Source organism: Pseudophryne corroboree, chromosome 7, assembly GCF_028390025.1.
Source record: "Pseudophryne corroboree isolate aPseCor3 chromosome 7, aPseCor3.hap2, whole genome shotgun sequence".
NCBI lineage: Eukaryota > Metazoa > Chordata > Amphibia > Anura > Myobatrachidae > Pseudophryne > Pseudophryne corroboree.
Window position 1 is genome coordinate 5,271,166 of NC_086450.1, and position 72,089 is coordinate 5,343,254.

General features: G+C 50.0%; 1 protein-coding gene across 1 annotated transcript; it reads left to right on the plus strand.

Annotated features, from left to right (window-relative positions):
* The first annotated feature begins 12,982 nt into the window (after positions 1–12,982).
* CTLA4 (cytotoxic T-lymphocyte associated protein 4) lies at positions 12,983–59,426 on the plus strand. The gene is made up of 5 exons (XM_063932161.1): positions 12,983–13,241; positions 16,188–16,538; positions 18,971–19,321; positions 51,063–51,190; positions 58,675–59,426. The coding sequence occupies exons 1-5, from the start codon at positions 13,187–13,189 to the stop codon at positions 58,762–58,764; spliced, it is 975 nt and encodes a 324-aa protein (XP_063788231.1). The 5' UTR covers positions 12,983–13,186; the 3' UTR covers positions 58,765–59,426.
* Positions 59,427–72,089: the final 12,663 nt, after the last annotated feature.

A 72,089-nucleotide genomic window follows, 5' to 3' on the forward strand; every position in this document is an offset into this window, starting at 1 on the left:
ACGGCTGCTTAAAACTGCTAGCGAGCGATCAACTCGGAATGACACCCATATGCCCTCATTCCGTGTTGATCGTTCACTAGCTACTTATAGCAGCCATGCAAACGCATAGTCGCCGCCCACGGGGGAGTATATTTTCGCTTTGCAGGAGTGCGAACGCCAGTGCAGCCGAGCGGCAGCAAACACATTTTGTGTAGAACAAGACCAGCCCTGTAGCTACTTATCCTGTGCGATGATTGCTGCGACGAATGTCCCGGTATTAACGTCAGATACCCGACCTGCAAACGCCCGGTCACGCCTGCGTTTTTCCAATCACTCCCAGGAAACGGTCAGTTGACACCCATGAATGCCCTCTTCCTGTCAATCTCCTTGCGTCCGCCAGTGCGACTGAAAACCACGATGCTCTTTGTACTTGTACGACTCGCCTGTGCATTGCGGTGAATGCGCAGATTAGCCCTGTGCTGACATGAGCGCTGTGCTGCGAAAATCCGTAGCGAGCGATCAACTCGGAATGACCCCCATAGAGTGCTCCCTATCAGGGTTTTCTTTTCTCTTCTTTAGTACGTGTTTAAATACATATGTATAAAGACCAGATCACTAGAATTACTTATCACCGCTATCAAGACAACAACCGTCTGTATGTAGTAAAAAAAAACAACCATCCAGGCCCTGCGATAGACACAATGACAGCAGCACAGCCCCTTAGATGGACACAATGACAGCAGCACAGCCCCTTAGATGGACACAATGACAGCAGCACAGCCCCTTAGATGGACATAGTGACAGCAGCACAGCCCCTCAGATGGACACAGTGACAGCAGCACAGCCCCTCAGATGGACACAATGACAGCAGCACAGCCCCTCAGATGGACACAGTGACAGCAGCACAGCAACTCAGATGGACACAATGACAGCAGCACAGCCCCTTAGATGGACACAGTGACAGCAGCACAGCCTCTTAGATGGACACAATGACAGCAGCACAGCCCCTTAGATGGACACAGTGACAGCAGCACAGCCCCTTAGATGGACACAATGACAGCAGCACAGCCCCTTAGATGGACACAATGACAGCAGCACAGCCCCTCAGATGGACACAATGACAGCAGCACAGCCACTTAGATGGACACAGTGACAACAGCACAGCCCCTTAGATGGACACAATGACAGCAGCACAGCCCCTTAGATGGACACAATGACAGCAGCACAGCCCCTTAGATGTACACAGTGACAGCAGCACAGCCTCTTAGATGGACACAGTGACAGCAGCACAGCCCCTTAGATGGACACAGTGACAGCAGCACAGCCCCTTATATGGACACAATGACAGCAGCACAGCCCCTTAGATGGACACAATGACAGCAGCACAGCCCCTTATATGGACACAATGACAGCAGCACAGCCCCTTAGATGGACACAATGACAGCAGCACAGCCCCTTAGATGGACACAATGACAGCAGCACAGCCCCTTAGATGGACACAGTGACAGCAGCACAGCCCCTTATATGGACACAATGACAGCAGCACAGCCCCTTAGATGGACACAATGACAGCAGCACAGCCCCTTACATGGACACAGTGACAGCAGCACAGCCCCTTAGATGGACAGTGACAGCAGCACAGCCCCTTAGATGGACACAGTGACGGCAGCACAGCCCCTTAGATGGACACAGTGACAGCAGCACAGCCCCTTAGATGGACACAGTGACAGCAGCACAGCCCCTCAGATGGACACAGTGACAGCAGCGCAGCCCCTTACATGGACACATTGACGGCAGCACAGCCCCTTAGATGGACACAGTGACGGCAGCACGGCCCCTTAGATGGGACACAGTGACAGCAGCACGGCACCTTAGATGGGACACAGTGACAGCAGCACGGCCCCTCAGATGGACACATTGACAGCAGCACAGCCCCTCAGATGGACACAGTGACAGCAGCACAGCCTCTTAGATGGATTCAGTGACAGTAGCACAGCCCCTCAGATGGACACAGTGACAGCAGCACAGCCCCTCAGATGGACACAGTGACATCAGCACAGCCCCTCAAATGGACACAGTGAAAGCAGCACAGCCCCTGAGATGGACACAGTGACAGCAGCACAGCCCCTTAGATGGACACAGTGACAGCAGTACAGCCCCTTAGATGGACACAGTGACAGCAGCACGGCCCCTGAGATGGGACACAGTGACAGCAGCAAGGTCCCTTAGATGTACACAGTGACAGCAGCACAGCCCCTTAGATGGACACAGTGACAGCAGCACAGCCCCTTAGATGGACACAGTGACAGCAGCACAGCCCTTAAGATGGACACAGTGACAGCAGCACAGCCCCTAAGATGGACACAGTGACAGAAGTACAGCCCCTTAGATGGACACAGTGACCGCAGCACAGCCCCTTAGATGGACACAGTGACAGCAGCACAGCCCTTAAGATGGACACAGTGACAGCAGTAACGTCCCTTAGATGGACACAGTGACAGCAGCACAGCCCCTTAGATGGACACAGTGACAGCAGTACAGCCCCTTAGATGGACACAGTGACAGCAGTAACGTCCCTTAGATGGACACAGTGACAGCAGCACAGCCCCTCAGATGGACACAGTGACAGCAGCACAGCCTCTTAGATGGACACAGTGACAGTAGCACAGCCCCTCAGATGGACACAGTGACATCAGCACAGCCCCTCAAATGGACACAGTGAAAGCAGCACAGCCCCTGAGATGGACACAGTGACAGCAGCACAGCCCCTTAGATGGACACAGTGACAGCAGCACGGCCCCTGAGATGGGACACAGTGACAGCAGCAAGGTCCCTTAGATGTACACAGTGACAGCAGCACAGCCCCTTAGATGGACACAGTGACAGCAGCACAGCCCCTTAGATGGACACAGTGACAGCAGCACAGCCCCTTAGATGAGCGAGGTTCGGTTTTACTCGGTTTTACTCGGTTTTACTCGGTTCTCAAAACGGCATCTTATTGGCTATCCAAAACACGTGACATCCGTGAGCCAATAAGATGCCGTTTTGAGAACCGAGTAAAACCGAGTAAAACCGAGTAAAACCGAATCCGCTCATCACTATTTAAACGGCAGCACAGCCCCTTAGATGGACACAGTGACAGCAGCACAGCCCCTTAGATGGACACAGTGACAGCAGCACAGCCCCTCAGATGGACACAGTGACATCAGCATAGCCCCTTACATGGACACATTGACGGCAGCATAGCCCCTTAGATGGACACAGTGACGGCAGCACAGCCCCTTAGATGGACACAGTGACAGCAGCACGGCACCTTAGATGGGACACAGTGACAGCAGCACGGCCCCTCAGATGGACACATTGACAGCAGCACAGCCCCTCAGATGGACACAGTGACAGCAGCACAGCCTCTTAGATGGATTCAGTGACAGTAGCACAGCCCCTCAGATGGACACAGTGACATCAGCACAGCCCCTCAAATGGACACAGTGAAAGCAGCACAGCCCCTGAGATGGACACAGTGACAGCAGCACAGCCCCTTAGATGGACACAGTGACAGCAGCACAGCCCCTTAGATGGACACAGTGACAGCAGCACAGCCCTTAAGATGGACACAGTGACAGCAGCACAGCCCCTAAGATGGACACAGTGACAGCAGTACAGCCCCTTAGATGGACACAGTGACCGCAGCACAGCCCCTTAGATGGACACAGTGACAGCAGCACAGCCCTTAAGATGGACACAGTGACAGCAGCACAGCCCCTAAGATGGACACAGTGACAGCAGTACAGCCCCTTAGATGGACACAGTGACAGCAGCACAGCCCTTAAGATGGACACAGTGACAGCAGCACAGCCCCTAAGATGGACACAGTGACAGCAGTACAGCCCCTTAGATGGACACAGTGACAGCAGTAACGTCCCTTAGATGGACACAGTGACAGCAGCACAGCCCCTTAGATGGACACAGTGACAGCAGTAACGTCCCTTAGATGGACACAGTGACAGCAGCACAGCCCCTTAGATGGACACAGTGACAGCAGCACAGTCCCTTAGATGGACACAGTGACAGCAGTACAGTCCCTTAGATGGACACAGTGACAGCAGTACAGTCCCTTAGATGGGACACAGTGACAGCAGCACAGTCCCTTAGATGGACACAGTGACAGCAGTACAGTCCCTTAGATGGACACAGTGATAGCAGCACAGTCCCTTAGATGGACACAGTGACAGCAGTACAGTCCCTTAGATGGACACAGTGATAGCAGCACAGTCCCTCAGATGGACACAGTGACAGCAGCACAGTCCCTTAGATGGACACAGTGATAGCAGTACAGTCCCTTAGATGGACACAGTGACAGCAGCACAGTCCCTTAGATGGACACAGTGATAGCAGTACAGTCCCTTAGATGGGACACAGTGACAGCAGCACAGCCCCTTAGATGGACACAGTGACAGCAGTACAGCCCCTTAGATGGACACAGTGACAGCAGCACAGTCCCTTAGATGGACACAGTGATAGCAGTACAGTCCCTTAGATGGGACACAGTGACAGCAGCACAGCCCCTCAGATGGACACAGTGACAGCAGCACAGCCCCTTAGATGGACACAGTGACAGCAGCACAGCCCCTTAGATGGACACAATGACAGCAGCACAGCCCCTTAGATGGACACAGTGACAGCAGTACAGCCCCTTAGATGGACACAGTGACAGCAGCACAGTCCTTTAGATGGACACAGTGACAGCAGCACAGCCCCTTAGATGGACACAGTGACAGCAGCACAGCCCCTTAGATGGACACAGTGACAGCAGTACAGTCCCTTAGATGGACACAGTGACAGCAGCACAGCCCCTTAGATGGACACAGTGACAGCAGTACAGTCCCTTAGATGGACACAGTGACAGCAGCACAGTCCCTTAGATGGACACAGTGACAGCAGTACAGTCCCTTAGATGGACACAGTGACAGCAGCACAGCCCCTTAGATGGACACAGTGACAGCAGCACAGCCCCTTACATGGACACAGTGACAGCAGCACAGTCCCTTAGATGGACACAGTGACAGCAGCACAGTCCCTTAGATGGACACAGTGACAGCAGCACAGCCCCTTAGATGGACACAGTGACAGCAGCACAGCCCTTACATGGACACAGTGACAGCAGCACAGCCCCTTAGATGGACACAGTGACAGCAGCACAGCCCCTTAGATGGACACAGTGACAGCAGCACAGTCCTTTAGATGGACACAGTGACAGCAGCACAGTCCCTTATATGGACACAGTGACAGCAGTACAGCCCCTTAGATGGACACAGTGACAGCAGCACAGCCCCTTAGATGGACACAGTGACAGCAGCACAGCCCCTTAGATGGACACAGTGACAGCAGTACAGTCCCTTAGATGGACACAGTGACAGCAGCACAGCCCCTTATATGGACACAGTGACAGCAGCACAGTCCCTTAGATGGACACAGTGACAGCAGCACAGCCCCTTAGATGGACATAGTGACAGCAGTAACGTCCCATAGATGGACACAGTGATAGCAGTACAGTCCCTTAGATGGATACAGTAACAGCAGCACAACCCCTTAGATGGACACAGTGACAGCAGCACAGCCCCTTAGATGGACACAGTGACCGCAGCACAGCCCCTTAGATGGACACAGTGAGAGCAGCACAGTCCCTTAGATGGACACAGTGACAGCAGTACAGCCCCTTAGATGGACACAGTGACAGCAGTACAGCCCCTTAGATGGACACAGTGAGAGCAGCACAGCCCCTTAGATGGACACAGTGACAGCAGCACAGTCCCTTAGATGGACACAGTGACAGCAGCACAGTCCCTTAGATGGACACAGTGACAGCAGTACAGCCCCTTAGATGGACACAGTGACAGCAGCACAGTCCCTTAGATGGACACAGTGACAGCAGTACAGCCCCTTAGATGGACACAGTGAGAGCAGCACAGCCCCTTAGATGGACACAGTGACAGCAGCACAGCCCCTTAGATGGACACAGTGACCGCAGCACAGCCCCTTAGATGGACACAGTGACAGCAGTACAGCCCCTTAGATGGACACAGTGACAGCAGCACAGTCCCTTAGATGGACACAGTGACAGCAGTACAGCCCCTTAGATGGACACAGTGAGAGCAGCACAGCCCCTTAGATGGACACAGTGACAGCAGCACAGCCCCTTAGATGGACACAGTAACAGCAGCACAACCCCTTAGATGGACACAGTGACCGCAGCACAGCCCCTTAGATGGACACAGTAACAGCAGCACAACCCCTTAGATGGACACAGTAACAGCAGCACAACCCCTTAGATGGACACAGTGACAGCAGTACAGTCCCTTAGATGGACACAGTGAGAGCAGCACAGCCCCTTAGATGGACACAGTGACAGCAGCACAGCCCCTTATATGGACACAGTGACAGCAGTACAGCCCCTTAGATGGACACAGTGACAGCAGCACAGCCCCTTAGATGGACACAGTGACAGCAGCACAGCCCCTTAGATGCACACAGTGACAGCAGCACAGTCCCTTACATGGACACAGTGACAGCAGCACAGCCCCTTAGATGGACACAGTGACAGCAGCACAGCCCCTTAGATGGATACAGTAACAGCAGCACAACCCCTTAGATGGACACAGTGACAGCAGCACAGCCCCTTAGATGGACACAGTGACAGCAGCACAGCCCCTTAGATGGACACAGTGACAGCAGCACAGCCCCTTAGATGGACACAGTGACAGCAGCACAACCCCTTAGATGGACACAGTGACAGCAGCACAGCCCCTTAGATGGACACAGTGACAGCAGCACAGCCCCTTAGATGGACACAGTGACAGCAGCACAGCCCCTTAGATGGACACAGTGACAGCAGCACAGCCCCTTAGATGGACACAGTGACAGCAGCACAGCCCCTTATATGGACACAGTGACAGCAGTACAGCCCCTTAGATGGACACAGTGACAGCAGCACAGCCCCTTAGATGGACACAGTGACAGCAGCACTGCCCCTTAGATGGACACAGTGACAGCAGTACAGTCCCTTAGATGGACACAGTGACAGCAGCACAGCCCCTTATATGGACACAGTGACAGCAGTACAGCCCCTTAGATGGACACAGTGACAGCAGTACTGCCCCTTAGATGGACACAGTGACAGCAGCACAGCCCCTTACATGGACACAGTGACAGCAGCACGGCCCCTTAGATGGACACAATGACAGCAGCACAGCCCCTTAGATGGACACAGTGACAGCAGTACAGCACAGTGGCGTGCGGTGAGGTCAGTGGTTGGTGAGGCACTACAGCCATAATGTCTGCCGAATCCTGCCGATGACCCATCCGCCGCCGAGCCAATGGCCGCTACTGCCCCTGAGCCGATGCCCGCTGCCACTGCCAATGGCTTACAAACTCGCCCACCATCAACTGACCCAGTCCTCCGCCACTAATTTGCATCTCAGTCCGATGCCGCCAATGCCCGCTGCCTGCCTGCTCATCATACTTGTAATATATTGTACATTTTTATAGAAAATAATAATAAATGGTGTTTGGGACTGGGAAGGGAGTGGGAGGAGGACATGAATGCAATTTTGCTGTCCAGGGCTTAAATTAACTTAATGGAAAAGGGTCTGAATGGGTTAAAAAAAAAATGCGTGAGGTCCCCCCTCCTAAGTATAACCAGCCTCGGGCTCTTTGAGCCGGTCCTGGTTGTTTAAATACTGTGAAAAAATTGGACAGTGGTTCCCCGTATTTAGACAACCAGCACCGGGCTTTTAGTCCGGTCCTGGTTCCAAAAATATGGGGGACAAAAATGTAGGGGTCCCCTGTAATCAGCACCGGGCTTACCTAGCCAGGGAGATAATGCCACAGCCGGGGAACACATTTATGTAGGTCCCTGCGGCCGTGTCATTACCACCCCAAACTAGTCACCCCTGGCTGGGGTTCCCTAGAGGAGTGGGGACCCCTTAAATCAAGGGATCCCCCTCTCCATGCACCCAAGGGCCTGGGTTGAAGCCCGAGGCTGTCCCCAGCACCCCTGGGCGGTGGGTGCCGGGCTGATAGCCATAAGTGTGTCAAACAAATGAATATTGGTTTTTGTTGTGGAACTACAAGGCCCAGCAAGCCTCCCCCCGCTTGCTGGTACTTGGAGTACCTCAAGTACCAGCATGTGGGGAAATAACGGGCTCGCTGGTACCTGTAGTTCTACAACAACAAAAATACCCAAATAAAAACACAACACACACAGCATGAAAGTAAAAATTTATTAAAACACACTTACACACTCACACATACTTACCTACATCCCACGCCGGTCACGTCCACTTGTCCATGTAGAATCCAATAGGGGTACCTGTAAAAATGAAAATTATAGTTACAAACTTCGTTCTAATCCACAGGAGGGGAAAAGGAGAGAGAGAGATCTGGTTATGCAGCTGCCTGGGAGGAAGGAGCCGGTGGAACACGAAGGAGAGGGGAGAGCTGCAGAGAGATAGATAGAGTGTCCCTGACCTGGTTATGCTGCTGCCTGGGAGGACAGAGCCGGCGGAAGACGAAGGAGAGGGGAGAGCCGCACTCAGACGCTGCCACTGCTATGCATGTCCTTTGCCCCGTACAGCACTGCCAGCCAGATGCAGTCACTGTCAGTGCTGCAGCTGCTGCCCAGTGACCAATTACAGTGACAGGGGCGTGTTTTCAGATAGGCTGAAAGCATATCCCTGCTGTTCTGCGGCACTTGGGCAGGTGCCGCTTCCATTACTTGTTTGAATGGGCTTTTACAGCCCTTTGCTTGGCCCCACCCCCTGCCCGCCCCCTGCTTCCGGACGATTACAATGCACAGTGGGAGGCACCGTTCTCGGTGCCTCACAATTGTATTTAAACAGCCATTTACAATCTAAAAAAATTAACATAATATAAAAAATATGTGTCATAAGTATCTTCTTTGTATTATTTTAGTCAGGAATGACAGGGGAGGCACTGCCTCCTACCTCCTCTGCCTCCCCTGACTGCACGTCCCTGGTACAGCCCCTTAGATGGGACACAGTGACAGCAGCACAGCCCCTTACATGGACACAGTGACAGCAGCACAGCCCCTCAGATGGACACAGTGAAAGCAGCACTGCCCCTTAGATGGACAGTGACAGCAGCACAGACCCTTACATGGACACAGTGACAGCAGCACAGCCCCTTAGATGAACACAGTGACATCAGCACAACCCCTTAGATGGACACAGTGACAGCAGCACAGTCCCTTAGATGAACACAGTGACATCAGCACAACCCCTTAGATGGACACAGTGACAGTTGCACAGACCCGTAGATGGACACAGTGACAGCAGCACAGCCCCTTATGGACACACTGACGGCAGCACAGCCCCTTAGAAGGACACAGTGACAACAGCACAGCCCCTTAGATGGACACAGTGACAGCAGCACAGCCCCTTAGATGGACACAGTGACAGCAGCACAGCCCCTTAGATGGACACAGTGACAGCAGTACAGCCCCTTAGATGGACACAGTGACAGCAGCACAGCCCCTTAGATGTACACAGTGACAGCAGCACTGCCCCTTAGATGGACACAGTGACAGCAGCACAGCCCCTTATATGGACAGTGACAGCAGCACAGCCCCTTAGATGGACACAGTGACAGCAGCACAGCCCCTTATGGACACACTGACGGCAGCACAGCCCCTTAGAAGGACACAGTGACAACAGCACAGACCCTTAGATGGACACAGTGACAGCAGCACAGCCCCTTATGGACACACTGACGGCAGCACAGCCCCTTAGAAGGACACAGTGACAACAGCACAGCCCCTTAGATGGACACAGTGACAGCAGCACAGCCCCTTAGATGGACACAGTGACAGCAGCACAGTCCCTTAGATGGACACAGTGACAGCAGCACAGCCCCTTAGATGGACACAGTGACAGCAGTACAGCCCCTTAGATGGACACAGTGACAGCAGCACAGCCCCTTATATGGACACAGTGACAGCAGCACTGCCCCTTAGATGGACACAGTGACAGCAGCACAGCCCCTTATATGGACAGTGACAGCAGCACAGCCCCTTAGATGGACACAGTGACAGCAGCACAGCCCCTCAGATGGACACAGTGACAGCAGCACAGCCCCTTAGATGGACACAGTGACAGCAGCACAGCCCCTTAGATGGACACAGTGACAGCAGTACAGCCCCTTAGATGGACACAGTGAGAGCAGCACAGCCCCTTAGATGGACACAGTGACAGCAGCACAGCCCCTTAGATGGACACAGTGACAGCAGTACAGCCCCTTAGATGGACACAGTGACAGCAGCACAGCCCCTAAGATAATGACATACCACGGTATAATGAGATAGACATACCACGGTACAATGACATACCACGGTATAATGACATATTACGGTATAATGACATACCACGGTATAATGACATATCACGGTATAATGACATACCACGGTATAATGACATATTACGGTATAATGACATACCACGGTATAATGACATATCACGGTATAATGACATACCACGGTATAATGACATATTACGGTATAATGACATACCACGGTATAATGACATATCACGGTATAATGACATATTACAGTATAATGACATACCACGGTATAATGACATATTACGGTATAATGACATACCACGGTATAATGACATATTACGGTATAATAACATATCACGGTACAATTACATACCATGGTACAATGACATACCACGGTATAATGACATACCACGGTATAATGACATATCACGGCATAATTACTTACCACGGTACAATTACATACCACGGTACAATGACATATCACGGTATAATGACATACCACGGTATAATGACATATCACGGTATAATGACATACCACGGTATAATGACATACCACGGTATAATGACATATTACGGTATAATGACATACCACGGTATAATGACATATTACGGTATAATGACATATCACGGTATAATGACATACCACGGTATAATGACATATCACGGTATAATGACATATTACAGTATAATGACATACCACGGTATAATGACATATTACGGTATAATGACATACCACGGTATAATGACATATTACGGTATAATAACATATCACGGTACAATTACATACCACGGTATAATGACATACCACGGTATAATGACATACCACGGTATAATGACATATCACGGCATAATTACTTACCACGGTACAATTACATACCACGGTACAATGACATATCACGGTATAATGACATACCACGGTATAATGACATATCACGGTATAATGACATACCACGGTATAATGACATACCACGGTATAATGACATATTACGGTATAATGACATACCACGGTATAATGACATACCACGGTATAATGACATATTACGGTATAATGACATATCACGGTATAATGACATACCACGGTATAATGACATATCACGGTATAATGACATACCACGGTATAATGACATATCACGGTATAATGACATACCACGGTATAATGACATATCACGGTATAATGACATATCACGGTATAATGACTTACCACGGTATAATGACATATCACGGTATAATGACATACCACGGTATAATGACATATCAATCACGGTATAATGACATACCACGGTATAATGACATATCACGGTATAATGACATATCACGGTATAATGACATACCACGGTACAATGACATACCACGGTGCAATGACATACCACGGTATAATGACATATCACGGTATAATGACTTACCACAGTATAATGACATATCACGGTATAATGACATACCACGGTATAATGACATACCACGGTATAATGACATATCACGGTATAATGACATACCACGGTATAATGACATATCACGGTATAATGACATATCACGGTATAATGACTTACCACGGTATAATGACATATCACGGTATAATGACATACCACTGTATAATGACATATCAATCACGGTATAATGACATACCATGGTATAATGACATATCACGGTATATAATGACATACCACGGTATAATGACATATCAATCACGGTATAATGACATACCACGGTATAATGACATATCACGGTATAATGACATATCACGGTATAATGACATACCACGGTACAATGACATACCACGGTGCAATGACATACCACGGTATAATGACATATCACGGTATAATGACTTACCACGGTATAATGACATATCACGGTATAATGACATACCACGGTATAATGACATACCACGGTATAATGACATATCACGGTATAATGACATACCACGGTATAATGACATATCACGGTATAATGACATATCACGGTATAATGACTTACCACGGTATAATGACATATCACGGTATAATGACATACCACTGTATAATGACATATCAATCACGGTATAATGACATACCATGGTATAATGACATATCACGGTATATAATGACATACCACGGTATAATGACATATCAATCACGGTATAATGACATACCACGGTATAATGACATATCAATCACGGTATAATGACATACCATGGTATAATGACATATCACGGTATATAATGACATACCACGGTACAATGACATACCACGGTATAATGACATACCACGGTATAATGACATATCACGGTATATAATGACATACCACGGTACAATGACATATCACGGTATATAATGACATACCACGGTACAATGACATACCACGGTATAATGACATACCACGGTATAATGACATATCACGGTATATAATGACATACCTCTTATGTCTCTCTCTATATTGTGCATGACATTGGGTTCCTAGAACAAGTAATGTGAGAAGTCTCATTGTTTCCCGCTGCCGGATGGGCCTGTTTGGGTCACGCAGAGTTTCTCAGCCATCGATGTGGTTATGGCAGTACGTATTATCTTCATCCCACCACTTCCTTTCTCGTAAAGCCAAAACACTGAGCACTCAGCGCCTTATGGTTAGTGTCTATGAATCTGAGGTTATATATGCCTGCGTCTGTGTGACCTGAAGCATCTAATCAAAGTCTCAGCGGTCTCACGCGTTTCCTGGGGGCTCAAGTTCAGCGTATGTAATGCAGACAGGCTGAGCCGACGCAGAGGCTCGCCACTTCCTAGAGTCCTGACGTGACGACCTCAGAGGTCGCTATATAGGGATACAGACACAAAGCCGGCTGCAGCTGACGGGGCAGAACTCTGGATATTGTCTCTGGGACACAATGCTGACGCGCGTGTCGGTGGCTGTCACCTGGTTCTGTGTCAGTGTGTTGGAAGGTAAGTGGAATTAGAGGATGAGGGTCACAACCCACAACGCAGAGATTTATTGTATTGTTGTGGCTTTTTTTTACCTGTCTGCTGTTTAGTGATTTTCTGATTTGACAATAACATTGTAATGTAAGAAACAGAGAAACTGCAATCTATCTATCTATCTATCTATCTATCTATCTATCTATCTATCTATCTATCTATCTATCTATCTATCTATCTATCTATCTATCTATATCTATCTATCTCTATCTATCTCATATCTATCTATCTCTATCTGGGTCTGGGACTGAGGGTCGACAGCACAAAGGTCGACACACCTTAGGTCGACGCCAATTGGTCGACACACCTTAGGTCGACATGGACAAAAGGTCGACATGGACAAAAGGTCGACAGGAACAAGGTCGACATGGAAAAAGGTCGACATGAGTTTTTTATGTTTTTTTGGTGTCGTTTTCTTCGTAGAGTGACCGGGAACCCCAATTAGTGTACCCCGTCCCCTCGCATGGCTCGCTTCGCTCGCCATGCTTCGGGCATGGTGCCTTCGGTCCGCTACTGCTTCGCTCGGCACACTTTACCATTCCAATCGTAGTCCAGGTGGATCGTTAAGTATGAAAAGGTTCAAAAAAAGAAAAAAATCGTGAAAAACTCATGTCGACCTTGTTCCTGTCGACCTTTTGTCCATGTCGACCTAAGGTGTGTCGACCAATTGGCGGCGACCTAAGGTGTGTCGACCTTTGTGCTGTCGACCTGGAGTCCGGATACCATCTATCTATCTATCTATCTATCTATCTATCTATCTATCTATCTATCTATCTATCTATCTATCTATCTATCTATCTATCTATCGTTCTATCTATATATCTCTCTCTCATATATATCAATCAATCAATCAATCAATCAATCAATCAATCAATCAATCAATCTATCTATCTATCTATCTATCTATCTATCTATCTATCTATCTATCTATCTTTCTATCTATCTATCTATCTATCTATCTCTATCTCTCTCTCTCTCTCTCTCTCTCTCTCTCTCTCTCTCTCATATCTATCTATCTATCTATCTATCTCATATCTATCTATCTATCTATCTATCTATCTATCTATCTATCTATCTATCTATCTATCTATCTATCTCTCTCTCTCTCTCTATCTCATATCTATCTATCTATCTATCTATCTATCTATCTATCTATCTATCTATCTATCTATCTATCTATCTATCTGTCTCATATCTATCTAACTATTTATCTCATATCTATCTATCTATCTATCTATCTATCTATCTATCTATCTATCTATCTATCTATCTATCTATCTATCTATCTATCTCACGCACATTTATAGAACACTGCAAGAAAATGGATAAAGGACAGTGTGATTGAATAACAAAGAAATCTCAAGTTAAGTCCATGAATGCTGTATAGGTATTAGTGACAGAAGGGGAGGGGGCAGGAGAGAGGGGCAGTCAGGAGATGCTGGGCTTCAAAAAGGGGGGAAGCTGCAAGTGAAAGTAATTAAAACAGATACTTGAGAAGTGCCGCCAACAGCGCCCCCTACCCTGCAGCGCTATGTGCGGCGCCCCCTACCCTGCAGCGCTATGTGCGGCGCCCCCTCTGCACACACCTAGTTACGGCTCTGACAATTCGTTTGACTGATTAATGTTTGAAATATTGTCACTTCTATAACATTTCCCGTCATTAAGTGCTATCATGACTAATAATTATGATCAAGAAGGGTATTTATCAAAGCATGGAGAGAGATAAAGCACCAAAGGGTCTATGTACTAAGTCTTGGAGAGAGATAAAGTGGAGGGAGATAAAGTACCAACCAATCAGCTCCCAACTGTCATTTTTCAAATCCAGCCTGTAGCATGGCAGTTAGGAGCTGATTGGCCGGTACTTTATCTCTCTCTAGACTTTGATAAATATCCCCTAACCTCCCCACAAAATCTGCTTGGACATGAGTTTTGTTCTTCCATAGAAGTCACTTAGTCCCCCGGGATCACAAATACATTAGAATAGTGATAGCAAATGCCCTACCCCCCTCCTGCCCTACCCTCCCTCCTGCCCTACTCCCCTCCTGCCCTACCACCTTCCTGTCCTACCCCCTCTTGCCCTACCCCCTCCTGCCCTCCCCCCTCCTGACCTTCCCCCCTCCTGCCCTTTCCCCCTCCTTCCCTACCCTCCCTCCTGTCCTACTCCCCTCCTGCCCTACCCCCATTCTGCCCTACCCCTTCCTGCCCTACGCCCCTCTTGCCCTACCGTCCTCCTGCCCTTCCCCCCTCCTGCCCTACTTTCCCTCCTGCCCTACTCCCCTCCTGCCCTACCACATTCCTGCCCTACCCCCCTTCTGCCCTACCCCCTTCTGCCCTACCCCCCTTCTGCCCTACCCCCTTCTGCCCTACCCCCTCTTGCCCTACCCCACTCCTGCCCTACCCCCCCTCTTGCCCTACCCCCCTCCTGCCCTATCCCACTCCTGCCCTTCCCCCCTCTTGCCCTATCCCTCTCCTGCCCTTCCCCCCTCCTGCCCTACCCCCTCCTGCCCTTCCTCTCTTCCTGCCCTACCCCCTCCTGCCCCACCCCCTCCTTCTCTACCCCCCTCCTGCCCTACCCTCCTACTGCCTTCCCCCCTCCTGCCCTACACCCTCCTTCCCTTTTTCCCCTCCTGCCCTTCCTCTCCTCCTGCCCTACCCCCTTCCTGCCCTACCCCCCCTCCTGCCCTACGCCTCTCCTGCCCTACGCCCCTCCTGCCATACCCTCCTCCTGCCCTACCCCCATCATGCCCTACCCCCCTCCTGCCCTACCCCCCTCTTACCCGGCCCATTTCTGATCACAGGAGCACACCACCTGAAACCTCTCTGTGCGCAAGATTTAACCAAAGTCCGCGCCATGTGTGACAGTGTTCTGTAGGTTAGCGATGGGTGACGCATGCTGATGTTTCTCCTTCGCAGGTGCCCAGGTGACGCAGCCAGAGGTGGTGGTAGCCAGCAGGCACGGAGAGGCCACGCTGGTCTGCGGCTACAAGGTGAGGAGGAAGGCAGAAGAGATGCATTCCAGCCTTCTGAGGAAAACCAAGAACCACATGGCAAAGATCTGCTCTTTCTCCTACACAGATGACTATGAGCCCGCTACAAGTGGCCAGGTCATTCGGTGCCTGGGTGTGCCAGGGCCAGACAACGTGACCTACCACATCTCCGGGCTACAAGCAGAGGACACGGGGCTGTATGTCTGCAAGCTGGAAGTCATGTACCCTCCTCCCTATCGCGTCATCGAAGGCAGTGCAACCTTTATCTATGTCGGCGGTAAGTGCTTGTCCTGTCTCCTACCTTCCACCTGGTGTGACGGGTTCAGTATGATTTCCCGATTGACAGGATGTCGGCGGTCAGAATCCCGACAGAGGCATCCCATCCATCAGAATACCAACAGCCCCCCATTAAGTCCCCTAATCCTCACCTGTTCCCTACCCTATCCCTAACCCTCCCTGCTTGGTGCCTAACCCTAACCCTCCTTCCCTGGTACCTAACCCTAACCTTCCCATCCCTGAACCCTAACCTTCCCATCCCCGAACCCTAACCTTCCCATCCCTGAACCCTAACCTTCCCATCCCCGAACCCTAACCCTAACCTTCCCATCCCTGAACCCTAACCTTCCCATCCCCGAACACTATCCCTAACCTTCCCATCCCTGAACCCTAACCTTCCCATCCCTGAACCCTAACCTTCCCAACCCTGAACCCTAACCTTCCCATCCCTGAACCCTAACCCTAACCTTCCCATCCCTAAACCCTAACCTTCCCATCCCTGAACCCTAGCCCTTCCATCCCCATACCCTAACCTTCCCATCCCTGAACCCTAACCTTCCCATCCCTGAACACTAACCTTCCCATCCCTGAACCCAAACCCTCCTTCCCTGGTGCCTAACCCTAACCTTCCCATCCCTGAACCCTAACCTTCCCATCCCCGAACCCAAACCCTAACCTTCCCATCCCTGGACCCTAACCTTCCCATCCCTGAACCCTAACCTTCCCAACCCTGAACCTAACCTTCCCATCCCTGAACCCTAACCTTCCCATCCCTGAACCCTAACCATCCCATCCCTGAACCCTAACCTTCCCATCCATGGACCCTAACCCTCCCATCCCTGAACCCTAACCTTCCCATCCCGGAACCCTAACCTTCCCATCCCTGAACCCTAGCCCTTCCATCCCCATACCCTAACCCTCCAATCCCTGAATCCTAACCTTCCCATCCCTGAACCCTAACCCTCCCATCCCTGAACCCAAACCCTCCTTCCCTGGTACCTAACCCTAACCTTCCCATCCCTGAACCCTAACCTTCCCATCCCCGAACCCTAACCTTCCCATCCCTGAACCCTAACCCTCCCATCCCTGAACCCTAACCTTCCAATCCCCGAACCCTAACCCTAAACTTCCCATCCCTGAACCCTAACCTTCCCATCCCTGGACCCTAACCCTCCCATCCCTGAACCGTAACCTTCCCATCCCGGAACCCTAACCTTCCCATCCCTGAACCCTAGCCCTTCCATCCCCATACCCTAACCTTCCCATCCCTGAACCCTAACCTTCCCATCCCTGAACCCTAACCTTCCCATCCCTGAACCCAAACCCTCCTTCCCTTGTACCTAACCCTAACCTTCCCATCCCTGAACCCTAACCTTCCCATCCCCGAACCCTAACCTTCCCATCCCTGAACCCTAACCCTCCCATCCCTGAACCCTAACCTTCCAATCCCTGAACCCTAACCTTCCAATCCCCGAACCCTAACCCTAACCTTCCCATCCCTGAACCCTAACCCTCCTTCCCTGGTACCTAACCCTAACCTTCCCATCCCTGAACCCTAACCTTCCCATCCCTGAACTCCAACCCTCCCATCCCTGAACCCAAACCCTCCTTCCCTGGTGCCTAACCCTAACCTTCCCATCCCTGAACCCTAACCTTCCCATCCCCGAACCCTAACCCTAACCTTCCCATCCCTGAACCCTAACCCTCCCATCCCTGAACCCTAACCTTCCAATACCTGTACCCTAACCTTCCAATCCCCGAACCCTAACCCTAACCTTCCCATCCCTGAACCCTAACCTTCCCATCCCTGGACCCTAACCCTCCCATCCCTGAACCGTAACCTTCCCATCCCGGAACCCTAACCTTCCCATCCCTGAACCCTAGCCCTTCCATCCCCATACCCTAACCTTCCCATCCCTGAACCCTAACCTTCCCATCCCTGAACGCTAACCTTCCCATCCCTGAACCCAAACCCTCCTTCCCTTGTACCTAACCCTAACCTTCCCATCCCTGAACCCTAACCTTCCCATCCCCGAACCCTAACCTTCCCATCCCTGAACCCTAACCCTCCCATCCCTGAACCCTAACCTTCCAATCCCTGAACCCTAACCTTCCAATCCCCGAACCCTAACCCTAACCTTCCCATCCCTGAACCCTAACCTTCCCATCCCTGAACCCTAACCCTCCTTCCCTGGTACCTAACCCTAACCTTCCCATCCCTGAACCCTAACCTTCCCATCCCTGAACCCTAACTCTAACCTTCCCATCCCTAAACCCCAACCCTCCTTCCCTGGTACCCGGCCCATTTCTGATCACAGGAGCACACCACCTGAAACCTCTCTGTGCACAAGATTTAACCAAAGTCCGCGCCATGTGTGACAGTGTTCTGTAGGTTAGTGATGGGTGACGCATGCTGATGTTTCTCCTTCGCAGGTGCCCAGGTGACGCAGCCAGAGGTGGTGGTAGCCAGCAGGCACGGAGAGGCCACGCTGGTCTGCGGCTACAAGGTGAGGAGGAAGGCAGAAGAGATGCATTCCAGCCTTCTGAGGAAAACCAAGAACCACATGGCAAAGATCTGCTCTTTCTCCTACACAGATGACTATGAGCCCGCTACAAGTGGCCAGGTCATTCGGTGCCTGGGTGTGCCAGGGCCAGACAACGTGACCTACCACATCTCCGGGCTACAAGCAGTGGACACGGGGCTGTATGTCTGCAAGCTGGAAGTCATGTACCCTCCTCCCTACCGCGTCATCGAAGGCAATGCAACCTTTATCTATGTCGGCGGTAAGTGCTTGTCCTGTCTCCTACCTTCCACCTGGTGTGACGGGTTCAGTATGATTTCCCGATTGACAGGATGTCGGCGGTCAGAATCCCGACAGAGGCATCCCATCCATCAGAATACCAACAGCCCCCCATTAAGTCCCCTAATCCTCACCTGTTCCCTACCTATCCCTAACCCTCCCTGCTTGGTGCCTAACCCTAACCCTCCTTTCCTGGTACCTAACCCTAACCTTCCCATCCCTGAACCCTAACCTTCCCATCCCCGAACCCTAACACTAACCTTCCCATCCCTGAACCCTAACCTTCCCATCCCCGAACCCTAACCCTAACCTTCCCATCCCTGAACCCTAACCTTCCCATCCCTGAACCCTAACCTTCCCAACCCTGAACCCTAACCTTCCAATCCCTGAACCCTAACCCTAACCTACCCAATCCTGAACCCTAACCTTCCAATCCCTGAACCCTAGCCCTTCCATCCCCATACCCTAACCCTAGCCTTCCCATCCCTGAACCCTAACCTTTCCATCCCTGAACCCTAACCTTCCGATCCCGGAACCCAAACCCTCCTTCCCTGGTACCTAACCCTAACCTTCCCATCCCTGAATCCTAACCTTCCCATCCCCGAACCCTAACCCTAACCTTCCCATCCCTGAACCCTAACCTTCCCATCCCTGAACCCTAACCTTCCCAACCCTGTACCTAACCTTCCCATCCCTGAACCCTAACCTTCCCATCCCTGAACCCTAACCATCCCATCCCTGAACCCTAACCTTCGCATCCCTGGACCCTAACCCTCCCATCCCTGAACCCTAACCTTCCCATCCCGGAACCCTAACCTTCCCATCCCTGAACCCTAGCCCTTCCACCCCCATACCCTAACCCTAACCTTCCCATCCCTGAACCCTAACCTTCCCATCCCTGAATCCTAACCTTCCCATCCCTGAACCCAAACCCTCCTTCCCTGGTACCTAACCCTAACCTTCCCATCCCTGAACCCTAACCTTCCCATCCCCGAACCCTAACCCTAACCTTCCCATCCCTGAACCCTAACCCTCCCATCCCTGAACCCTAACCTTCCAATCCCTGAACCCTAACCTTCCAATCCCCGAACCCTAACCCTAACCTTCCCATCCCTGAACCCTAACCTTCCCATCCCTGAACCCAAACCCTCCTTCCCTGGTACCTAACCCTAACCTTCCCGTCCCTGAACCCTAACCTTCCCATCCCCGAACCCTAACCTTCCCATCCCTGAACCCTAACCCTCCCATCCCTGAACCCTAACCTTCCAATCCCTGAACCCTAATCTTCCAATCCCCGAACCCTAACCCTAACCTTCCCATCCCTGAACCCTAACCTTCCCATCCCTGAACCCTAACCCTCCTTCCCTGGTACCTAACCCTAACCTTCCCATCCCTGAACCCTAACCTTCCCATCCCTGAACCCTAACTCTAACCTTCCCATCCCTGAACCCCAACCCTCCTTCCCTGGTACCTAACCCTAACCTTCCAAGCCCTGAACCCCAGGGGCGGATCCAGAAGAAAATGATAGGGGGGGGCACCATGGAAGGGGCAAGTACATTTGCGTGCGGCTTCGGTGCATGTGAGGTGGCTTCTTATACAATGCCTACAGTTGTAGCGCTCATTATGCAGTGTCCACTGTACTGGTAGTGCCCCTTATATAGACCCCATAGTAGTGGTGCCCCTTATGCAATGCCCGTATTGCCCCTAGTAGTAATGTTGCCTGTAGTAATGCCCCCAGTCATTTAGCGCCCTAGTAGTTATGCCCCCAGTGGTAATGCCCCTGCAGTTATGACCCCAGTAGTTTACCCCCCCTTTAGTTTAGCCTCCCAGTGGTAATGCCCCCCTGTAGTTTGCCCCATTGTAGTTTGGCCCCTGTAGTTATCCTCCAGTAGTTTGGTCCCTGTAGTTATGCCCCCAGTAGTTTGCCCCCCCTGTAGTTTAGCCCCCAAGTAGTAATGCCCCTGTAGTTTGCCCCCAGTAGTAATGCCCCTGTAGTTACGCTGCCAGTAGTAATGCCCCTGTAGTTACGCGGCCAGTAGTAATGCCCTCCTGTAGTATGCCCCCAGTAGTAATGCCCCTGTAGTTACGCCGCCAGTAGTAATGCCCTCCTGTAGTATGCCCCCAGTAGTAATGCCCTCCTGTAGTATGCCCCCAGTAGTAATGCCCCTGTAGTTACGCCGCCAGTAGTAATGTCCCTGTAGTTACGCGGCCAGTAGTAATGCCCCTGTAGTTACGCCGCCAGTAGTAATGCCCTCCTGTAGTATGCCCCCAGTAGTTAGCCCCTTTGTAGTTGGCCCCCAGTAATAATGTCCCCCAGTAGTTTGCCCCCAGTAGATGCCCCCCAGTAATAATGTCCCCCAGTAGATGCCCCCCAGTAATAATGTCCTCCAGTAGTTTGCCACCAGTAGTAATGCCCCCTAGGAGGTTGCCCCCAATAGATGAGCCCCCAGTAGTAATGCCCCCAGTAGATGCCCCCCAGTAAAAATGCCCCCAGTAGATGGCCCCCATTAAAAATGTCCCCCAGTAGCTGCCCCCAGTAGTTATGCCCCTAATAGATGACCCCCCCAATAGTAATGCCCCCAGTAGATGCCCCCCAGTAATAATGCCCCCAGTAGTTTGCCCCAGTAGTAATGCCCCTTGTTGATGCCCCCCAGTAGTAATGCCCCAGTAGATGCTCCCCCAGTAATAATGCCCCTAGTAGTAATGCCCCTCCACCCAGTAGTAATGTCCCTTGTTGATGCCCCCCAGTAGTAATGCCCCCAGTAGATGCTCCCCCAGTAATAATGCCCCCCCCTGTAGTAATGCCCCTTGTTGATGCCCCCAGTAGTAATGTCCCCCGCCCCCGTAGTTTGGCCCAGTAGATGACACCGCAGGAAGAGAAAACACAACATACTTACCAAGCCCCGTTCCCGCTTCCAGACCTCTGCAGTCCTCCTCCTCCTGGCGTCCTCTCCTCAGCACTATGAGAGAGACGTCATGACTGACGTCTCTCCCATAGCGCACGCCGCACAGTGACAGCGCCGGAGTCAGGAGCTCAGTACTGAGCTCCTGCCTCCGGCTGCCGCTGTGCAGGGAGACGGGCGCCCGCTGGTAACACAATTTCAGCGGGCGCCTGTCATCTCCCTGTGCGGCGCCGGGGGAACGATGACGGAGGGACGGGGGACGGACGAAGGGACGGGGGACGGAGGCCACAAACGACAGGGGGGCACGGGCCCGAGTGCCCCCCCCCCTGGATCCGCCACTGCTGAACCCCAACCCTAACCCCCTCCTAATGCCTAAACCTAACTCCCTGCTGAAAGAAGGATCGGGGTTCCGTCCGTCGGTATTAAGACGCCGGGATCCCGAGTCCTGTCGGGATTAGACGCCAGTGTTCCTGCTGCGGACAGGATTCCAGCGTTGGTGTTTCGATGCATAAGTAGCAGTCCATTGTCACTACTCTGCAGTATAGCTGATATTGAGGGTTGTGTTACACAGGTGCTTTGACAAGTTATTTTCCAGCTACAAAGCCTTTGTTATATAATAATGCTGCTACCCATCACATTGGTGTAGCTAGGCTCTGAAACTGCTGCACGCCATGGGGGTCATTCCGAGTTGATCGCTAGCTGCCGTTGTTCGCAGCGCAGCGATCAGGCTAAAAAGTGGCACTTCTGCGCTTGCGTACGGGACGCAATGCGCACGCGCGATGTACTTTCACAACAAACGATGCAGTTTCACACAGGGTCTAGCGACGCTTTTCAATTGCACTGCTGGCCGCAGAGTGATTGACAGGAAGTGGGTGTTTCTGGGAGGTAACTGACCGTTTTCGGGGAGTGTGTGAAAAAACACAGGCGTGCCAGATAAAAACGCAGGAGTGGCTGGAAAAACGTAGGCGTGGCTGGCCGAACGCAGGGCATGTTCGTGACGTCAAAACAGGAACTAAATAGTCTGAAGTGATCGCTAGCTAGAAGTAAGTCTCTAGCTACTCTGAAACTACACAATCTTTTTTTGCAGCAGCGCTGCGATCCTTTCGTTCGTACTTCTGCTAAGATAAGATACACTCCCAGAGGGCGGCGGCCTAGCGTTTACACTGCTGCTAAAAGCAGCTAGCAAGCGAACAACTCGGAATGAGGGCCCATGTTTTCTGAGCTTAATCTGTCTCGTATGACCGGTTCAATCCACCTGTCTGACACAACCCTGAGCTACTGAACTTCCAATTACAGTTTTGGAATGTAGATGCATAAAACATTATGTGCTAAAATTAATAAAAAATTGAAAACAAATCCGTCTTTCTATCCGGGATTGGTGGATGTCATACATAGGTCAGCGGCTGTCACAGTGTTTATTCAGAGTTCCGTTTTTGTCTCACTGTTGCATTTCCCAGCCTGGCCAATATATAAAACACTCAGATTCGCGGAGAGGTTTGGGCCAATGGTAGCTATGCAGGAATCCTGGATTTGGTGCAGGTTCCAGATGGATTATAAAGTATGGACAAAACCAATTTAACCAATTGTATGAACGAAAGGTTTTGTCAATTTTCCAGTGTTTGGGAGCAAATGGTCGATTGTCGTTTGCTCTCATCCATTAGCAGGTGTTCATTCCAAGTTCCAACCAGTCAGATCTGACAGATAATTGTATAGCATATGCCCAGGTTTAGCAAGTTTCAGGCTCAGCCAAACCCTCGGAGATCTGTCACCACACTCATGGTGCATACACCCTTGGCGAGAAAATGAACGACGTCACTCATTTTCAGCCTTCCTGAGCGACGTTGTTCACTTTCTCGGCAAGTGTGTATGCCGTCGACGACGAGCGATGCGAGGTCAACAACAACCCTCGCTGTCGGCCGTGCATGCCGCTCAATTTGGACTGTCATCCAAGAGCTGCCTGCACAGGCCGGCCACGGCGTGACATCACTGAGTAATATGGTTGTCATATCGCTCAGTGTGTATGCACTGCCGCCGAGCGCACGGCCCGGGAGTGGAAACACAAAGCGACGTCGCTCATAGAGCACATCGCCTAGTGTGTACCTACCTTCAGCGCTTGGATTTCTCTGTGAGGCTAGTGTGCGAGATACAGTGATATTACTGCCAGAAAATAAAGGTTATAAACATGATTTGTCATTGTCATCACGATCAGATGGGGTTTTACATATAGTTATAACAAACATTTTCCCTTATTATACAGTAGCTTTAGTCGTCCTCCAGCAATAATATATATTCTGCTACATGTAACCAATGTGATGCTTTGTGCCTATACATGTATGTCCAATAATACACTACATGTAACCAATGTGATGCTTTGTGCCTATACATGTATGTCCAATAATACACTACATGTAACCAATGTGATGCTTTGTGCCTATACATGTATGTCCAATAATACACTACATGTAACCAATGTGATGCTTTGTGCCTATACATGTATGTCCAATAATACACTACATGTAACCAATGTGATGCTTTGTGCCTATACATGTATGTCCAATAATACACTACATGTAACCAATGTGATGCTTTGTGCCTATACATGTATGTCCAATAATACACTACATGTAACCAATGTGATGCTTTGTGCCTATACATGTATGTCCAATAATACACTACATGTAACCAATGTGATGCTTTGTGCCTATACATGTATGTCCAATAATACACTACATGTAACCAATGTGATGCTTTGTGCCTATACATGTATGTCCAATAATACACTACATGTAAAAATAAAACATACACTTTATTCAGGACCTGCCACCATGTATGTGCTATGCGCTATCCCTATAAATGACATTCTGCTGACTGTAGAGCACAAGGGTGTCTGCTACCCAATCTTCCAGCCCAGGGGAGAGCTCCCTACTCTTACAGCCCAGGGGAGCGCTCCCTACTCTTCCAACACAGGGGAGTGCTCCCAACTCTTACAGCCCAGGGGAGCGCTCCCTACTCTTACAGCCCAGGGGAGCACTCCCTACTCTTACAGCCCAGTGGAGCGCTCCCTACTCTTACAGCCCAGGGGAGAGCTCCCTACTCTTACAGCCCAGGGGAGAGCTCCCTACTCTTACAGCCCAGGGGAGCGCTCCCTACTCTTTCAACACAGGGGAGAGCTCCCTACTCTTACAGCCCAGGGGAGAGCTCCCTACTCTTACAGCCCAGGGGAGAGCTCCCTACTCTTACAGCCCAGGGGAGAGCTCCCTACTCTTACAGCCCAGGGGAGCGCTCCCTACTCTTTCAACACAGGGGAGAGCTCCCTACTCTTACAGCCCAGGGGAGTGCTCCCTACTCTTACAGCCCAGAGGGAGAGCTCCCTACTCTTACAGCTTAGGGGAGAGCTCCCTACTCTTACAGCCTAGGGGAGAGCTCCCTACTCTTACAACACAGGGGACAGCTCCCCACTCTTACAGCCCAGGGGAGGCTCCCTACTCTTACAGCCTAGTGGAGAGCTCCCTACTCTTACAGCCCAGGGGAGCGCTCCTTACTCTTACAGCCCAGGGGAGCGTGCCCTACTCTTACAGTCCAGGTGTGCGCTCCCTACTCTTACAGCCCAGCAGAGCGCTCCCTACTCTTACAACACAGGGGAGAGCTCCCTACTCTTACAGCCCATGGGAGAGCTCCCTACTCTTACAAAACAGGGGAGAGCTCCCTACTCTTACAGCCCAGGGGAGAGCTCCCTACTCTTACAGCCCAGGGGAGTGCTCCCTACTCTTACAACACAGGGGGGAGCTCCCTACTCTTACAGCCCAGGGGAGAGGTCCCTACTCTTACAGCCCAGGGGAGAGCTCTCTACTCTTACAGCCCAGGAAAGAGCTCCCTACTCTTACAGCCCAGGGGAGAGGTCCCTACTCTTACAGCCCAGGGGAGAGCTCCCTACTCTTACAGCCCGGGGGAGAGGTCCCTACTCTTACAGCCCAGGGGAGAGGTCCCTACTCTTACAGCCCAGGGGAGAGGTCCCTACTCTTACAGCCCAGGGGAGAGGTCCCTACTCTTACAGCCGAGGGGAGAGGTCCCTACTCTTACAGCCCAGTGGAGAGCTCCATACTCTTACAGCCCAGGGGAGAGGTCCCTACTATTACAGCCCAGGGGAGAGCTCCCTACTCTTACAGCCCAGGGGAGAGCTCCCTACTCTTACAGCCCAGGGGAGAGGTCCCTACTCTTACAGCCCAGGGGAGAGCTCCCTACTCTTACAACACAGGGGAGAGCTCCCTACTCTTACAGCCCAGGGGAGAGGTCCCTACTCTTACAGCCCAGTGGAGAGCTAACTACTCTTATAGCCCAGGGGAGAGCTCCTTACTCTTACAGCCCAGGGGAGAGCTCCCTACTCTTACAGCCCAGTGGAGAGCTAACTACTCTTATAGCCCAGGGGAGAGCTCCTTACTCTTACAGCCCAGGGGAGAGCTCCCTACTCTTACAACACAGGGGAGAGCTCCCTACTCTTACAGCCCAGTGGAGAGCTCCCTACTCTTACAGCCCAGGGGAGAGGTCCCTTCTCTTACAGCCCAGGGGAGAGGTCCCTACTCTTACAGACCAGGGGAGCGCTCCCTACTCTTCCAACACAGGGGAGTGCTCCCAACTCTTACAGCCCAGGGGAGCGCTCCCTACTCTTACAGCCCAGGGGAGCACTCCCTACTCTTACAGCCCAGTGGAGCGCTCCCTACTCTTACAGCCCAGGGGAGAGCTCCCTACTCTTACAGCCCAGGGGAGAGCTCCCTACTCTTACAGCCCAGGGGAGAGCTCCCTACTCTTACAGCCCAGGGGAGCGCTCACTACTCTTTCAACACAGGGGAGAGCTCCCTACTCTTACAGCCCAGGGGAGTGCTCCCTACTCTTACAGCCCAGAGGGAGAGCTCCCTACTCTTACAGCTTAGGGGAGAGCTCCCTACTCTTACAGCCTAGGGGAGAGCTCCCTACTCTTACAACACAGGGGACAGCTCCCCACTCTTACAGCCCAGGGGAGGCTCCCTACTCTTACAAGACAGGGGACAGCTCCCTACTCTTACAGCCCAGGGGAGAGCTCCCTACTCTTACAGCCTAGGGGAGAGCTCCCTACTCTTACAGCCATGGGGAGCGCTCCTTACTCTTACAGCCCAGGGGAGCGTGCCCTACTCTTACAGTCCAGGTGTGCGCTCCCTACTCTTACAGCCCAGCAGAGCGCTCCCTACTCTTACAACACAGGGGAGAGCTCCTTACTCTTACAGCCCAGGGGAGTGCTCCCTACTCTTACAGCCCAGGGGAGAGCTCCCTACTCTTACAGCCCAGGGGAGCGCACCCTACTCTTACAGCCCAGGGGAGAGCTCCTTACTCTAACAGCCCAGGGGAGAGCTCCCTACTCTTACAACCCAGGCGAGAGGTCCTTACTCTTACAGCCCAGGGGAGAGCTCCCTACTCTTACAGCCCAGGGGAGAGGTCCCTACTCTTACAGCCCAGGGGAGAGCTCCCTACTCTTACAGCCCAGGGGAGAGCTCCCTACTCTTACAGCCCAGGGGAGAGCTCCCTACTCTTACAAAACAGGGGAGAGCTCCCTACTCTTACAGCCCAGGGGAGAGCTCCCTACTCTTACAGCCCAGGGGAGTGCTCCCTACTCTTACAACACAGGGGGGAGCTCCCTACTCTTACAGCCCAGGGGAGAGGTCCCTACTCTTACAGCCCAGGGGAGAGCTCTCTACTCTTACAGCCCAGGAAAGAGCTCCCTACTCTTACAGTCCAGGGGAGAGGTCCCTACTCTTACAGCCCAGGGGAGAGCTCCCTACTCTTACAGCCCAGGGGAGAGGTCCCTACTCTTACAGCCCAGGGGAGAGGTCCCTACTCTTACAGCCCAGGGGAGAGGTCCCTACTCTTACAGCCCAGTGGAGAGGTCCCTACTCTTACAGCCCAGGGGAGAGGTCCCTACTATTACAGCCCAGGGGAGAGCTCCCTACTCTTACAGCCCAGGGGAGAGCTCCCTACTCTTACAGCCCAGGGGAGAGCTCCCTACTCTTACAGCCCAGGGGAGAGGTCCCTACTCTTACAGCCCAGGGGAGAGCTCCCTACTCTTACAGACCAGGGGAGAGCTCCCTACTCTTACAACACAGGGGAGAGCTCCCTACTCTTACAGCCCAGGGGAGAGGTCCCTACTCTTACAGCCCAGTGGAGAGCTAACTACTCTTATAGCCCAGGGGAGAGCTCCTTACTCTTACAGCCCAGGGGAGAGCTCCCTACTCTTACAGCCCAGGGGAGAGGTCCCTACTCTTACAGCCCAGGGGAGAGGTCCCTACTCTTACAGCCCAGTGGAGAGGTCCCTACTCTTACAGCCCAGGGGAGAGGTCCCTACTATTACAGCCCAGGGGAGAGCTCCCTACTCTTACAGCCCAGGGGAGAGCTCCCTACTCTTACAGCCCAGGGGAGAGCTCCCTACTCTTACAGCCCAGGGGAGAGCTCCCTACTCTTACAGACCAGGGGAGAGCTCCCTACTCTTACAACACAGGGGAGAGCTCCCTACTCTTACAGCCCAGGGGAGAGGTCCCTACTCTTACAGCCCAGTGGAGAGCTAACTACTCTTATAGCCCAGGGGAGAGCTCCTTACTCTTACAGCCCAGGGGAGAGCTCCCTACTCTTACAGCCCAGTGGAGAGCTAACTACTCTTATAGCCCAGGGGAGAGCTCCTTACTCTTACAGCCCAGGGGAGAGCTCCCTACTCTTACAACACAGGGGAGAGCTCCCTACTCTTACAGCCCAGTGGAGAGCTCCCTACTCTTACAGCCCAGGGGAGAGGTCCCTACTCTTACAGCCCAGGGGAGAGCTCCCTACTCTTACAGCCCAGGGGAGAGGTCCCTACTCTTACAGCCCAGGGGAGAGGTCCCTACTCTTACAGCCCAGGGGAGAGGTCCCTACTCTTACAGCCCAGGGGAGAGGTCCCTACTCTTACAGCCCAGTGGAGAGGTCCCTACTCTTACAGCCCAGGGGAGAGGTCCCTACTATTATAGCCCAGGGGAGAGCTCCCTACTCTTACAGCCCAGGGGAGAGCTCCCTACTCTTACAGCCCAGGGGAGAGGTCCCTACTCTTACAGCCCAGGGGAGAGCTCCCTACTCTTACAGACCAGGGGAGAGCTCCCTACTCTTACAACACAGGGGAGAGCTCCCTACTCTTACAGCCCAGGGGAGAGGTCCCTACTCTTACAGCCCAGTGGAGAGCTAACTACTCTTATAGCCCAGGGGAGAGCTCCTTACTCTTACAGCCCAGGGGAGAGCTCCCTACTCTTACAGCCCAGTGGAGAGCTATCTACTCTTATAGCCCAGGGGAGAGCTCCTTACTCTTACAGCCCAGGGGAGAGCTCCCTACTCTTACAACACGGGGGAGAGCTCCCTACTCTTACAGCCCAGTGGAGAGCTCCCTACTCTTACAGCCCAGGGGAGAGGTCCCTACTCTTACAGCCCAGGGGAGAGGTCCCTACTCTTACAGCCCAGGGGAGAGCTCCCTACTCTTACAGCCCAGGGGAGAGGTCCCTACTCTTACAGCCCAGTGGAGAGCTAACTACTCTTATAGCCCAGGGGAGAGCTCCTTACTCTTACAGCCCAGGGGAGAGCTCGCTACTCTTACAGCCCAGTGGAGAGCTAACTACTCTTATAGCCCAGGGGAGAGCTCCTTACTCTTACAGCCCAGGGGAGAGGTCCCTACTCTTACAGCCCAGTGGAGAGCTCCCTACTCTTACAGCCCAGGGGAGAGGTCCCTACTCTTACAGCCCAGGGGAGAGCTCCCTACTCTTACAGCCCAGTGGAGAGCTCCCTACTCTTACAGCCCAGGGGAGAGCTCCTTACTCTTACAGCCCAGGGGAGAGCTCCCTACTCTTACAGCCCAGTGGAGAGCTAACTACTCTTATAGCCCAGGGGAGAGCTCCCTACTCTTACAGCCCAGGGGAGAGGTCCCTACTCTTACAGCCCAGTGGAGAGCTCCCTACTCTTACAGCCCAGGGGAGAGGTCCCTACTCTTACAGCCCAGGGCAGAGCTCCCTACTCTTACAGACCAGGGAAGAGCTCCCTACTCTTACAACACAGGGGAGCGCTCCCTACTCGTACAGCCCAGGGGAGAGGTCCCTACTCTTACAGCCCAGTGGAGAGCTAACTACTCTTATAGCCCAGGGGAGAGCTCCTTACTCTTACAGCCCAGGGGAGAGCTCCCTACTCTTACAGCCCAGTGGAGAGCTAACTACTCTTATAGCCCAGGGGAGAGCTCCTTACTCTTACAGCCCAGGGGAGAGCTCCCTACTCTTACAACACAGGGGAGAGCTCCCTACTCTTACAGCCCAGGGGATAGCTCCCTACTCTTACAGCCCAGGGGAGAGCTCCCTACTCTTACAGCCCAGGGGAGAGCTCCCTACTCTTACAGACCAGGGGAGCGCTCCCTACTCTTACAGCCCAGGGGAGCGCTCCCTACTCTTACAGCCCAGGGGAGAGCTCCCTACTCTTACAGCCCAGGGGAGAGCTCCCTACTCTTACAGCCCAGGGGAGAGCTCCCTACTCTTACAGCCCGGGGGAGAGGTCCCTACTCTTACAGCCCAGGGGAGAGGTCCCTACTCTTACAGCCCAGGGGAGAGGTCCCTACTCTTACAGCCCAGGGGAGAGGTCCCTACTCTTACAGCCGAGGGGAGAGGTCCCTACTCTTACAGCCCAGTGGAGAGCTCCATACTCTTACAGCCCAGGGGAGAGGTCCCTACTATTACAGCCCAGGGGAGAGCTCCCTACTCTTACAGCCCAGGGGAGAGCTCCCTACTCTTACAGCCCAGGGGAGAGGTCCCTACTCTTACAGCCCAGGGGAGAGCTCCCTACTCTTACAGACCAGGGGAGAGCTCCCTACTCTTACAACACAGGGGAGAGCTCCCTACTCTTACAGCCCAGGGGAGAGGTCCCTACTCTTACAGCCCAGTGGAGAGCTAACTACTCTTATAGCCCAGGGGAGAGCTCCTTACTCTTACAGCCCAGGGGAGAGCTCCCTACTCTTACAGCCCAGTGGAGAGCTAACTACTCTTATAGCCCAGGGGAGAGCTCCTTACTCTTACAGCCCAGGGGAGAGCTCCCTACTCTTACAACACAGGGGAGAGCTCCCTACTCTTACAGCCCAGTGGAGAGCTCCCTACTCTTACAGCCCAGGGGAGAGGTCCCTTCTCTTACAGCCCAGGGGAGAGGTCCCTACTCTTACAGACCAGGGGAGCGCTCCCTACTCTTCCAACACAGGGGAGTGCTCCCAACTCTTACAGCCCAGGGGAGCGCTCCCTACTCTTATAGCCCAGGGGAGCACTCCCTACTCTTACAGCCCAGTGGAGCGCTCCCTACTCTTACAGCCCAGGGGAGAGCTCCCTACTCTTACAGCCCAGGGGAGAGCTCCCTACTCTTACAGCCCAGGGGAGAGCTCCCTACTCTTACAGCCCATGGGAGCGCTCCCTACTCTTTCAACACAGGGGAGAGCTCCCTACTCTTACAGCCCAGGGGAGTGCTCCCTACTCTTACAGCCCAGAGGGAGAGCTCCCTACTCTTACAGCTTAGGGGAGAGCTCCCTACTCTTACAGCCTAGGGGAGAGCTCCCTACTCTTACAACACAGGGGACAGCTCCCCACTCTTACAGCCCAGGGGAGGCTCCCTACTCTTACAAGACAGGGGACAGCTCCCTACTCTTACAGCCCAGGGGAGAGCTCCCTACTCTTACAGCCTAGGGGAGAGCTCCCTACTCTTACAGCCATGGGGAGCGCTCCTTACTCTTACAGCCCAGGGGAGCGTGCCCTACTCTTACAGTCCAGGTGTGCGCTCCCTACTCTTACAGCCCAGCAGAGCGCTCCCTACTCTTACAACACAGGGGAGAGCTCCTTACTCTTACAGCCCAGGGGAGTGCTCCCTACTCTTACAGCCCAGGGGAGAGCTCCCTACTCTTACAGCCCAGGGGAGCGCACCCTACTCTTACAGCCCAGGGGAGAGCTCCTTACTCTAACAGCCCAGGGGAGAGCTCCCTACTCTTACAACCCAGGCGAGAGGTCCTTACTCTTACAGCCCAGGGGAGAGCTCCCTACTCTTACAGCCCAGGGGAGAGGTCCCTACTCTTACAGCCCAGGGGAGAGCTCCCTACTCTTACAGCCCAGGGGAGAGCTCCCTACTCTTACAAAACAGGGGAGAGCTCCCTACTCTTACAGCCCAGGGGAGAGCTCCCTACTCTTACAGCCCAGGGGAGTGCTCCCTACTCTTACAACACAGGGGGGAGCTCCCTACTCTTACAGCCCAGGGGAGAGGTCCCTACTCTTACAGCCCAGGGGAGAGCTCTCTACTCTTACAGCCCAGGAAAGAGCTCCCTACTCTTACAGCCCAGGGGAGAGGTCCCTACTCTTACAGCCCAGGGGAGAGCTCCCTACTCTTACAGCCCAGGGGAGAGGTCCCTACTCTTACAGCCCAGGGGAGAGGTGCCTACTCTTACAGCCCAGGGGAGAGGTCCCTACTCTTACAGCCCAGGGGAGAGGTCCCTACTCTTACAGCCCAGTGGAGAGGTCCCTACTCTTACAGCCCAGGGGAGAGGTCCCTACTATTACAGCCCAGGGGAGAGCTCCCTACTCTTACAGCCCAGGGGAGAGCTCCCTACTCTTACAGCCCAGGGGAGAAGTCCCTACTCTTACAGCCCAGGGGAGAGCTCCCTACTCTTACAGACCAGGGGAGAGCTCCCTACTCTTACAACACAGGGGAGAGCTCCCTACTCTTACAGCCCAGGGGAGAGGTCCCTACTCTTACAGCCCAGTGGAGAGCTAACTACTCTTATAGCCCAGGGGAGAGCTCCTTACTCTTACAGCCCAGGGGAGAGCTCCCTACTCTTACAGCCCAGTGGAGAGCTATCTACTCTTATAGCCCAGGGGAGAGCTCCTTACTCTTACAGCCCAGGGGAGAGCTCCCTACTCTTACAACACAGGGGAGAGCTCCCTACTCTTACAGCCCAGTGGAGAGCTCCCTACTCTTACAGCCCAGGGGAGAGGTCCCTACTCTTACAGCCCAGGGGAGAGGTCCCTACTCTTACAGCCCAGGGGAGAGCTCCCTACTCTTACAGCCCAGGGGAGAGGTCCCTACTCTTACAGCCCAGTGGAGAGCTAACTACTCTTATAGCCCAGGGGAGAGCTCCTTACTCTTACAGCCCAGGGGAGAGCTCGCTACTCTTACAGCCCAGTGGAGAGCTAACTACTCTTATAGCCCAGGGGAGAGCTCCTTACTCTTACAGCCCAGGGGAGAGGTCCCTACTCTTACAGCCCAGTGGAGAGCTCCCTACTCTTACAGCCCAGGGGAGAGGTCCCTACTCTTACAGCCCAGGGGAGAGCTCCCTACTCTTACAGCCCAGTGGAGAGCTCCCTACTCTTACAGCCCAGGGGAGAGCTCCTTACTCTTACAGCCCAGGGGAGAGCTCCCTACTCTTACAGCCCAGTGGAGAGCTAACTACTCTTATAGCCCAGGGGAGAGCTCCCTACTCTTACAGCCCAGGGGAGAGGTCCCTACTCTTACAGCCCAGTGGAGAGCTCCCTACTCTTACAGCCCAGGGGAGAGGTCCCTACTCTTACAGCCCAGGGGAGAGCTCCCTACTCTTACAGACCAGGGAAGAGCTCCCTACTCTTACAACACAGGGGAGCGCTCCCTACTCTTACAGCCCAGGGGAGAGGTCCCTACTCTTACAGCCCAGTGGAGAGCTAACTACTCTTATAGCCCAGTTGAGAGCTCCTTACTCTTACAGCCCAGGGGAGAGCTCCCTACTCTTACAGCCCAGTGGAGAGCTAACTACTCTTATAGCCCAGGGGAGAGCTCCTTACTCTTACAGCCCAGGGGAGAGCTCCCTACTCTTACAACACAGGGGAGAGCTCCCTACTCTTACAGCCCAGGGGATAGCTCCCTACTCTTACAGCCCAGGGGAGAGCTCCCTACTCTTACAGCCCAGGGGAGAGCTCCCTACTCTTACAGACCAGGGGAGCGCTCCCTACTCTTACAGCCCAGGGGAGAGCTCCCTACTCTTACAGCCTAGGGGAGAGCTCCCTACTCTTACAGCCCAGGTGACAGCTCCCTACTCTTACAGACCAGGGGAGCGCTCCCTACTCTTACAGACCAGGGGAGAGCTCCCTACTCTTACAGTCCAGGGGAGAGCTCCCTACTCTTACAGACCAGGGGAGCGCTCCCTACTCTTACAGCCCAGGGGAGAGCTCCCTACTCTTACAGCCCAGGGGAGAGCTCCCTACTCTTACAGCCCAGGGGAGAGCTCCCTACTCTTACAGCCCAGGGGAGAGCTCCCTACTCTTACAGCCCAGGGGAGAGCTCCCTACTCTTACAGCCCAGGGGAGAGCTCCCTACTCTTACAGCCCAGGGGAGAGCTCCCTACTCTTACAGCCCAGGGGAGAGGTCCCTACTCTTACAGCCCAGTGGAGAGCTAACTACTCTTATAGCCCAGGGGAGAGCTCCTTACTCTTACAGCCCAGGGGAGAGCTCCCTACTCTTACAGCCCAGTGGAGAGCTAACTACTCTTATAGCCCAGGGGAGAGCTCCTTACTCTTACAGCCCAGGGGAGAGCTCCCTACTCTTACAACACAGGGGAGAGCTCCCTACTCTTACAGCCCAGGGGATAGCTCCCTACTCTTACAGCCCAGGGGATAGCTCCCTACTCTTACAGCCCAGGGGAGAGCTCCCTACTCTTACAGCCCAGGGGAGAGCTCCCTACTCTTACAGCCCAGGGGAGAGGTCCCTACTCTTACAGCCCAGTGGAGAGCTAACTACTCTTATAGCCCAGGGGAGAGCTCCTTACTCTTACAGCCCAGGGGAGAGCTCCCTACTCTTACAGCCCAGTGGAGAGCTAACTACTCTTATAGCCCAGGGGAGAGCTCCTTACTCTTACAGCCCAGGGGAGAGCTCCCTACTCTTACAACACAGGGGAGAGCTCCCTACTCTTACAGCCCAGTGGAGAGCTCCCTACTCTTACAGCCCAGGGGAGAGGTCCCTACTCTTACAGCCCAGGGGAGAGGTCCCTACTCTTACAGCCCAGGGGAGAGCTCCCTACTCTTACAGCCCAGGGGAGAGGTCCCTACTCTTACAGCCCAGTGGAGAGCTAACTACTCTTATAGCCCAGGGGAGAGCTCCTTACTCTTACAGCCCAGGGGAGAGCTCGCTACTCTTACAGCCCAGTGGAGAGCTAACTACTCTTATAGCCCAGGGGAGAGCTCCTTACTCTTACAGCCCAGGGGAGAGGTCCCTACTCTTACAGCCCAGTGGAGAGCTCCCTACTCTTACAGCCCAGGGGAGAGGTCCCTACTCTTACAGCCCAGGGGAGAGCTCCCTACTCTTACAGCCCAGTGGAGAGCTCCCTACTCTTACAGCCCAGGGGAGAGCTCCTTACTCTTACAGCCCAGGGGAGAGCTCCCTACTCTTACAGCCCAGTGGAGAGCTAACTACTCTTTGATAAAGCTAAATTATTTATCGTACTTATAACCCTTTATGAGGTCTAAGAACACTGTACGCTATCTACGTAAGAAGTACCGTAAGGGTACGCTAGTTGCGTATCGATCGCTCAGCCGTAGGCGAGATGCTCAAGCGTCGCGTTCGCTCACGGCCCAGAGATCACAGGCTGACGCGCTATTGGCTGTTGACTGACGTAATGATTCGCTATGGCGTAGCGGACGCTCGAGACCACGAGGAGATCACCAGCGGCGCAGACGCTCACAACGCTATACCTTTATATCTATACCTTTAACAATGAGATACACAGTATACCTTAGTGTAGAGACAAAGTGTAAGTGTAACCTGGTGTAACCTGATTAACTACAAGGCTGCTTGAGCGTCACCGACGCTCTATGAACACTTAGCACTATGAGAAAATACACAGATATCTGTTTAGGGTCCAAAGCCTATTATATGTATTATAACTAATTATTCTTGCAAAAAGGAATCACAGTACAAATGATACACTACAGTATAACATAAACCAACTAACCAGATAACTATGCAGGAAATACAATACAATCTAATCAAGGGAAAATACGAGAGAAAGAGAAGAGAGGGAGAGAGAGAGATGAGAGAAATGGCTCACAGTAAGATAATATGATCACGGAAAAAAACTTACGCACAAGGGGAAACGATCGCATGCGCCTGGACATCCAGCACCCGATTTTCAGCAATGAGAACCGTTGAAGAGTGAGAGCTGGATGTGGTCGGCCTGCCTATTTATGCCCCACACACAATGCAATCTAATGGTCCCTACAATCTGATCGTCCATTGGACACAGGAATTCGGCTTCGCATTATAACAAAAGGTCATAGGTTGATTCATACAGGTGGGCTGTGACGATTTCAAACAGCTCAGGTGGGTGGGACACTGGGTTTCCCGCCGCATACCTGAGTAAGAGTAAATAATAGTAATGGACATAAACTTCTTATGTCCATAACTATTCGCACGAGCGATTAATACGCTCCAAACCAACACCGGAATATTGCTATTTAAATACTCTTCCGATGGGTACCAAACACTACTGTATGACTCCTGTTAGACCCTTCCCACAATACAAAGAGGGATCCCTCCGTTCAGGGACATTCTATATTAACCAAACTTTCAGAATCTATCAAAGGGACCATAATCTATAAACTACGTTAATTGTGAAAATATGTAACGAATGAGTCGCACGCTACGACTACACAAACTTTACCGTAAATACGCATACCGAGCACCAGCGGGTGCACGCAACAGCGGGTATGCGCTATCACGGGAAAGCGCACGCATGCGCAGCGCGGACCAGCGTGAGGTGCAAATATGGCAGCGTGTATAGGGATATTTTTCTGACTTTGACAGTCCACCCTTTGGCAGTCAATAATAACTGCCACCTTCTAAAACATTTCAAAAAGAGAAAAATATATGTCAGGGGTTAATTCATTTCCATGGTTGGGTAGGGGAGGAGAGAGGAGTAGGTGTGAAGAGGGTATGACCTAGTGAGATAGCAGAAGCATGTATGTATGAGTCCATGTTTGGGGGGTCATGTATCATCGTGCCGTACGTGTTGTAAATCAAGCTTCGAGGTATTGCGAAGTATACATTTGAATTCCTTCTTATCCCGTGGTACAGGTCTGTGGATGGGCTGTCAAACTTTACCGAGCTCTTTTCGGATTTTGAACAAAATGGGGAGCACATTTTAGTTGATGATACATGAATGGGGGAATATGTGATTGCTGATATCTGTGCCTGTATTCCCTATACTATGTGTGTCATTACCTGAGGGTTGTAGAAATGAAGAAAAGACATAATTACGGTAAATGCGGTGGTATTCTATGTCAGGTTAATGTACATCTGTCGGTTGAAGTTTTGTTCGGTATCAGTTGAAAGTCGTCTTCTTTGCGCTGTTTTGCTCATTAAGCGTGAGCAATAAGCTTTGTCAATGCCATTAGATTTACAAAAAATGTTGGGCTAGCGTAATTTTAAGAATTCTAGGGAAACTGGGGATCCATGGCAAAGTTCATCAAGTGTCCATATCTCAAGTGGTCAAAACTTCTTCTTTGGTCTATCCGTTGTCTGTATAGCGTCTCATCAACTTCCTCGTCCAAGGGGGTCTTGTTATCTTGGAGAAAAACCAGAAAAACAGGTGAAAGAAACGGACCGTATAATCGCATTTTCATCACATCATTGTTTCTATCGTTGGGTCGTAAATAAAATCCAGGTTAATTACAGTTTCCTCACTCCTCAAACTCATCACTCTTGTACTTTGTTTGCACTTCATTAAAGCCTGACCGCATCTAAATATCAAGCCAATTGATATGACAACACCTAAGATACATAGGAGGAACTTCCCAACATCCATTATGACTCCTTGAGCCCAGTCTCCTAAACCAGAGAACCAATTTCGCGGGTTCAACCATGACACCCAACTAGTCAGCTCATTACCTACAGCAGCAAGGGTGAGATTGTGTTTTCGGCGAAATTCCCATTTTAGTTGGAGAATATCGTCCATGTTTTGGTCTATGACCTCTACCGGATCCTCGGTGCTATTTGTGATATACGTGCAACACTTCACGCCGTACTGCGTTGCCAATGTAACACAATATCCGCCTGTCACTGCTGTGAGGTAATTAAGAACCATTCTATGCTGCACCAGTTCTGTTTTATAGGCTTGAAGTTCTCTTCCAGTGTATCTAAACGTGTCATCATACATTTCGGTGATATTATCTAACAAATTGGCGAGTGCGGAAATGTATCTATAATTCATCACTCCTCGAGCGGTGCGAGTGAAATCTAACGCCACCAGAACCTGAATCCCGGTGGATTCATGGATCAGATCAGAGGCCGGATGCTCTAACCTTTCTGACAGTTGTCTTTTAACAAGGTGCTCGTAATGAGTGTGAGTATAAGGAGCTTGGGCACCACGGTGTATGTCCTTCATTTTGTCATGTGTTACAGTCATTACTTCAGGCAATACTTTTCCAATATAACACAATCCTTCAGAGTTTGGGGCAAGCCACTTGTACGCCTTTCTCCCGCATATGAAATATGCATCATCGGGGAGAACATATGGGACGGAGAAGGACATTACCATATTACACACCTTCCAGGTGAAATCTCCTAATCCTAATTCTTCCATCTGCTTAATACACGTATCAGGCTGTACGATATGTGCACAGTATCCTGGTGATACTTCTCCAACTCTAGTAATCCTATTTCCTAAGGTATATCTATACCGGAAAGATTTTCCTTTACTGGCTATGTGGCGTACAAGCTCTGTATCTGTAGGCATTCTATCTGCTCTATGCGAAAAGGTCATGGTGTGGTTACTCCATGACACTTCCCAATTTCCCGGCTTTCTGGGATTGGAGATGTTGAAACATAATAGGGACCTATCCACATGGTATTGGTGGAGCTTCAAACTAGGAGGGCTGGAGATATTAAACCTCCGGTCCACCGGTCTCCCACCATTTAACTCAAGTACCTCCTCTATCGTTAAAGGAAATGGTACTAGCCCTGATTTGCTATGACCCTGAGGTACTTGAGAGCATACCCAACAATCTGTTTTGTTTAACACATTACCCACTAAGGAGTGATAGTCACTTAATGGATGCCGATCCATATGGATATTAAAACTGGATTGGCATTTCTTAATGCACCCATCTTCAATGACATTGTTACAGAGCCTACAGATACAGTTCTCTTCAGCTAATAATCCGTCACAATTCCTTCTATGGTCAATGCTATCGGATCGTTTTCTGATACTCGCCTTTGCTTGTTGGTTAGGTTGATCTTGGAAAACTACGCCTCCATCTTTATCATCAGAACCCATTCCAGAACCTCTATCGACCTCCATGGTACTCTCGCCTGAACAGACTGCTCTGGTCAACATCATGGTCAACAGGAAAATCCGGATCACAGTCTCTTGGGGCAAGTCCATCTTATAGGAGGAAACGGAGAAGAATGAAAAAGGGGAAAAAGAAATTTGAGGGAGAGGGGATGGGAAGTGGAGAAAAACAATAAAAGGGAGTGGGGAGTCGACAACAGCTCTTGGTCTTGAGATTTTCACGGCTCAGGTGCCGCCTCAGTCCTCCTGGAACAGACACTCCAGTGATACAACCTCTACCGTCTGTTCCTTATCACGGGACTTCTCTGGATCAGCAACCTTCTTGCAGTGGGATGAATGAACCCAAGTCTCTCTCTCAGCAACCTTCAATGCTGTAGTGCTAGTCAGTAAGACCTGGTATGGTCCTTCCCATCTGTCAATAAGGCAACCTGAGCGTAGAAAATTCCGTATCATTACATAATCCCCAGGTTCAATGTCATGACAATTACTACCTGGTAAATCAGGAATCACCAACTTCAGATTATCATTTTGATTCCTTAACTGTTTACTCATGTTAATCAAGTACTTTACAGTTACTTCATTGTTACATTTCAAATCATCCTGAGGGTTAATCATGACATGCGGTTGTCGACCAAACAAGATTTCAAAGGGAGACAGATTAAGTGGGGACCTGGGAGTGGTTCTGATGCTGTACAGTACAATGGGTAAAGCTTCTGGCCATGTCAATCCTGTCTCTGCCATTACTTTGCTCAATTTATTTTTAATAGTGCTGTTCACTCTTTCGACCTTTGCACTCGCCTGTGGACGGTACGGAGTGTGCAGCTTGCTATCAATTCCCATTAACTTACACATTCCTTGAAAGACATCACCTGTAAAATGGGTACCCCTATCACTTTCGATTATTCTAGGGATACCATATCTACATACAAATTCCTGCACAATTTTCTTAGCAGTAAACATAGCGGTATTTGTAGCCGCAGGAAATGCTTCGACCCAATTTGAAAAAACATCTATACAAACAAGTACTTATTTCAAATTCCGACAAGGGGGTAATTGTATAAAGTCAATTTGTATTACCTGGAAAGGGCCGCCGGCAGGTGGGACATGGGATGGTTCTGTAGGTATTGCCTTTCCAATATTCTTTCTCAGACAGGTAAGGCATGACATTGCTCTTTTACTCGCATGAGAGGAGAATCCTGGGGCGCACCAGTATGCTCTTACCAATTTGCACATTCCCTCCTTGCCTAGATGAGTCAGCCCGTGAGCTGCTTCAGCCAGACATGGAAGATATGCTCTGGGGGCCACTGGTTTACCATGTCCATCCGCCCAGAGCCCTGAGGACTCTTGGCCATATCCCTTTGCCTTCCAGACCGCTCTTTCCTGTGTGGAACACAAATTCTGCATCTCACACAACTTCTGTGTGTTGATGGTATTAAATACCATCAGTTGTGTGGTGTCTGTCTGTATGGGGGTAGCAGCTGCTAGCTTAGCAGCTTCGTCTGCTCGGCTGTTACCAAGTGATACTGGGTCTTGACTATATGTATGTGCTTTACATTTGATAACAGCCACTCTGTCGGGTTCCTGTATCGCTGTTAGAAGCCTTTTTATGTGAGCTGCATGCGCTATCGGTGTACCAGCTGCCGTCATGAAATTTCTGAGGCGCCATAGGGCTCCGAAATCATGGACTACCCCGAATGCGTATCTAGAATCGGTGTAGATATTGGCTGACTTACCCTTAGCCAATTCACATGCTCTGGTTAGGGCGACCAGTTCAGCAACCTGGGCTGAGTGAGGTGGGCCTAGCGGTTCCGCTTCTATGGTGTCTTGGTCATCTACGACTGCGTATCCAGTACACAAGTCTCCCGAGTCTGACTGTCTGTGACAACTACCGTCCGTGTAGAACGTGAGTTCTGCATCTTCCAGTGGATTGTCACTGATGTCAGGCCTTGCGGTAAAATTTTGGGTCAAATATTCCATACAATCATGTGTATCTTCCTTTGTATTAAATCCTCCTTCCCCATCACTCTCACCTTCCACCCTTTGTGCCTGACCAGGCACACCTGGGAGATATGTTGCAGGATTTAATGCACTGCATCTCCTTATGGTGATGTTTACTGGGGCCATTAGTGCCAATTCCCATCTTGTAAACCTCGCTGATGAGACGTGTCTGGTTTGGGCAGAATTCAATAAGGCCGATACTGCATGTGGCGTATGGATTGTGAGGTTGTGGCCTAGCACGACATCTTCGCTTTTTGTCACTAGCAATGCTATCGCCGCAACGCTTCGCAAGCATGTGGGGAGGGATCGCGCTACCGTATCTAGCTGAGCGCTGTAGTATGCAACTGGCCTGCTGGCATCACCGTGTTTTTGGGTTAGTACACCTGCTGCGCAACCAGCACTTTCTGTTCCGTATAGTTCAAAGGGTTTCCCATAGTCCGGCATACCTAGCGCTGGCGCCTCCGTTAGGCACTGTTTGAGTCTCTCAAATGCTGTTTCGGATTCGTCTGTATGCAAAATCCTATCAGGTTTGTTTGAGGAGACCATTTCCTGCAAAGGTAGCGCTAAAATGGAAAACCCTGGGATCCAATTACGGCAATACCCACACATTCCTAAAAACGTTCTGATCTGTTGCTGGGTTTGTGGCAAAGTCATGTCTCTAATTGCTTGGATTCTATCAGCGGTCAGGTGTCTCAGTCCTTGTGTTAGACAGTGTCCCAAATATTTTACCTTAGTTTGGCATAATTGCAACTTGTCTTTGGAAACCTTGTGTCCTGTGTCTGAAAGATGAAACAGGAGCTGTTTCGTATCCTTCAGGGATGCTTCCAATGAATCAGAACACAGTAGTAGATCATCCACGTACTGTATTAATACAGATCCACTCACTGGTTGGAAAGACTGTAAACAATCGTGCAAAGCCTGAGAAAATATACTTGGACTATCTATGAAACCTTGGGGTAATCGAGTCCACGTGTATTGGACTCCTCTGTATGTGAATGCAAACAAATATTGGCTGTCAGGATGCAGAGGTACCGAAAAGAATGCGGAGCAGAGGTCAATAACAGTGAAAAATTTGGCAGTGGGAGGAATTTGCATTAGGATGACAGCTGGATTTGGCACTACGGGGAACTGACTCTCAACTATTTTGTTAATCCCCCTTAGATCCTGCACTAGCCTGTAACCCCTCCCCCCACTCTTTTTAACAGGGAAGATGGGACTATTGGCTGTGCTGGACGTTCTCACCAGAATGCCCTGTTGTAGCAAGCGCTCTATTACAGGGAAAACTCCTAACTCCACCTCTGGCTTCAGAGGATACTGTGGGATTTTTGGAGCTATCCTACCATCTTTTACTTGTACAACTACTGGAGCTACGTTTGCCATTAATCCAGTGTCCTGTCCGTCTTTTGTCCAAAGTGACTCTGGTATCTGAGATGTCATCTCTTCTACTTGGGATGGATTCCTATTTGTCATAATGGTATGTGACATTAATTTTGATGGGGAGTCTAACATGTCTCGCACTTCCTGAGCGTGATTCTCAGGTATGTCCAAGAATACACCTTCAGAAGTACAATAAATGACGCACCCCATTTTACACAGTAAGTCTCTTCCCAGGAGATTGGTTGGTGCCGATGCAGCCAGCAAAAAGGAATGCTTGGTATGCAAGGGTCCTATTGTAATCTCGGCTGGTTTGCTAACAGGGTAGTGTTGGACTACTCCTGTTACTCCCATGGCTGGAACTGTCCTACCAGTGGTTCTCATGCCCACTGTCGAATTTATCACTGACTTGGCCGCCCCTGTGTCTACAAGAAAGTTTAAAGTTTTACCAGCTACTTTAATTGCGATCTCAGGTTCACTTCCAAGATTGGCAATCAATTTTACTGGCTGCAGATTACAGGTATGGCCACACCCCTATTGGGTATGGTGACCTCCCTGAATCCTGTTGACAGCAACTACTTGTGAGGGAGTTGGCTGGGGACTATCAGAGGCATGCCAGTCTCTGTTCGGGGGATATCTTTTTGTTTCCCCTGTATGTGGCTCATAACTCCGCCTCTGTGGACCCTGATCCCAATGTCGTGTGTCGTGTCGTTGTCTAGGGGGTTGGTAAGATTTTTGTATATTTCTTGATCTACAGTCTCGTGCAAAATGTCCCTGTTTGTGACAATAATAACATATTACAACAGTTGACTTACCCACAGGATTAGGTGGTACATACGCAGGCTGCTTTGTGGTCAGAGCCTGTATACTTACTGACATTAACTTATCACTTTGTGACTCTCTGTGTTTGGTGATGTTTCTGTCGTGATCAATAGCAGCCTCTCTCAAAGTGGACACTGACAGACCTCGCCAACATGGTTGCGTGGTTTGTACCCTAGCCTTTAATGTTTCTTTTAAACCATCCATCAGTACAGATACTGCTACTTCTTGATGGTTTGGGTTGGTCCTAATGTCTTCTATACCAGTGTATTTTGCCATTTCTAATAGTGCCCGGTGGAAATATTCTGCTGCCGTTTCGGACTCCTTTTGTTTAATGGAGAATATTCTGTTCCATTTAACAACGGCTGGGAAATACTCTTTTAACTGTAAATTTATCCTTTTTACATTATCTTTGTCGTACACATCTGTAAGCGGTACATCTTTATCTAGTCCACAATCAACTAAGAATTGGGCTGAGTCGACATTGGAAGGTAAGCAAGCTCTTAGCACTATCTGCCAATCCTTATTATTGGGCTCTAAAGTGTTTCCTAGATCCCTGATGTATTTTTGGCTTGCAACTAAATCTTTTCTGGGGTCTGGGAATTCAGACACTATGGTCCTCAATTCCATTCTAGTAAACGGGCAATACATGGCAATGTTCCTAACGGGTGTGGCTCCTGATGCATCTGTTTTCCCATTGGGAACTACTATCACCTTAACTGGATTAATTTTAACAACTTCACTCTGTGTAGATTCTACAGTTTGTTGTGGTACAATTGTCTCAGCATAATGCATGGTGCCGTACTTACCCGTTGACACGACCTCACCTATCCCTCCGCTAGGGGCCTTCACTAATCTCGTGAGTGGAGCAGTTCCTACTGTGGTTTCTGATATGGTGGCCGCTAGAGAGAGCGCTGAAATTGTTGCCGAATCTTCTTCTTGTTCACACTCCTGAGGGAAGTTCAAAACAGGGTACAACTTGCACGGGTTAATACTTGCATGGGTTAATGGGTTAACATTATCATTAACATTTACATGGTTACTAAGTGATTGTGCGTTACACCTTAGTGCGTTTCTCTCCGCAATCAACTTCTCTCCTGTTATGTATGGTGGTGGCGGGGCTGTGGCTACCAGTTTCCTGACTGCCCCAGATCCCGCCGCCAGAGCCAAACCTCTCTGTATCTCACCTTCCTGTTGCCACAACTGTAAATAATCATGATGCTGAATTCGTCTCTTTGTTGATTTTATGAGACATATCCTCCTCCTTATATTTTGTAACACTTCTGGACTGAAGCTACCTATTCTTGGGAATTTTTCCCTGTCTTGTACAGTCATTCTCTCCCATTCATCACATAAAGCTTCTGTGTGACTTCCATATTTCTCACACATTATGTACCTGGCCGATCCAATAGGTCGGTTTACAGAGTCAACCCGAACCGAGGTTGATCGCCCCCTACCTGAACAACTGGCCCCCATAATCTGCAGGCGTTGCTTGCTCTACCTCTGATCTCTATATCAGGGTCTTCAGCGAACCCTTACAGAAAACCAAATTATTCACGATAGGCAGACGGTGAAGTTTACCGAGCACCCCACTCGCTCGCCCACGCCGACCAATGCGACCTGATCACACCGATATGGTGCTGGCGCACTCGACACAGGGCACCTATTAACCTTTTGTTTACTGAAAAATGCGAGTGTGATCCGAAGAGCACTACTCTTTCCAGTAAAGGTGGGGTTGTCAGATAGTTCCTGAGTGACCAGCGAACTTCCCTTTTTGTAAAAATAAAAAATTACACAAATCACGTTAGAATGTACAAATAGCGTTTGTGACCCCTTTACTCTAATGGTACTAGGTCAGATTACTAACTACTGTACACAATTACGTGCGGTCCAATCGTTCAGCACACAAGCACCTAAGCTTATGTACGGAAAGACCAAATGGAATCGATAATTGCGGCTGCGAATTCCTTCAGCAAGAGCTTGTATGGCCTATATGGGTGTTGCACCAACCCTTTTCGGTGTTGTGCCTGTGGACTGTATAGCGGACTTCTTTGTCTATTTTACCTGAACCTGCTGGTTTGCTATGACCTCCTGGTCTGACCTCCTGGTCTCGTTACAGTATGACCTCCTGGTCTCGTTACTGTATTACCTCCTGGTCCGCTATACTCTAATGCTCATATATTGTGTTTAACCAAGGATGCCTCCCTAGCCACCGTGCATGTCACTTACACGTATGTTCCTCACGAGTACTCGGTGATTTCTTTTGGTTCAACCTCTAAAATTGTATAAATGTATGAAAAACACTCACTCACCACATGCACTCTTTTGCTTCTATTTCTGCGCAGAAATTTTTCTTTAGCCCAGCTGTGTTACCAATTAGGAGCAGGATCTGTTAATTTAAATTTCGGACACCAAAAATAGACTTGCGTTATTTATCGCCTGTTGCGCTATTTACCGCTTTGCGTTATTTATCGCCTTTGCGTTACTTCAACTTATCGTGACTTGAGCTACGTGGGCGTAACCGGACGCTCCGTTGCGTAATGTACGCTGCGTGCGTCTGCCTTTGGATTGCGTACACAAGTCTTTTGTTAGGGACACGTGTACGCAAAGCAAAAGATCCACCGTAACACAATTTATACTTTTATCAATGTAGATGATCCCTGATCATCTACCGCACACCACACTGATTTTGCCTTATCGTCCAGGCAAACCTGTGTGTTTGTCTATACTTTTAACTATGTAACCTTTATTCTTAAACTATGAAATAACAGCAAATCTCTTTTAGCACTTTCTATCAACTATAAAACTGGCAGACAGGATGGTGATATACGAAAATGAAAAAAGAAATGCAGATATATATATGCGTGCGTGTATACGCAAAACAGAAGAAAAATAAACAGTTTTAAAAGACACTAGCGTTTTGTTCTTACCTCCGGTTCCCGGATTCCTTCAGCACTCGTTATCTAAGCGAAGCAGACGCTTATCCCGTCAGCACTACGAGACAACCTCCCGCCCTTTGCTGAGGGATAATGTCTGCTGATCTACCTAGTGCAGATATGTGAAGGATAGGATGAGCCGCCAATTGATAAAGCTAAATTATTTATCGTACTTATAACCCTTTATGAGGTCTAAGAACACTGTACGCTATCTACGTAAGAAGTACCGTAAGGGTACGCTAGTTGCGTATCGATCGCTCAGCCGTAGGCGAGACGCTCAAGTGTCGCGTTCGCTCACGGCCCAGAGATCACAGGCTGACGCGCTATTGGCTGTTGACTGACGTAATGATTCGCTATGGCGTAGCGGACGCTCGAGACCACGAGGAGATCACCAGCGGCGCAGACGCTCACAACGCTATACCTTTATATCTATACCTTTAACAATGAGATACACAGTATACCTTAGTGTAGAGACAAAGTGTAAGTGTAACCTGGTGTAACCTGATTAACTACAAGGCTGCTTGAGCGTCACCGACGCTCTATGAACACTTAACACTATGAGAAAATACACAGATATCTGTTTAGGGTCCAAAGCCTATTATATGTATTATAACTAATTATTCTTGCAAAAAGGAATCACAGTACAAATGATACACTACAGTATAACATAAACCAACTAACCAGATAACTATGCAGGAAATACAATACAATCTAATCAAGGGAAAATACGAGAGAAAGAGAAGAGAGGGAGAGAGAGAGATGAGAGAAATGGCTCACAGTAAGATAATATGATCACGGAAAAAAACTTACGCACAAGGGGAAACGATCGCATGCGCCTGGACATCCAGCACCCGATTTTCAGCAATGAGAACCGTTGAAGAGAGTGAACTGGATATGGTCGGCCTGCCTATTTATGCCCCACACACAATGCAATCTAATGGTCCCTACAATCTGATCGTCCATTGGACACAGGAATTCGGCTTCGCATTATAACAAAAGGTCATAGGTTGATTCATACAGGTGGGCAGTGACGATTTCAAACAGCTCAGGTGGGTGGGACACTGGGTTTCCCGCCGCATACCTGAGTAAGAGTAAATAATAGTAATGGACATAAACTTCTTATGTCCATAACTATTCGCACGAGCGATTAATACGCTCCAAACCAACACCGGAATATTGCTATTTAAATACTCTTCCGATGGGTACCAAACACTACTGTATGACTCCTGTTAGACCCTTCCCACAATACAAAGAGGGATTCCTTCGTTCAGGGACATTCTATATTAACCAAACTTTCAGAATCTATCAAAGGGACCATAATCTATAAACTACGTTAATTGTGAAAATATGTAACGAATGAGTCGCACGCTACGACTACACAAACTTTACCGTAAATACGCATACCGAGCACCAGCGGGTGCACGCAACAGCGGGTATGCGCTATCACGGGAAAGCGCACGCATGCACAGCGCGGACCAGCGTGAGGTGCAAATATGGCAGCGTGTATAGGGATATTTTTCTGACTTTGACATCTTATAGCCCAGGGGAGAGCTCCCTACTCTTACAGCCCAGGGGAGAGGTCCCTACTCTTACAGTCCAGGGGAGAGCTCCCTACTCTTACAGACCAGGGGAGCGCTCCCTACTCTTACAGCCCAGGGGAGAGCTCCCTACTCTTACAGCCCAGGGGAGAGCTCCCTACTCTTACAGCCCAGGGGAGAGCTCCCTACTCTTACAGCCCAGGGGAGAGCTCCCTACTCTTACAGCCCAGGGGAGAGCTCCCTACTCTTACAGCCCAGGGGAGAGGTCCCTACTCTTACAGCCCAGTGGAGAGCTAACTACTCTTATAGCCCAGGGGAGAGCTCCTTACTCTTACAGCCCAGGGGAGAGCTCCCTACTCTTACAGCCCAGTGGAGAGCTAACTACTCTTATAGCCCAGGGGAGAGCTCCTTACTCTTACAGCCCAGGGGAGAGCTCCCTACTCTTACAACACAGGGGAGAGCTCCCTACTCTTACAGCCCAGGGGATAGCTCCCTACTCTTACAGCCCAGGGGATAGCTCCCTACTCTTACAGCCCAGGGGAGAGCTCCCTACTCTTACAGCCCAGGGGAGAGCTCCCTACTCTTACAGCCCAGGGGAGAGCTAACTACTCTTATAGCCCAGGGGAGAGCTCCTTACTCTTATAGCCCAAGGGAGAGCTCCTTACTCTTACAGCCCAGGGGAGAGCTCCCTACTCTTACAACACAGGGGAGAGCTCCCTACTCTTACAGCCCAGGGGATAGCTCCCTACTCTTACAGCCCAGGGGATAGCTCCCTACTCTTACAGCCCAGGGGAGAGCTCCCTACTCTTACAGCCCAGGGGAGAGCTCCCTACTCTTACAGCCCAGTGGAGAGCTAACTACTCTTATAGCCCAGGGGAGAGCTCCTTACTCTTACAGCCCAGGGGAGAGCTCCCTACTCTTACAGCCCAGTGGAGAGCTAACTACTCTTATAGCCCAGGGGAGAGCTCCTTACTCTTACAGCCCAGGGGAGAGCTCCCTACTCTTACAACACAGGGGAGAGCTCCCTACTCTTACAGCCCAGTGGAGAGCTCCCTACTCTTACAGCCCAGGGGAGAGGTCCCTACTCTTACAGCCCAGGGGAGAGGTCCCTACTCTTACAGCCCAGGGGAGAGCTCCCTACTCTTACAGCCCAGGGGAGAGGTCCCTACTCTTACAGCCCAGTGGAGAGCTAACTACTCTTATAGCCCAGGGGAGAGCTCCTTACTCTTACAGCCCAGGGGAGAGCTCGCTACTCTTACAGCCCAGTGGAGAGCTAACTACTCTTATAGCCCAGGGGAGAGCTCCTTACTCTTACAGCCCAGGGGAGAGGTCCCTACTCTTACAGCCCAGTGGAGAGCTCCCTACTCTTACAGCCCAGGGGAGAGGTCCCTACTCTTACAGCCCAGGGGAGAGCTCCCTACTCTTACAGCCCAGTGGAGAGCTCCCTACTCTTACAGCCCAGGGGAGAGCTCCTTACTCTTACAGCCCAGGGGAGAGCTCCCTACTCTTACAGCCCAGTGGAGAGCTAACTACTTTTATAGCCCAGGGGAGAGCTCCCTACTCTTACAGCCCAGGGGAGAGCTCCCTACTCTTACAGCCCAGTGGAGAGCTCCCTACTCTTACAGCCCAGGTGACAGCTCCCTACTCTTACAGACCAGGGGAGCGCTCCCTACTCTTACAGCCCAGGGGAGAGCTCCCTACTCTTACAGTCCAGGGGAGAGCTCCCTACTCTTACAGACCAGGGGAGCGCTCCCTACTCTTACAGCCCAGGGGAGAGCTCCCTACTCTTACAGCCCAGGGGAGAGCTCCCTACTCTTACAGCCCAGGGGAGAGCTCCCTACTCTTACAGCCCAGGGGAGAGCTCCCTACTCTTACAGCCCAGGGGAGAGCTCCCTACTCTTACAGCCCAGGGGAGAGCTCCCTACTCTTACAGCCCAGGGGAGAGCTCCCTACTCTTACAGTCCAGGGGAGAGCTCCCTACTCTTACAGATAAGGGGAGCGCTCCCTACTCTTACAGCCCAGGGGAGAGCTCCCTACTCTTACAGCCCAGGAGAGAGCTCCCTACTCTTACAGCCCAGGGGAGAGCTCCCTACTCTTACAGCCCAGGGGAGAGCTCCCTACTCTTACAGCCCAGGGGAGAGCTCCCTACTCTTACAGACCAGGGGAGAGCTCCCTACTCTTACAGACCAGGGGAGAGCTTCCTACTCTTACAGCCCAGGAGAGAGCTCCCTACTCTTACAGCCCAGGAGAGAGCTCCCTACTCTTACAGCCCAGGGGAGAGCTCCCTACTCTTACAGACCAGGGGAGAGCTCCCTACTCTTACAGACCAGGGGAGAGCTTCCTACTCTTACAGCCCAGGGGAGAGCTCCCTACTCTTACAGACCAGGGGAGAGCTCCCTACTCTTACAGCCCAGGAGAGAGCTCCCTACTCTTACAGCCCAGGAGAGAGCTCCCTACTCTTACAGCCCAGGGGAGCGCTCCCTACTCTTACAGGCCTGGTGAGAGGTCCTTTCTCAACAAAACTGCAGACGGCCTTGCTATGTAATTGGTACCGCCAGTTCTCCTGCGAGTAGCCTGTCCACAGGAGATGCAGTAAGGCATAGATATTAATATGACAGTACTTGGTGACAGGTCCTCCTATAGCTAGCATTGTATAGGCATATCTATTGGTTTGCAGCACAGACAACAGTGGCGGCCCATTGGGCTTGTATTATGTTACTGTCGCCTGTGAACTGTCCATTGTCCTGTAACTGATGTAACTCTACGGTAAGTCCTGATAGACATTTGTCTGCTTCTACAGATCTCTCCTCCCAGTGCGCACAGTCTATGGAGCCAGCTGAGAGACAGACGTACGAGTGGGTGTTACTCAGCGTCTTCCTGCTGATGTTACTCTACAGCCTATTTGTCACATGCGTTCTGCTCCTTAAGGTGAGTTATTTCACACTTTCATTGTCTACAAAACATACTTTACTTACAAAGGGGTAAATTTACTAAGAATCGTATTTTCCCGTTTGAGGTCAAAGTTCAATCACGAATGACATCGAAAGTGTAAATATGCAACTTTTTGAATTGATTACGACTAATTTACTAAGCTGCCGTATTCTGCATTTTCGGTTTTTCCGATGTCGATGTCATTCGTTTTTTTAGGCAGTGTTTTACGTGAGTGACTTGTAAAACACTGCCGACTTTAATACAATGAATCTCGGCCGGATCTGAGAGATCCGTGCTGGGCTTCATTGTGCACCTTGTAAAAAAAAAAAAAAAAAATTAAACTTTTTAAAAAAATTGCGTGGGGTCCCCCCTCCTAAGCCAAACCAGCCTCGGGCTCTTTGAGCCGACCCTGGTTGCAAAAATATGGGGAAAAAATTGACAGGGGTTCCCCCATATTTAAACAACCAGCACCGGGCTCTGCGCCTGGTCCTGGTTCCAAAAATACGGGGGACAAAAAGCGTAGGGGTCCCCCGTATTTTTGAAACCAGCACCGGGCTCCACTAGCTGGACAGATAATGCCACAGCCGGGGGTCACTTTTATACAGCGCCCTGCGGCCGTGGCATTAAATACCCAACTAGTCACCCCTGGCCGGGGTACCCTGGAGGAGTGGGAACCCCTTCAATCAAGGGGTCCCCCCCCTCCAGCCACCCAAGGGCCAGGGGTGAAGCCCGAGGCTGTCCCCCCCATCCAATGGGCTGCGGATGGGGGGCTGATAGCCTTTGTTGAAAGTTATGAATATTATTTTTAGTAGCAGTACTACAAGTCCCAGCAAGCCTCCCCCGCAAGCTGGTACTTGGAGAACCACAAGTACCAGCATGCGGTGGAAAACCGGGCCCGCTGGTACCTGTAGTACTACTACTAAAAAAATACCCCAATAAAGACATAACACACACACCTTGAAAGTATAACTTTAATGCATACATACACACCACCATATACACATACTTACCTTATGTTCACACGAGGGTCGGTCCTCTTCTCCATGTAGAATCCATGGTGTACCTGTTGAAAAAATCCTACTCACCAAATCCAGTGTAGAGGGCTCCTCGGGTAATCTATTTGTAATCCACGTACTTGTAAAAATAAAAAAACGGACACCCGACCACGAACTGAAAGGGGCCCCATGTTTTCACATGGGACCCCTTTCCCCGAATGCCAGAAACCCCCTCTGACTGATGTCTAAGAGGGTTTCCTCAGCCAATCAGGGAGCGCCACGTTGTGGCACCCTCCTGATCGGCTGTGTGCTCCTGTACTGTCTGACAGGCGGCACACGGCAGTGTTACAATGTAGCGCCTATGCGCTCCATTGTAACCAATGGTGGGAACTTTGTGGTCAGCGGGTGACCGAAAGTGACCTCACCGCTGACCTGAAAGTTCCCACCATTGGTTACAATGGAGCGCATAGGCGCTACATTGTAACACTGCCGTGTGCCGCCTGTCAGTCAGTACAGGAGCACACAGCCGATCAGGAGGGTGCCACAACGTGGCGCTCCCTGATTGGCTGAAGAAACCCTCTTAGACAGAAGTCAGAGGGGGTTTCTGGCATTCGGGGAAAGGGGGCCCATGTGAAAACATGGGGCCCCTTTCAGTTCGTGGTCGGGTGTCCGTTTTTTTATTTTTACAAGTACGTGGATTACAAATGGATTATCCGAGGAGCCCTCTACACTGGATTTGGTGAGTAGGATTTTTTCAACAGGTACACCATGGATTCTACTGGAGAAGAGGACCGACCCTCGTGTGAACATAAGGTAAGTATGTGTATATGGTGGTGTGTATGTATGCATTAAAGTTATACTTTCAAGGTGTGTGTGTAATGTCTTTATTGGGGTATTTTTTTAGTAGTAGTACTACAGGTACCAGCGGGCCCGGTTTTCCGCCGCATGCTGGTACTTGTGGTTCTCCAAGTACCAGCTTGCGGGGGAGGCTTGCTGGGACTTGTAGTACTGCTACTAAAAACAATATTCATAACTTTCAACAAAGGCTATCAGCCCCCCATCCGCAGCCCATTGGATGGGGGGGACAGCCTCGGGCTTCACCCCTGGCCCTTGGGTGGCTGGAGGGGGGGGACCCCTTGATTGAAGGGGTTCCCACTCCTCCAGGGTACCCCGGCCAGGGGTGACTAGTTGGGTATTTAATGCCACGGCCGCAGGGCGCTGTATAAAAGTGACCCCCGGCTGTGGCATTATCTGTCCAGCTAGTGGAGCCCGGTGCTGGTTTCAAAAATACGGGGGACCCCTACGCTTTTTGTCCCCCGTATTTTTGGAACCAGGACCAGGCGCAGAGCCCGGTGCTGGTTGTTTAAATATGGGGGAACCCCTGTCAATTTTTTCCCCATATTTTTGCAACCAGGGCCGGCTCAAAGAGCCCGAGGCTGGTTTGGTTTAGGAGGGGGGACCCCACGCATTTTTTTTTTTTAAATTAAAACATTTCCCACCCCTTCCCACTGAAAAACATGCACGGATCTCATGGATCCGTGCATGCCTATACAAACACGGGATAAAAAAGCAGGTCTGTTTTTTTTTAGCACTTTTTCACGATTTGTATTTCAGCACGGCAGTGTTTGGCTATTGTCGGCAGTGTTTGTGTTTTGCACTTTTTAGTAAATTCCCGCTTTCTACCAAATTGCAGGCGTATTTGACCGATGGTGTATTGATTCGTGATTTTTTCCTAGGACTTCCAAAATATTACGAATGCCCTCATCACTGCCGTGATTTTTGCTTAGTAAATTACCGAGATGACACTTTGAAGAAAAAACGGCATCTCGGTCAAAATCGGGACCTTAGTAAATATACCCCAAAGTGTCTTTGGTGTATCCATAATAAGTGCAGGATGTCCCACACCCTGCGCCCATATAATTATACTTACCTCTCCGGAGTCCTGCATTGGCGCTGCAGCAGCAACAGAACTCACCAGGAAAATGGTGCAGCGGCCAGCAGTGAAGATACTATGGGGGTCATTCCGAGTTGATCGCTCGCTGTTTTTAGCAGCCGTGCAAAAGCTATGTCGCCTCCCACTGGGAGTGTATGTTAGCTTAGCAGAAGTGCGAACGAAAGGATTGCAGAGCTTGCGATGACTTCAGACTATTAAGTTCCTGTTTTGACGTCACAAACCCACCCTGCATTCTCCCAGCCACGCCTGCGTTTTTCCTGGCACGCCTGCGTTTTTTTGACCACTCCCTCAAAACGGTCAGTTGACACCCAGAAACGCCCACTTCCTGTCAATCACTGTGTGGTTGTGCGGTCAGCAGTGCGACTGAAAAGCTTCGCTAGACACATTGGCCGTTGTGAAAGTACGTCGCGTGTGCGCATTGCGCCGTATACGCATGCGCAGAAGTGCCTTTTTTTGCATCAGCGAACATTTTCAGCTAGCAATCAACTCGGAATGACCCCCATTGTACCCGGATACCTGCGCAAAGTCAGGGACTACTGCACTGCCAGAGACGAGGGGCTGATATGGAGGCTGCAGTCTGCACACACGGGCCCTCTCCTCTCTTAAATCCGGTACTTAGGTCGACACTCATTAGGTCAACATGGCAAAGGTCGACACATGAAAAGTTTGACATGATTTGAAAAAAAAAAAATTCTTCCATTTTTTTTTACTTTTTCATACTTACGATCCACGTGGACTACGATTGGGAATAGTAATCTGTACTGAGTGCAGCGGTAGTGGAGCGAGTCACCTTGCCCTCGCTCGCCATGCGAGGGGACACGTTGCACTAATTGGGGTTCCCGGTCATTTTACGAAGAAAACGACACCAATTTTTTTTCTCCAAAATTCATGTCGACCTCATGACGACCTATTTCATACGTCGACTTAGTCATTGTGAACCAATAGTGGTCGACCTAATGACTGTCGACCTAGTTAACGTCAACCCAATGGACCACACCCCTTATATCACACCCCTGTTTGGTTCAGTTCCATGTAGTTACTAAATACGACACCAGACTGCAGAGGTTCTCAAACGCCGCCCTCAAGGCACCTCAACGCTCCAGATTTAAGGATATCCATATTTGGGCACAGGTGACTTATTTACCACCTCAGTCATTTTGATTTAACCATCTGTCCTGAGCCAGGGATATACCTAAAATCTGGAGCGTGTCGGTGTCTTGAGGAGCGCGTTTAACAACCTCTGTATTACACTAAAGCATAAGGATATAATACCTCCAGTACATTCCATTTACACTAATAGCTCCATATAAAATGTTCATTATTAAAGCATCAAACCCAGAAAAGTAAATGTAAATAAATAAATGTTAGTAGTATTCACAATGGAGAAGGGAGATAAAATCACCCCTCAGCCCACCATGACTATCCACAGTAAGTGTATAAATATAATACTTCCCTCTCCATGCATTCAATTAAATAAATATTATTATTATTATTATTATTAGTAGTAAGCCCAGTTGCAGATGGAACATGTTTGCTTGCATGGTGTTTAGGTCTGTACATAAGAACACACAGTGTGGGGTGTACTGTGCAGTAGAATGCAGTTCTCTGAGGTTTGCGGATTCCCCTTGTATATCAAGCTCCGTAAGTAAAACTTTCTAAAGCTTGTTCTGATCTATAGATAGCATGCCTATAGAAGCCAAGGGGCTTCTTTTCCCAGAAATCCCTGAAGAGGGATCTGAAAGATCCAAAAGATCCCTTCCTGTCCTCACATTGGAGGTCATTCCGAGTCGTTCGCTCGGAAAATTTCTTCGCATCGCAGCGTTTTTCCGCTTAGTGCGCATGCGCAATGTCCGCACTGCGACTGCGCCAAGTAAATTTGCTATGAAGTTTGGATTTTTACTCACGGCTTTTTCTTCGCTCAGGCGATCGTAGTGTGATTGACAGGAAATGGGTGTTACTGGGCGGAAACAGGCCGTTTTATGGGCGTGTGGGAAAAAACGCTACCGTTTCCGGAAAAAACGCGGGAGTGGCTGGAGAAACGGAGGAGTGTCTGGGCGAACGCTGGGTGTGTTTGAGACGTCAAACCAGGAACGATAAGCACTGAACTGATCGCAGATGCCGAGTAAGTCTGAAGCTACTCAGAAACTGCTACGAGGTGTGTAATCGCAATATTGCGAATACATCGTTCGCAATTTTAAGATGCTAAGATTCACTCCCAGTAGGCGGCGGCTTAGCGTGTGCAATACTGCTAAAATCGCCTTGCGAGCGAACAACTCGGAATGAGGGCCATTGTGAGGGACAGCCATCAGCCGGAAGAGCGGTCCTGAGTGTAAGTACTAATGCAGAGGTTCTCAAACTCGGTCCTCGAGGGCACACACAGTGCATGTTTTGCAGGTAACCCAGCAGGTGCACAGGTGTATTAATTACTCACTGACACATTTTAAAAGGTCCACAGGTGGAGCTAATTATTTCACTTGCGATTCTGTGAGGAGACCTGCAAAACATGTACTGTGTGGGCCCCCGAGGACCGAGTTTGAGAACCTCTGTACTAATGGGTGGGGTGTATCGCATGGAATATGTGATACATGATACATCCTGTACATAGGGCCTGATTCGATTCTGAGTTGGGAACTGAACAAAAGTAGAGCCAGTAAATGAGCACCTGGGTAACACCATGCTACACCATACGGAGGCAAATGTAACATGTGCAGAGAGTTAGATGCAGGAGGGGAGTGTACTAGCTGAGATCTACATTGCAGTGTGAGAATAAAGCTGCCCAGCATGTGTGGGCTACATGCAGAAGCAGCCAGTAACTGAGCACCTGGGTAACGCCATGCTGCACTCATAGGCGTGCGCAGCACATTTTATTAGGGGGTGCACGACTGGAGTGGCGTGCCTAGCACCGCCTACTGGGCGTGCCTAGCACCACCTACTGGGCGTGTCTAGCACCGCCTAATGGGCTAGTATACACATATATATAAAAAAAAAAGGGTTACACACACTCGGAAAAGAAGCTGCTGTGGGAAGTGGAGCAGGGAACTGCGCATACGCAGTATAATCCCATGATTGGAAGCGCTAATTCCAGGATTCAAACCCTGGTGTTTTTGGGCCGGGATCCCGCAGATCCCACTCCCAATCTCGGGATTGGCCTCCCTATTCACAACTGGCCTTGCTGCCCTCTGGTAGAAACAATAGATGCTAAATGGATGGCGGCACTTGCAGGACTTTAAAGAATGAGTTGTCAACGTTTCAATTTATTCATAATGAAAATTATTGTCCTGACGAAAATGTATTGAATAAATTGAAATGTTGACAACTCAGCAGAGGAACACAGCATGCTTTAAAGTCCTGTAAGTGCCACCATCCACTTAGCATCTATACATAAATATAAATATATATATATATATATATATATATATACACACACACACACTGAGTGTGTATATGTATATATATAATATACACACACACACACACACACACACAGACACTTTTGAATACATGTAAGCTGCCTTACTTTTATCAAAAATAGCCGTCATCATGCGCTGGTCTGCCCCTGCATTTTGTGGTGGAGGGTAGCAAGGTCCGGGCTCAGTGGTGGCGCAGTGCCTGGAGTCTCACTGACTCCGCAAAGGACCATGGGAGGAGGAGCTGCTGCAGCCGGGCATGCGCAGCAGCCCTCCTCCCGGAGCGGCCGCCATATTTCTTAGGGGCTATCATACATACGCTGACTACAGTGCCCGCGCCGCAGCCCGCAGTGCACCCGCTCCGGCGCTACCGCAGGCGGCTCTGCTCAGATGTGCGACTGCAGAGCCGCTGGCGGCTTCACATCAGCAGCACAACGGATCACAGGCGCGAGACGTGCGGGGGGTGCCGGCCATTAGGGGGTGCCTGTGCGCACCAGGCACCCCCCGTGCGCACGCCTATGGCTGCACTGCAGGGGGGCAGATGTAACATGTGCAGAGAGTTAGGGGTGGGAGGAGCGCGTCCTAGCTCAGATTTACATTGCAGTGTGAGAATAAAGCTGCCAGCATGTGTTGGCTACATGCAGAAGCAGCCAGTAACTGAGCACCTGGGTAACACCATGCTGCACTGCAGGGAGCAGATGTAACATGTGCAGAGAGTTAGGTGTGGGGGGGAGAGTGTCCTAGCTCAGATCTACATTGCAGTGTGAGAATAAAGCCGCCAGCATGTGTGGGCTACATGCAGAAGCAGCCAGTAACTGAGCACCTCAGTAACATCATGCTGCACTGCAGGGGGCAGATGTAACATGTGCAGAGAGTTAGGTTTGGGAGGGGCGTGTCCTAACCCAGCTCTACAGTGCAGTGTGAGAATAAAGCTGTCCAGCATTTGCGGGCTACATAGTATTTACCCTGCTTGCACACATAATACATGTATTTGCCCCCCTTGCATTGTAACATGGTTTGTCCAGAGACTCAGTTGCTCTTCTTTGTTCTCAGCACATCATTTATTGCCCCAGTGTTTTCTGCATATTCTCTATTTGTCTAAAAATCTTTATTATTATTTTGCAGCACCGGAAAAAGAGATGGGAGACGGGATGCTATGAGCAGATGCTGCAATCCAACTCCAAGACTTCTTATCCGTATTACATTCCAGTCTGATCCCAAATCCCATCCTCTCTGTACACGAGCCCATCCGCTTTGCTGAGGAATCTTCATTTTAGCCCAGTGGCTCCGGAGGACCCAGATGAGGACATTCATCTAACACTGGAGGTTATTAGCAGTTCCTAAACTATAGCTCTGAGCAGCCCCCATATAGTGCCCTCCATACATACAAGTCTATAAGTAGTTCCACAGCCCGTCTATTCAGAGATCCCATCGTTAGATCCCTCTCTGGCAGCTGTACTGCTAGGGTGTGTACACACGGTGAGATCCTTGCTATGCCCGATTTTCACTTGCAATTTCCCTTGAACTCCCCAGAGCCCGGCACCACCGATTTTGAGTAACTCTTCTTGAGATATGGACTATGGTGGTCATTCCGAGTTGTTCGCTCGGTAATTTTCTTCGCATCGCAGCGATTTTCCGCTAATTGCGCATGCGCAATGTTCGCACTGCGACTGCGCCAAGTAAATTTGCTAAGAAGATTGTTATTTTACTCACGGCATTACGAGGTTATTTCTTCGTTCTGGTGATCGGAGTGTGATTGACAGGAAGTGGGTGTTTCTGGGCGGAAACAGGCCGTTTTATGGGAGTGTGTGAAAAAACGCTACCGTTTCTGGGAAAAACGCGGGAGTGGCTGGAGAAACGGAGGAGTGTCTGGGCGAACGCTGGGTGTGTTTGTGACGTCAAACCAGGAACGACAAGCACTGAACTGATCGCACTGGCAGAGTAAGTCTCGAGCTACTCAGAAACTGCACAGAGAAGTCTTTTCGCAATATTGCGAATCTTTCGTTCGCAATTTTGATAAGCTAAGATTCACTCCCAGTAGGCGGCGGCTTAGCGTGTGCAATGCTGCTAAAAGCAGCTTGCGAGCGAACAACTCGGAATGAGGGCCTATGTGTGCTTACGATTTTGGCTTATGTGAAATGTCATTGACATGTGAGATGAACTAGATAGTACACCGATCTAGCAAGGATTGACTTGCCTGCACAGTCTATCTTTTCTTGCGATGCCGACCTGGCGGGACCGCGCATCAGGATCGAATCGGGATCGTAAGGTGACTTTGCCAGATCATCCCTCTAATAGGGGACACAAATGAGTTTTCCACGTTCTGTGGCTGGTAAAAAAAAACAGGTGCAATGGAGACTTGGGGACGTATTTACTAAAGGTCTATTTCATCAAATTGATTTATTTATTAATAACAGTTTCTTATATAGCGCAGCAAATTCCGTTGCGCTTTACAATTGGAAATAACAATGATATAACAAAACCGGGTAATATAACAGACAGACATAGAGGTAGGAGGGCCCTGCTCACAGGCTTACAATGTATAGGGAAACAGGCATAGATACACAAGGATAGGCGCTATCTACTGCACAGTTGTCCTCCAGATTGCAGAGGTTCTTGGTGGGCTGTATGATATGGTCACACAGCGATGATGAACCAGGGTCGGGAGGAAGGGTGAGAAGATGTGAGGATATGTGTGCACTGTGCAGAGTGGGTGCAATTTGATAGGAAGGTTTATGAATTGATGAAAATCTACCTAAGTCAATGTTGGGGTTTCCAGGGGTAAAACACACATTTACTAACATTTAAAAACGAATATAAAAAAACGGGATCAGTACGAAATCCCGCCAGACGGAATCCCGGCGGTCAGAATACCGTCACCGGAATCCTGACCGGTACAATCCCAACAGGGGAGCGAGCGCAACGCAGCCCCTTGCGGGCTCGCTACGCTCGCCATGCTGCGCTCGGCACACACATTTATTCTCCCTCTATGGGTGTCGTGGACACCCACAGAGGGAGAATATGTCGGGATTCCGGTGTCGGTATCGTCTGATTATCGAAGCGTCTTCTTTTCTTCTGATTTCTTATAACAATCCATCCGCAACAGTCATTACACATTGGCCAGACAGCTGTGCAGACTGTATTCTCATGACTATTGCTGTAGTAACAAAATGGCTGCCTACAACTGTGGAGGACTGAACTTATTATGGCCCCTGTGGGCCACTCACATACCAACCCGACGGCACCTGACTTCAGCTGTGGTGTACCAGAGGAGCTTCCTCAGTTCCCAACCAGCGCCCAGCTTCCTGCCCCTACCTCCGCTTCTGTGACATCATGACGACATGTGCGCTGAGGGCGGGGGATAGTGGTGGTGCAAAATCTACACATTCTTCTTACATGTCTGGCCTCCCCCTGATACATAATGTGTAATTGACGCCCTTTATCTCTTGGTCCCCATAATAATAATTTCTTATTGTTCCTTATTGACGCACATGTAAGGATTGCCGGAAGGTGTGACAAAACACATCCAGGGGCCGGGGCTTTGCTGGGAGCCGTCACTGTGATGTATAAGAAGTGATCGCTAATGCGTTTAGTTTACATTAGGATTCGGATCTGCGTTACATCACATGTGCGGCCTGCTGACTGCGCATGTCCGAGTGGCCATTGCTGGTGAGAGATCCCGCTACCGGATAACGTTTGTGTAACATAGCTCATAGGGGTTCACATTCTGGAGTATGGTAACGTCGGCAATAACGCAGCCCCCGTAACGTATGAGTATTGCTTTTGAAATATAATAAAATGGTGGCCTCAGCAGATGCCTCAGATATATATATATACTGCGGGGACCTGTGCTTGCATTCACGTAAGTGGATGTATGTACAGGGCTCACCCCAAACACCCCAATATTCTGCAAATAGTGTTTGATGAATATGCCCCTAAATGTGGAAGGTCTGAGCCCCTAACAGCCATCAGTTACTGCCCCCACGCCCCTATTATAATCTGCAGCGGGTAACCACTGTGAGAATGCGACAGATACACGGGAGTGTGGGCGGCAGCCTCCATCTTGTCTTCTGTACTTATCGGGGCTACCACCCAGAAATGAGTAAATGAAGCACAGGATGGCACTTGTGCACTTACCGGGAAGGGGCACAGATCTTATATTGCTTTACAAAAAATACAGCATTTCACAGTCCATACTATCTGTGCACAAGCAGGGAAATCCTTAAAACCTGGACTGTTAGTGCTCCTTGAGGAAACCCTGCAATATATTACAAGCTGTCAGTTGTTCACCAAGCTATACATATTATTTAAAGGATTTACAATTTGCTAACATTATATACAGTATATATCTGTACTTTCTAGAAAAATAGTTAGTTAATCATTGGCTACTGTTATAAAGGCACCCCAACAGTCCAGGTTTTAGGGATATCCCTGTTTGCGCACAGATGTATAATTAAACTGACTGAGGTACTAATTAAGTCACCTGTGCCTAAGCATGGATAGCCTTAAAATCTGGACTGTTGGAGTGGCTTTGGGGACCACTGGTTTAAACCCTTTAGCTACGTAATGGGAAAGTAATATCTTAGGGAAAACAGTTTCCTATAATGGATTTACATTAACGCTGTAGCAGTCTCGCTATTACGTATCCGATGTGTGACATCATCTCTCCACATGACATAAGCCTGTTCTGTGACATCATCTCTCCACATGACATAAGCCTGTTCTGTGACCTCATCTCTCCACATGACATAAGCCTGTTCTTGACATCATCTCTCCACATGACATAAGCCTGTTCTGTGACATCATCTCTCCACATGACATAAGCCTATTCTGTGACATCATCTCTCCACATGACATAAGCCTGTTTTGTGACATCATCTCTCCACATGACATAAGCCTGTTCTGTGACCTCATCTCTCCACATGACATAAGCCTGTTCTGTGACATCATCTCTCCACATGACATAAGCCTGTTCTGTGACATCATCTCTCCACATGACATAAGCCTGTTCTGTGACCTCATCTCTCCACATGACATAAGCCTGTTCTGTGACCTCATCTCTCCACATGACATAAGCCTGTTCTGTGACCTCATCTCTCCACATGACATAAGCCTGTTTTGTGACATCATCTCTCCACATGACACAAGCCTGTTCTGTGACCTCATCTCTCCACATGACATAAGCCTGTTCTGTGACCTCATCTCTCCACATGACATAAGCCTGTTCTGTGACATCATCTCTCCACATGACATAAGCCTGTTTTGTGACATCATCTCTCCACAAGACATAAGGCTGTTTTGTGACATCATCTCTCCACATGACATAAGCCTGTTCTGTGACCTCATCTCTCCACATGACATAAGCCTGTTCTGTGACATCATCTCTCCACATGACATAAGCCTGTTTTGTGACATCATCTCTCCACAAGACATAAGGCTGTCTGTGACCTCATCTCTCCACATGACATAAGCCTGTTCTGTGACATCATCTCTCCACATGACATAAGCCTGTTTTGTGACATCATCTCTCCACATGACATAAGCCTGCTTTGTGACATCATCTCTCCACAAGACATAAGGCTGTCTGTGACCTCATCTCTCCACATGACATAAGCCTGTTCTGTGACATCGGGGGTAATTCCAAGTTGATCGCAGCAGAACATTTTTTAGCAGTAGGGCAAAACCATGTGCAGTGCAGGGGAGGCAGATATAACATGTGCAGAGAGAGTTAGATTTGGGTGTGGTGTGTTCAATCTGCAATCTAAATTGCAGTGTAAAAATAAAGCAGCCAGTATTTACCCTGCACAAAAACAAAATAACCCACCCAAATCTAACTCTCTCTGCAAATGTTATATCTGCCTCCCCTGCAGTGCACATGGTTTTGCTCAACTGCTAAAAAATGTCCTGCTGCAATCAACTTGGAATTACCCCCATCATCTCTCCACATGGCATAAGCCTGTTCTGTGACCTCATCTCTCCACATGACATAAGCCTGTTTTGTGACATCATCTCTCCACATGACATAAGCCTGTTCTGTGACCTCATCTCTCCACATGACATAAGCCTGTTTTGTGACATTATCTCTCCACATGACATAAGCCTGTTCTGTGACCTCATCTCTCCACATGACATAAGCCTGTTCTGTGACCTCATCTCTCCACATGACATAAGCCTGTTTTGTGACCTCATCTCTCCACATGACATAAGCCTGTTTTGTGACATCATCTCTCCACATGACATAAGCCTGTTCTGTGACATCATCTCTACACATGACATAAGCCTGTTTTGTGACATCATCTCTCCATAAGACATAAGGCTGTTTTGTGACATCATCTCTCCACATGACATAAGCCTGTTCTGTGACCTCATCTCTCCACATGACATAAGCCTGTTCTGTGACATCATCTCTCCACATGACATAAGCCTGTTTTGTGACATCATCTCTCCACAAGACATAAGGCTGTCTGTGACATCATCTCTCCACATGACATAAGCCTGTTCTGTGACATCATCTCTCCACATGACATAAGCCTGTTTTGTGACATCATCTCTCCACAAGACATAAGGCTGTCTGTGCTCATCTCTCCACATGACATAAGCCTGTTCTGTGACATCATCTCTCCACATGACATAAGCCTGTTCTGTGACATCATCTCTCCACATGACATAAGCCTGTTCTGTGACATCATCTCTCCACATGACATAAGCCTGTTCTGTGACATCCTCTCTCCACATGACATAAGCCTGTTCTGTGACATCATCTCTCCACATGACATAAGCCTGTTCTGTGACATCATCTCTCCACATGACATAAGCCTGTTCTGTGACCTCATCTCTCCACATGACATAAGCCTGTTTTGTGACATCATCTCTCCACAAGACATAAGGCTGTCTGTGATGTCATCTCTCCACATGACATAAGCCAGTTCTGTGACATCATCTCTCCACAAGACATAAGGCTGTCTGTGATGTCAGCTCTCCACATGACATAAGCCAGTTCTGTGACATCATCTCTCCACATGACATAAGCCTGTGTTGTGCATATTGCTGACATGTGTATTGCATCCTATTGTATGTTTTCTGTGAAAATGCATTGACAATACAAATGTGTTTATTTGCTGTAAACGATATATGGTGCGCGCAGTTATTGTCATGTGTACAATATACCATTAAAGCTAATAAATATCAGTTTCTTGCATCACAGTAAATGTTTTCTACAAGTAACATGAGTCCGGAGAACAGACAGCTGTGTGTAGTCACACAATACCCTCATATTCACACAGAGGATCTGGGATACACATCACACAATTCCTGGGCCGGAGGCATCTAGTTCCAGGTTCCAGTGGTTCACATAAAGCTAGGTGCACACTAGATGATATTTAGCCTTTCCATTGAACGGGTGGGTGATATAGCGTGAGCCCGGCGGCGGCTGTGTACCTCCGATGTTTGTGAACAGCGTCGTTCTCAGACATATCGCGTCAGCTGTGCAGCACAGCCAATGGGCAATATATACAGTGGGGATCGAAAGTTTGGGCACCCCAGGCAAAAATTCATTTTAGAGTGCAAAAAGAAGCCAAGGAAAGATGGAAAAAATCTCCAAAAGGCATCAAATTACAGATTAGACATTCTTATAACATGTCCACAAAAGTTTGATTTTATTTCCATCATTTACATTATCAAAAGAACAGAAAACAAAAAATGGTGTTTGCAAAAGTTTGGGCACCCTGCAGAGTTAATACCTTGTACTGCCCCCTTTGGACAGCTGAGACCTGGCAGTGTCATGGATTGTTCTCAATCATCGTCTGAAAAGACCAGGTGATGTCAATCTCAAAGGTTTTAAAAGCCCAGACTCATCTGACCTTGCTCCAACAATCAGCACCATGGGTTCCAGGGGCGGATCCAGAAGAAAATGATAGGGGGGCACCATGGAAGCGTGCGGCTTCGGTGCATGTGAGGTGGCTTCTTATACAATGCCCACAGTTGTAGTGCTCATTGGCCCTCATTCCGAGTTGTTCGCTCGGTAAATTTAATCGCATCGCAGCGATTTTCCGCTTAGTGCGCATGCGCAATGTCCGCACTGCGACTGCGCCAAGTAAATTTGCTATGAAGATAGGATTTTTACTCACGGCTTTTTCTTCGCTCCGGCGATCGTAGTGTGATTGACAGGAAATGGGTGTTACTGGGCGGAAACACGGCGTTTTCGGGGCGTGTGGATAAAAACGCTACCGTTTCCGGAAAAAACGCGGGAGTGGCCGGAGAAACGGGGGAGTGTCTGGGCGAACGCTGGGTGTGTTTATGACGTCAAACCAGGAACGACAAGCACTGAACTGATCGCAGATGCCGAGTAAGTCTGAAGCTACTCTGAAACTGCTAAGAAGTTTGTAATCGCAATATTGCGAATACATCGTTCGCAATTTTAAGAAGCTAAGATTCACTCCCAGTAGGCGGCGGCTTAGCGTGTGCAATACTGCTAAAATCGCCTTGCGAGCGAACAACTCGGAATGAGGGCCATTATGCAATGTCCACTGTACTGGTAGTGCCCCTTATATAGACCCCATAGTAGTGGTGCCCCTTATGCAATGCCCGTATTGCCCCCAGTAGTAATGTTGCCTGTAGTAATGCCCCCAGTCATTTGGCGCCCTAGTAGCTATGCCCCCAGTGGTAATGCCCCTGCGGTTATGACCCCAGTAGTTTACCCCCCTTTTAGTTTAGCCTCCCAGTGGTAATGCCCCCAGTAGTTTGCCTGCTTGTAGTTTAGCCCCTGTAGTTATGCCCCCCTTGTAGTTTAGCCCCCAGTAGTAATGCCCCCAGTAGTTTGGCCCCTGTAGTTATCCCCCAGTAGTTTGGTCCCTGTAGTTATGCCCCCAATAGTTTGCCCCCCCTGTAGTTTAGCCCCCAAGTAGTAATGCCCCTGTAGTTAAGCTGCCAGTAGTAATGCCCCTGTAGTTACGCCGCCAGTAGTAATGCCCTCCTGTAGTATGCCCCCAGTAGTTAGCCCCTTTGTAGTTGGCCCCCAGTAATAATGTCCCCCAGTAGTTTGCCCCCAGTAGATGCCCCCCAGTAATAATGTCCCCCAGTAGATGCTCCCCAGTAATAATGTCCTCCAGTAGTTTGCCCCCAGTAGATGCCCCCCAGTAAAAATGCCCCCAGTAGATGGCCCCCATTAAAAATGTCCCCCAGTAGCTTCCCCCAGTAGTAATGCCCCCAATAGATGACCCCCCCAGTAATAATGCCCCCAGTAGTTTGCCCCAGTAGTAATGCCCCTTGTTGATGCCCCCCAGTAGTAATGCCCCAGTAGATGCTCCCCCAGTAATAATGCCCCCAGTAGTAATGCCCACCCACCCAGTAGTAATGTCCCTTTTTGATGCCCCCAGTAGTAATAATGCCCCTTGTTGATGCCCCCCAGTTGTAATGCCCCCAGTAGATGCTCCCCCAGTAATAATGCCCCCAGTAGTAATGCCCCCCCCACCCAGTAGTAATGTCTCTTGTTGATGCCCCCCAGTAGTAATGCCCCCAGTAGATGCTCCCCCAGTAATAATGCCCCCAGTAGTAATGCCCCCCCTGTAGTAATGCCCCTTGTTGATGCCCCCAGTAGTAATGTCCCCCCCCCCCGTAGTTTGCCCCAGTAGATGCCCCCGCAGGAAGAGAAAACGCAACATACTTACCAAGCCCCGTTCCCACTTCCAGACCTCTGCAGTCCTCCTCCTCCTGGCGTCCTCTCCTCAGCACTATGAGAGAGACGTCATGACTGACGTCTCTCCCATAGCGCACGCCGCACAGTGACAGCGCCGGAGGCAGGAGCTCAGTACTGAGCTCCTGCCTCCGGCTGCCGCTGTGCAGCGAGACGGGCGCCCGCTGGTAACACAATTTCAGCGGGCGCCCGTCATCTCCCTGTGCGGCGCCGGGGGGATGATGACGGAGGGACGGGGGACGGAGGAAGGGACGGGGGACGGAGGGACTGGGGACGGAGGCCACAAACGACAGGGGGGGCACGGGCCCGAGTGCCCCCCCCCTGGATCCGCCACTGATGGGTTCCTCTAAGCAGTTGTGTAGAACACTGAAACTGAGAATAGTTGACGCTCACAAAGCAGGAGAAGGCTATAAGAAGATAGCAAAGCGTTATCAGATGCCCATATCCTCTGTTCGGAATGTAATTAAGAAATGTCAGTCATCAGGAACAGTGGAAGTTAAAGCAAGATCTGGAAGACCAAGATAAATATCAGACAGAACAGCTCGCAGGATTGTGAGAAAAGCAAGTCAAATCCACGTTTGACTGCACGATCCCTCCAGGAAGATCTGGCAGACACTGGAGTTGTTCTACACTATTCCACTATAAAGAGATACTTGTACAAATATGGTCTTCATGGAAGAGTCATCAGAAGAAAACCTCTTCTACGTCCTCACCACAAAAATCAGCGTTTGAAGTTTGCAAATGAACATATAGACAAGCCTGATGCATTTTGGAATAAAGTTCTGTGGACCAATGAGGTTAAAATAGAACTTTTTGGCCGGAATGAGCAAAGGCACATTTGGAGAAGGAAGGGCACACAATTTAATGAAAAGAACCTCTGTCCAACTGCTAAGCATGGGGGTGGATCAATCATGCTTTGGGGTTGTATTGCAGCCAGTGGCACAGGGAACATTTCACGAGTAGAAGGAAAAATGGATTCAATAAGATTCCAGCAAATTTTGGACGCTAACTTGATGCCATCTGTGAAAAAGCTGAAGTTAAAGAGAGGCTGGCTTCTACAAATGGATAATGATCCTAAACACACCTCAAAATCCACGGTGGATTACATCAAGAGGCGTAAACTAAAGGTTTTGCCATGGCCTTCACAATCTCCTGACCTCAACATAATTGAAAATCTATGGATAGACCTTAAAAGAGCAGTGCATCACAGACAGCCCAGGAATCTCAAAGAACTGGAAGACTTTTGTAAGGAAGAATGGGTGAAGATACCTCAAACAAGAATTGAAAGACTCTTGGCTGGCTACAAAAAGCGGTTACAAGCTGTGATACTTGCCAAAGGGGGCAGTACAAGGTATTAACTCTGCAGGGTGCCCAAACTTTTGCAGACGCCATTTTTTGTTTTCTGTTCTTTTGAAAGTGTAAATGATGGATATAAAATCAAACTTTTTTTGACATGTTATAAGAATGTCTAATCTGTAATTTGATGCCTTTTGGAGATTTTTCCATCTTTCCTTGGCTTCTTTTTGCACATTAAAGTGAATTTTTGCCTGGGGTGCCCAAACTTTCGATCCCCACTGTATTCAGACCGTACCCTTGCTACGGGGGGGCTGATGTCACAGCTGGGTGGGCAAATTCAAAAGCCTGCCCAGGTGGGTGTCCTGAGTGACACGTCGAGCAGCCAATTGGTATGTGTGTACTTACCTGTATCAGCTGCTCAGATAGCGTGACAGAGGGTCCGCTGATGTCGTTCAGGTATGTACTCAGCCTCAGTCATATGTTCCATCACCAAACTTTACAATATATGATTGTACAGCACTGAGCACACAACAAACCAGTACATCACACTACGATACAGAATGTCACCCAATATCATAGATAGAGGAACAAGTAGCAGCGCCCAGCACTGAGGCACAAGGTGAGGATAACCTCGCCGCTGCAGGTGTTTAGAGAACAGGCTGGTTGTCCCTAGGAGGGGGACGTATTTATTTGCAGGCCCCCTAGGAATTCTACTCTCTACTGACCGCCCTATAGCTGGGTGGCACTTGGCACTATGGGTGAGGTACGCCACACAACGTGTCGTCTTGCTATAATGCCACCAGACCTAGCTGGTAATGCCCAGTATCACACTCCACATCTCACCAAGAGCGGCTTCTAACCATGATTTATGACCATGGTCCTGATGCAGAGGTGGACGTGATGCCAATGTTTGCGCTCTAGAGCTTTCTCGCACTGGAAATCCGCGGCGAAAGCAGTGAGGTTTATTCGCAAAGTGAGTAACCGGTACTGTAATGAGCGTTTGTGGGAGGTAATGGGGGGAGTCAGATGCAGGCGTGTTGTGACCGTTCTGGGGGCGCATCTGAGCCTGTGTCTTTGTGCGCAGTTGTAAATGCTCCGGCAACCTACTTGTGACCGACATTCTAAGCCGCCTTAGGGTTACACAAAGGTCCAATGGTACAACTAACGTTGCGCATTTGTACGCAAGCGGGGAAATCGGAGACGCCATCATGACGCCTCTGTACAAATACTCGGGGCTGCAACATTAGCATATCTTCGCAGATGGCGTTTGCGTCCTTCTCTGAGTGTGGCTCTGTGTAGGAAGATGTGATTGCCTGACAACTGGAATAAGCAGTATCGGCGTTTATAGAAAAATCAGCTCTTGACACAGTATCATAGTAATGTCGGGCATTAGGCCTGTGGGCACGGACGGGTCATAGGCCCGAGCGCAGATAGGAGTTTGGGGGTCATTAATCGATTTGGTGGTTTGGGCGTTAGGCCCAAGCCACCTCACCAGCGCGGTAGGCGGGCATTAGGCCCGAGGGGCACATCAGGCACTAGGCCTGGGGAACATTAGAGGGCATTAGGCCCTAGTGTATTCCGGTGGTTTAGGGATATAAGGTGACCCCGGGCATTAGGCCCCGGTCACCCAACGAGTGACAAGTTAGGCAGGCACTAGGCCTGTGCCACAGTAAGGATAAAGGGGGCCACCACTGGTATAAGTGGTCTTGGCATTAGGCCAAGACTGCCCACCACTTGACAGGCAGGCGCTAAGCCTAAGGGGGAATATCGGCAGTAAGCCGTGGAAGAGCTAGGATCCGAATCGTGACCTCTGCTGTGGGGAGCTTTGTTCCAGGGTAGGCACACAAAGGGAGGAGTCCATGGTACAGGCTGAATCCCTCTCTTTAGTTGGGTACCCCGGCGGGTGGGCTGTGCGGCGGCTCGCTTGGGGCCCGTTGTAGGTCGGGTACGGAGGGTCGGCTGACCCTCGTATTCTGGACGTCCCTTTGGTGTTCGGAGGGGCTGTGGAGAGACCGCCCGGTTTCGCACGGTCTGTCCCCGGACGCCGGAGTGGGCGGCGATCCTCGTAGGGAGTCAGGGTGTACTAGTGATTATCCTCTAGGCGCAAAGCAGCGGAACCTACATCAGACCGGACTTGAGAGGTAACCCCCATTTTGTTCTATTGTCATACTGTTATCCTGTATCTGCTTGTACTGTTTGCTGGAGCTAGATGAAGTAGCCAACCAAGTTACACTGTTTGAAGTTCATAGTAAATTGGCTCAGTTCCGTTGTTTGCCATTTATTAGTTCGTAGGGAGGCTGCTGTCATTCTCTTTCCAGGAGCAGGGACTCGCAGCAAGCAAGCTGACAAGAGTACCAGTGTGAGTATATTCTGTGGGTGTGTGTCCTTGTCCGCGTTGAGCGCCGGTCGCGAGACCCCGCTAGGCCTAGCGGGCTCGCTCTCACCTAGGTGCGCAAGTGCCGAGTAGGTGACATTTTGGGTGGCTGAGGCCCGCGGGCCAATGATGACATTCACCTAACCGGTAAACGTCGCGGCCACCCCGGTGTGCTACTCTTACCCCGGCGTGGAAGGGGTGAGCACACGGTGATAGTGTCTATTTTTCCTCTAGCCGTCGGTTCTACAGGTCGAGTCCCCGGGTAGAGGCCCTGAAGAAGAATTTAGTTCGGACAAACAGAAATAGAGCGGTCTGGAAACTAGGAAAAGCATTTTGAGGTAAGGAGCGGTACACCTGCACGGCCGCAGGCATTACACCGTATTGGCACCCTTACTGTAACATAGTAACTAAGGTTGAAAAAAGACAATTGTCCATCGAGTTCAACCTATTTGTGGTCTCCTATGCAGTCTTATTATAGGACTAGTTATCTTTATGTTAGGACTAGTTACAGTAACTATAATGCGCGCCTTCGCACCATAACCCTGAATATCTTTATCCAATAGGAATTTATCTAACCCATTCTTAAAGGTGTTGACTGAGTCCGCAGTTACTACTCTCTCAGACAGGGAATTCCAAACACGTATTGTCCTTACTGTGAAAAAACCTTTTCGCCTCAATGTGCGGAAACTCCTCTCTTCTAACCTAAGCGAGTGACCACGTGTCCTCTGTGCTGATCTTATAGAAAACAGGTCTGTCCCGAGCTCTGTGTATTGACCCCTTATATATTTGTAGATGTTGATCATGTCCCCTCTTAGTCTCCTCTTTTCCAATGTAAACATGCATAGCCTTGCAAGCTTTTCCTCGTATTCCAGCGTCTCCATGCCCTTGATTAGTTTGGTCGCCCGCCTCTGAACCTTTTCTAGCTCCAGGATATCCTTTTTGTAATATGGTGCCCAAAATTGCACACAGTATTTAAGATGTGACCTCACTAGTGATTTATATAATGGGCGTATAATACTCTTGTCCCTTGTATCAATTCCCCATTTTATGCATGCTAATACAGGTTGAGTATCCCATATCTAAATATTCCAAAATACGGAATATTCCGAAATACGGACTTTTTTGAGTGAGAGTGAGATAGTGAAACCTTTGTTTTTTGATGGCTCAATTTTTACAAAC

Coding starts and splice junctions, on each gene's coding strand:
- CTLA4 (XM_063932161.1), top strand. CDS start 13,187: ATGCTGACGCGCGTGTCGGTGGCTGTCACCTGGTTCTGTGTCAGTGTG. Junction 13,242..16,187: donor CTGTGTCAGTGTGTTGGAAG/GTAAGTGGAATT, acceptor TCTCCTTCGCAG/GTGCCCAGGTGACGCAGCCA. Junction 51,191..58,674: donor CATGCGTTCTGCTCCTTAAG/GTGAGTTATTTC, acceptor ATTATTTTGCAG/CACCGGAAAAAGAGATGGGA.